The sequence below is a fragment of the Arachis hypogaea genome, chromosome 5 (genome assembly GCF_003086295.3).
Source record: "Arachis hypogaea cultivar Tifrunner chromosome 5, arahy.Tifrunner.gnm2.J5K5, whole genome shotgun sequence".
NCBI lineage: Eukaryota > Viridiplantae > Streptophyta > Magnoliopsida > Fabales > Fabaceae > Arachis > Arachis hypogaea.
In genome coordinates this window covers 96,022,956-96,095,044 of record NC_092040.1, presented here as the reverse complement: position 1 = coordinate 96,095,044, position 72,089 = coordinate 96,022,956, and the positions used below count along the sequence as shown (strand labels likewise).

The 72,089-nt window shown below is 37.0% G+C and overlaps 4 protein-coding genes and 1 long non-coding RNA gene across 6 annotated transcripts; 4 read left to right on the top strand and 1 right to left on the bottom strand.

The window, feature by feature from the left end:
* Positions 1-17,879: 17,879 nt before the first annotated feature.
* Positions 17,880-18,503, top strand: LOC112803804 (uncharacterized). Its single transcript, XM_025847265.1, has one exon. The coding sequence runs from the start codon at positions 17,880-17,882 to the stop codon at positions 18,501-18,503; it is 624 nt and encodes a 207-aa protein (XP_025703050.1).
* Positions 18,504-42,617: 24,114 nt separating this feature from the next.
* On the top strand, positions 42,618-50,200 carry LOC112802090 (golgin candidate 1). The gene is made up of 21 exons (XM_025845109.3): positions 42,618-42,935; positions 43,532-43,612; positions 44,291-44,337; positions 44,419-45,024; positions 45,113-45,175; positions 45,337-45,414; positions 45,523-45,726; positions 46,446-46,502; positions 46,599-46,673; positions 46,754-46,825; positions 47,344-47,406; positions 47,516-47,614; positions 47,890-47,967; positions 48,094-48,162; positions 48,289-48,336; positions 48,417-48,512; positions 48,595-48,671; positions 49,033-49,078; positions 49,161-49,259; positions 49,356-49,400; positions 49,705-50,200. The coding sequence occupies exons 1-21, from the start codon at positions 42,908-42,910 to the stop codon at positions 49,771-49,773; spliced, it is 2,100 nt and encodes a 699-aa protein (XP_025700894.1). The 5' UTR covers positions 42,618-42,907; the 3' UTR covers positions 49,774-50,200.
* Positions 50,201-50,216: 16 nt separating this feature from the next.
* LOC112802092 (uncharacterized) lies at positions 50,217-52,807 on the bottom strand. Of its 2 annotated transcripts, none has more exons than XM_025845111.3 (3): positions 52,556-52,807; positions 51,761-51,984; positions 50,217-50,911 (listed from the first exon to the last, which is right to left on the bottom strand). In XM_025845111.3, the coding sequence occupies exons 2-3, from the start codon at positions 51,941-51,943 to the stop codon at positions 50,657-50,659; spliced, it is 438 nt and encodes a 145-aa protein (XP_025700896.1). In that variant the 5' UTR covers positions 51,944-51,984; positions 52,556-52,807; the 3' UTR covers positions 50,217-50,656. The 2 variants fall into 2 exon arrangements, with proteins under 2 accessions (XP_025700896.1, XP_072093587.1); XM_072237486.1 differs by having other exon boundaries at positions 51,761-51,980; positions 52,556-52,738.
* A 9,960-nt stretch (positions 52,808-62,767) lies between these two features.
* LOC112803802 (uncharacterized) lies at positions 62,768-64,430 on the top strand. Its single transcript, XM_025847262.1, has 4 exons — positions 62,768-62,937; positions 63,051-63,188; positions 63,285-63,316; positions 63,409-64,430. The coding sequence occupies exons 1-4, from the start codon at positions 62,768-62,770 to the stop codon at positions 64,428-64,430; spliced, it is 1,362 nt and encodes a 453-aa protein (XP_025703047.1).
* A 3,717-nt stretch (positions 64,431-68,147) lies between these two features.
* LOC140184602 (uncharacterized) lies at positions 68,148-68,959 on the top strand. The gene is made up of 2 exons (XR_011881696.1): positions 68,148-68,274; positions 68,582-68,959. It is a non-coding gene; the product is annotated as an uncharacterized lncRNA (long non-coding RNA).
* The last annotated feature ends 3,130 nt before the right edge of the window (positions 68,960-72,089 follow it).

Genomic DNA, 72,089 nt, shown 5'->3' with positions numbered 1-72,089 from the left:
TGAAAACAAACAATTTAATACTAACCCCACCATGCAAACGCTCTTTTGGCTCGTGCACTTCAATCTCCAATCACTTGGCACTGTTTAATATAAATTTCCCCCGCTTCCTACTAGATTGGGGTGCATTAATTATATTGACTGGCTTATTAATTAATTAATTGTTTTATTTATATAGTACCTATCTTATATTTTAACATTTTTTATTAGAGAGATATATAATTGCTTGTACTTTCAAGAGTGGATATGAGCGGTGAGATTAGAAAATTGGAGATCTTAATTTAATTAACTGCAAAATCAGGTCACGAGAATAACTTGTAAATCATTCTAATACTTAAGTCAATAATATTTGTAAGTATTAGATTTTATTGAGTTCTCTTTTTTTTTTTTATTCTCTTGCTTTTCGTTTTTTAAGTATTTATTGTTTTTATTATACGCTTTTAATGTTATAATTTGACAATTTTATGAGTTAATAATTTTATTAACTGTTGTGCCGTATTTGTTATTTAGTAACATTGGATTCTCATTTAATTGTAATTATGAGTATCATACTTATTTAGAACAGTGTCTCAATTCAAATTTTTTGACTTAAAGACTTTGTCACGAGTGTCAGAATTTACGAGATCGAGCCTAAATAAACGAGTTTTACATTTTTAAAGCGCAAAGATCTTTAAAAAAATTTTCAATTTTCTTTGTGCAGTTGTAACTTCCCTCGATATGTGAACCGTCAAGCTACAATTACAACTTTTCTCAACTATGATCATCATGGCCCCTGGTCGTATGACTTCGAGACCGAAATTGTCTCAATTGTGATCGTTCTGCCAACCGACGCTCTAACTCAACCTGATGGCATTCCAGCTCTTGCATTCTATGACACATTTTCAGCACGGCATGATGGTAGTCATCCCTTAATCCCCAAAGTTTCGAACCTCAGAGTTTTGAGCTCCAGTATTACGAGCTCCGAATTGGGTACTTTACGGTTCTCATAACTTGGGGGAACTTGATATTGCTCATGAGTAGGTAGGGTGTCATCCGTTTCGTGCCCATCTTCTTGATGCCATTCTTTAAAAGGAGTGGTTGAGTTGATCACCAAATGGATTCCAACAGACAGTACCAAATGTTCATACCAAATGTTCATACCCCAAAAGACCCACTTTGCTGCAAGAGCTCCAGACGCCTAACGAGGTGCCTTGCGACCTGCATTTGAAAAGCACAAATATCCGTATGGAATGAGAACCAGAGGTTTTCAACATGGTAATGGTGCCGTATACATAAGATATAAGGTCCCGAAAAAGCTAAAGACAATCCTAAAACTCTAACACTTAGATTATAAGATTTAAAGAATTAGAACAAAAACCATAAATAGGGGTAGTTTTCTAAGGTTCTTAAAACTTAACCAAATTCTCACTAAAACCCTCAACTATCCCCTTCCTCCACATCCTCCAAGACACCAGTAGAACCACACAAATAGACAAGACAGACAAAGCAGACACAAGTATATTACAGATATAACAGGTAGCAAATATAGCAAGTAAGCATAATAATCACATAGGCAAGCCCAATTAATGCACAAGCAAACAAAACATACATATGCATATAATGAAAGTCTATCCTATTAGCCGTGAACTCACGTGTCGGTTACTTTGCCAAAACCCGACACATATGGTAGCTAACCCAGACATTTGTCCCTAGGTTGTGCACCCCCAGGAAGAACTTTAACGAAGGAGGGTGCCTTTCCACCTTCTCTTGGAGGTTTCATGAAGGAGAGTGGCATTCCCCATCGAAGGAGTGTGCCTTTCCACCTTGCAACCAGAGAAGAATGTGGGGAAAATAATACGAAGGAGAGTGTCTTTCCACCTTTCCCACATCCCCATCATGACAAGAGAGGGAATCCTCCGTCCTCAACTTGCCATCTGAACACATTTTAAAGTTAACACGCAAGCGGGTTCGCACCCAAACCTTTCCATCTTGACCATTCCGGCCATACCCAGTCATTGCCAGTCTCAATATTCACCCCTCAATTCAGTCACATCTACGCACTTTTCATTCTTAATTCGTCATTTTCCAAGCTTACTTCCCCCAAGCTATCATCCCTTCCTAGCTTCACCTTATCACTAGGCATACCACTAAGGTTTAGGGGCTAAAGGAGTAAAAATAGAGGTTTAAAAATTCAAAATTAGTTTTAAAACACAAAAAACTCATTGCTGAAAATAGGGAGGTTGCGTATGCAGCACCTTGCTTGCGTACGCAAGGGATCATTTTATCCTACTCGCGTACGAATCCCCCTTACTCACGTACGCGAGATACCAAACTCGGAAGGGTTAGTCGTGTCGCGTGCAATTGGTCGCGTACCCAACCCCTTAAAGATCCCTGCTCGCATACGCATGCCCCTGCTCGCGTACACAAGATACCAAACTTGAAAGGATTGGTCGCGTCACGTGCAAGTGGCCGCGTACGCAAGTTCTGCAGAATAGGTAAAAATGCTAAGTGCTTGCAGAATTTCAATTTTGCACACCAAACTTCCAACGCGCATAACTTTCTCATTTTAAAATATTTTTCATCCGTTCTTCGAATGTTATAAACTTCACGAACCCAATTTTCATATGAAATAAGTTTGAAAGAATTTAGGAGTCTGGAAGCTATGTTATGGCTCACCGAAATTTTGCCAAAAATTAGATTTTTACAAAAATGCTCTAACCTTTATTTTCATCAATTCACCATTCAAAACCAACTTTATATGCTCATAATCAACACCAAAATATATCATACCATAGAAACACATCCCCACATCCTACCACAACCAATCATACCTCAATTTAAACAATCTCATACATGAACTTCTCAATTAAACCAACAAGATCATCAATAATTCATCACATGTATATATTCATTCCCATCATCCTCATCATTCATCATTAAAATCATCATGCATTAATACATTCTCACCACAACATCAATTACCAAAATTCATACTCAACCCAAATCAACAATCATCATCAAGGATACTAAATATTTAACACAATCATGCATTCCAACCTATCTTATGGTCATCTAGCCTAAGTTTTCACAAGACATTATATATTAAATACAAGAAACCAGAACCATACCTTGGCTGATTTCTCCCATAAGCCAAAAATACCCAAATTGATAAGGTTACAAGCCTTCAACACTGAAATCTCAGCACTCATGGCTTAAACAAGCTTCCAATCTCTTCAATTGAGTTCCAATCTCATATATACACTACCTAACATATATTATCACATTCTCATGCACCAACTTAATTCTCATTCACAATTAACCAAGGGATTCACTAGGGTTTGAGGATCTTTACCTTGTATGTGCCTTAATCAAACAAAAACCTGCTAATTCCTCAAGTTAACTTGATCCTAAACATCAAATTAACCAAAGATCTCAACACCCACAACACAAATTTTCAAAATTGGGGAAGAAATAATTGAAATTAAGAATGTGACTTCCTTACCGAATTTCTTACCGGACTTTGTAGAGCTCAATGATGCAGTCGTGTGGCTGCAAACGGTGCGGCGATCGGAGCTCGGAGTAGGAAGATATCTTGGTTTGAAATTGGTGTTAGGGTTTAAACTTCATATTCAGTCCCTCCCTTCTTGATTTAGCGTTCCTCATGTAATGAGGATGAAATATGGCTGAGTCCTTTTATTTAATGAGGTTTGGGTTGGGCCTTGGGCCTAATATGAGACCAGTTTTTCCAGTTTGTTTTGTTCGACCCAATTTTAGGCCAAATTCTTTAAAATTAGTATCAAAATTCTTATTTTAATTAGCTCTATCTCATTAGATTATAATATTCTATTTTCTAATTGCTTGATTAATAATTAACTTTTTTGATTAATTATTTACAAATTTTGCAGATTTTACACCAGATATGGAGGATGATAAACCACTATTTTATGGTGTATTTTGTATTGAATTGAGTGGATTTTATCCATTATTCTCACACGTATTCATATAATTCGCAGTTTTACATTTTTCTTCCTAATTTTGTGCTATGAGAAAACATGCTTCTTTGGCCTTAAATTTGCTAATTTTAATTTTTTTTCTTATTACCATTCGATGCCGTGATATGTTTGTTAAGTGTTTTCAGAGTTTATATGGCAGGAATGATTTACAGGATGGAAAAAAAGCATGCAAAAGTGGAAGGAACACAATGAATTGAAGTTTTGAGAATCCGATAGCGACGCGTACGCGTGACTGAGTCAATGTCCAAATGACGCGCACGCATGACTGACGTATACGCGTGGCTAGTGAAAAGTCCAGCGACGCATACGCGTGGTTGACGCGTACGCGTGTCACGTGCAGCAATTACAGAAAACGCTTGGGCCAATTTTTGGGCTGCTTTTGACCCAGTTTCAGGTCCGAAAATACAAACTAGAGGCTACAGAGTGAAGCTGGAAGGGGAACTAATTTTCATTCATTCACAATTTGTAGGTTTAGATGTAGGTTTCTAGAGTTTCTAGTTTTATTTCTTCTCCAATTCAGATTTTCATCTTGCTTTAATTTAGTTTCTCTTCTACATTTTATTATTCTAGCATCTTAGTTTATCTTCTCTTGTTGATTTCTTTATTTTCCCAATTTATTTTATGAACTCTTCATGTTAGATGCAATTTCCTTTTAATGTAATTTGAGGTATTTCATGTTTATTGCTTCTTTCTTCATTTGTTGTTATTGATTCCTTGCAACTGTGATCGTAGATTTTACATTCTCTTATTACTTTTCTATACTTTTATTTTGTGCCTTCCAAGTGTTTGAGAAAATGCTTGGGTGGATTTTAATTTAGATTTTTATGTTCTTGACTTGGATTGATTATTTAGAGACTCTTGAGTTATCAAAAGTCTTTTGTTGATTGGTGATTAAAGATTGCCAGTTAGCTTGAACTTTGACAAACCCCAATTTGACGGTTTATCTTGTATTGAATTTAGGGGATTTTATCACCTTTTTCCCACATTTACCCAATGAATTAGCATGGTTTTGTATATTCTCCTTTAATTGTGCTTAAGAGTGAAAACATGCTTTTTAGGTCTTAAAATAGCTAAAATTAATTCACCTTGATTCTAGTAGATGCCTTGATATGTTTGTTAAGTGATTTCAGATTTAGGAGGCAAAGATTGGATCAAGGGAATGAAGAAAAAGCATGTAAAGTTGGAGAACTCATGAAGAAATGAAAGAACCGGAAAGCTGTCAAGCCGACCTCTTCGCACTTAATTGACCATAACTTGAGCTACAGAGGTCCAAATGATGCGGTTCCAGTTGGGTTGGAAAGCTAACATCAAGGGCTTCGTAGTGATATAAATTTTGCCATATGTTGCTTCGCGTTCAGAGGCGCACACGCGCACTTTGCGCGCGCGCGCCGATTCTGTCCGTGGCCCACTTTAATGAAATCGTCCCCAGCGGTTTTAGGAGCCATGTGGGCCCAATCCAACTCATTTCTGATGCTATTTAAGTCAAGTATTGAAGGGGAATCAAGATACTTTAGATACTTTTGATCATTAGCTTAGTTTTAGGAGTTAGAGTTAGTTTTAGAGAGAGAAGCTCTCACTTCTCTCTAGGATTAGGAATTAGGGTTAGATTAGGATCTCATAATTCTAGGTTTAATTCAAGTCTCCTTCTACTTCTACCTTCAATTGATGATTGCTACACTTTGGTTCTTCTTTCTATCCCTATCCTCTTGTGTAATTTCTCTTATTTTGTTTCTAGGTTTTGTAATTGAGATATTTTTGTTCTTTTGTTTTCTTTTAATAATGCAATTTGAGATAATTCATATGATTGTGATGTTGTTGATTGTTGCTTTGTTAATTCTTTGTAATTGTTGATTGTTGATTCCTTTTATTCTTACAAATAAAAATGCTTTCTTTCATTACCCTCCAAGTGTTTGATGAAATGCTTGAGAGGATGTTAGAGTAGGATTTTATGTTCTTGGCTTGAGAAGGTAACTTAGGATTTCTTGAGTCACTAGTGTCCAATTGATTGCTAGTTGATAGCCATTAACTCTAGCCTTCATTAATCCAATTAGTGGAAAGCTAGGACTTATGGACTAGGATTGATATAACTCACTTGACTTTCCTTTGTTAATTGATTTAAGGATGACTAAGTGGGATTAATCCTTGCAACTACCATACTTGTGGCTAGTGATAATGATGAAGACCCTTGACAACCAAATCTTGCCAAGACCATTTTGTTAATAAAGTTTTCTTACCATTTACTATTCATGTTTCTCCTCTAAAACCCCAAATATAACTCACAACCAATAACAAAACACTTTATTATAAATCCTAGGGAGAATGACCCGAGGTTTAAATACTTCGGTTTATAGATTTTAGGGGTTTGTACTTGTGACAAACAAATTTTTGTATGAGAGGATTATTGTTGGTTTAGAGACTATACTTCGACGAGATTTCATTTGTAAAATTCTAAACCGTCAAAAATCTAATCGTCAAAATGGCGCCGTTGCCGGGGATTTGCAATGGTGTTATGTTATTGGTTATTGTACATATGTGAATATTGTGAATATGTTTGTCTTTTGCTTGTTTGTTAGTGTTTGTTAGGTTTAGGACTTCGTTGCTTATCTTTGTTAATTTTTGTTTTCTTTGCTATTATGAATTCTCATCCTCACTTAGGCTATGAGTTTGGCTCAAATTATGTTGTAAGAAATGGGAACTACAATGGTAATATGCAAGGATTTTGGCACAACCAAAGATGGGAAGAGCCTCAAGGGATTGATCAACCTTCTTGGCAACAACCTCCAACTCCTTATGGGTATAACTCTTATCCTAATGCATATCAATCTAATGGATGTGGTAACCCTTATTGTGATTGTCAACAACCACTACCACATGCCTATGAACTACCCACTCAACATGATTTTGAACCACCTTGCTCACAAGCCCCATATCACCAAAACCCTCCATATGACCCCAATCCTTATCCACCATACCCACCACCTTATGAGCCATATGAACCATACATGGAACCACCACCATTCCAACACAATTACTCTCAAGAACCACCTCAATGCACACCATCTCCATACCCTTACCAAGAAGAACCACCTTCCTACTATAAACCCTCTCTCCAAAATAATGAACCCTCTTATCCACCCCAAACCCCAATAGACGACTCTCTCACATTGCTACTTCAAGGACAAGCGGATATGCAAAGGAACACCCTAGAGTTTGTGACTAACTTGACCAAGGTAGTGTCTACCTTAGCCTACAAATTTTTGAACACTCAAGGTGCTTCCGTGGCCACATGTGAAGAATCCATTGAAGATCATAGCATGAAGGAGGGATTGGAAAATTGGTGGAAAATGAGGGAGGCTATTTTGTATTAGAGCAATTGGAGGAGCCTATGGTTATTGAAGAAAAGGAAGAAGTGGTTGAGGATTTAGGAGACGTTGAGAGTCCATGGGAATGTAGCATCATGGAGCACTTTCCCAAGAAGCTTGATATTGATGTTGAGGAAGGTGCGCAACCTCCAAGGCATGTCATAGTTGAAGACTTGGGAGAAGCTTATCAAGAGATGGATTCAATCATGGATGAATTCCTCTCTACAATGGAATCCTCTCCCATTGGACATGAAGTTGAAACTATAAAAGAGTGTGCACAACCTCCCAAGGATAACGAAAATGGCATGGTATATATTGAAATTGAAGAATATGAAGAGGTTGATCAAGAGATGAACTCATTCATCAATGAATTCCTATCCAAAGTTGAATCACCTCCCATTAAACAAGATGAAGCTCTTGAAGACAACACCAAGCCACGTAACAAAGGGGATGAGGTTGAAATTGAAGAAGCTTGTGAAGAGGTGGAAATAACTAAAGAAGAGCCTAAAGAAGTAAACCTTGCATTGTCTAAGTGTGGGGAGGTCTCCCTTCCCAAGTCACCATCCAAAACAATATTCAAGTGGGTAAAATTCTTATCCCTAAGCTTTACTTTCTCACTTGAATATGGTTTAATTGAAAATGATGGCCAACTTAGAGCTCTTTGTGGAGTCAAAAGTATAAGAGAGTTGTGTAGTAGTTGGAAACATCATTCTAAACTCATGACGGTTGTAAGCTCAAAATTCAAGAGCAATGGTTGGTGTGAAACCAAATGGCATGGGTCTAGGAAGTTGTTTGGAGGTTTCTTTGAGAATTCCAAGGCCATACCACCCGGATGGAATAATGACGATCAATCTAAGGACGGGTGTCAAAACAAAGTATGGGATCCCGGATCGCACAATGAAAATCAAATTTGGGAGCTCATGGTTTGTGGAGAACTCCATCAAAGCTTGAAGATATTGAAATTGAAGAATGGAGCTTATTGGAGATTCAAGCATTGGTGGAAGTTCCAAGATGAGTACAAGCACAAGCCACCTTGAGAAGAGCTCCCCATAAGTCCAACTTAAGGACTTAAACTAAAAGTGCTAGGTGGGAGACACCCCACCATGGTAAACTCTTTCCATACTCTTTTAGTTTTGTTAATAAGTGAATTGAGTTGCCATTGTAGGTAGATTCTCATTTTCATTTTTATCTTTTGTAAATATTGGTAGAATTAGTTTAATTTCTTGTTTTTATTGTTTTATTGAGATTAGTTAGAAGTATAATATGATAAATAAGATTTTAGGGTGTTTTGGTAGCTGTTTGGAGGATTGAAAGGCTTGGATTGGTGCAAAAACATAGCAAAAATTTTTGAAAAACAGAACACCATCCACGCGTGCGCGCACATGACGCGTATGCGCACCTGAGCATTTTTCGACCACCCACGCGGACGCGCACTGTACGCGTACGCGTGGATGCAAAATTTCACCTCCAGCCAAAAAACCCGAGAGTTAGGCCTACACTGTGCAAACATTGGGCCTGAGGCACAAGTCTATGCTCGCGTGCGCGCACCTGGCGCGTACGCGCACATGATCTTAAATTCGCAATGCACGCGCACGCACACTGTGCGCGCGCGCGTCGATTGCACAATCTGCACCCACGGTACTTTTACCCGAGAGTTGTGCCAGACTTGGGCCGACATTATGCCTCCGGCCTAACTCGATGCACGCGTGCGCGTACCTGGCGCGTACGCGTCCTTCAACCAATATACCCATCGACGCGTAAACATGCGTGACGCGCACGCGTCTGTAAAAAAAAAAAAGAGTTTTTTTTCTCCCCTTCCATTTTCTTTTGCTTATCACATTCGCATACTTCTATTCTTCCCATTTTCATTTAGTTTTTGTAGCATGTTTTTGTTTTTTTAGTTCATTTTAATAATGGTGTTGCATCTTCCTACTCAATTGTTGAGACTTTCTTATATTATTTTGGTGCTTCTTGACTTGTTTGATATTGTTGGGTGATGAAACTTTTAAATCAATGCCTCATCTTGTACGACTCTTGTGTCTTTGTGCATTGATATGACCTCATATTGTCTTTCATGACCCACTTCTTCTCATTTGAACTTGATGCTCAATACACTCTTCATGCTTTAACTTTACTCTTGCATCAAGTATTACTTGATATGCCTTTTGCTTATACTGATTTCTCACTCACATGTTGTAGCTACCATGTCGTAGGGAATCATACTCTTATTTGGCATTAGCCCCGGCCTACGTTCTACTTGTTTTGATATCTTTGTTGTAGGCCTAATTGTCGTTCTTCTTTCCTTCCCTTTTAGGTTGGCCACCAAGAGAGAAGAAAGGAAAAGCTTTTAAATGGGGCAACAAACAAGTCATCCGCACAACCTTTTGAAGGAGCTCATCAATTATAGCAACCCGTCCACATTGCTCTTCTTTGCATGCACCGAGGACGGTGCAATCTTCAAGTGTGGGGAGGTCGTTCGACCGATCTCCATGGGTAACAATTTCCTTTTCAACACCAATTCTTAGTTTTCTTTGTTAGATTAGTTATTGCATTGCATGATAGGTTGCATGTTAGTTAGAATTTGTACATATTTTACTACCTTCTTCTTATTAGGACTACTTGGTTAGAGTGATGATTTCTTTCCCAAGAAACCATTTTAGGGCAACCTACCAATTTGAAAAAGAAAATTTGTGGAACTTGCTTGAAAGAATTTATTTTGGAACATGGTTTTGAGCTAAGAACACAAGCAAGTGAGTTTTGAGCCTAATGGTGTGGTTACATCTTATAACCACTTATTTTTCCTTCTTGTGTGTATTATTCTCTTCCTATGATTGTGATCTTTGCTTTGTTTGAGTCTATATGTCCATTATCCTTTGTATTCATGCATTTATATGATTGAGGCCATCATTTCATTAGCTCACTTACCCAAATAGCCTTACCTTTTATCTTCCTTTGTTAGCCAAATTTGAGCCTATGATTAACCCACTTTGTTCTTAATTTAGCACATTACAAGCCTTAAAGCGAAAAATAATAAAAGTCCTTATTTGGATCTTTGATTGGCTTAGGCTAGTGAGTGTGAGTGTCATCCAAGAGTGGGAAGACTTTGGGACATTGGTTGGGATAAAAGGGTGTTTGTGTTTTGTATTTTTATATTGGGGAATTGGGTACATGCTCATGTATTGATTAAATATATAGACCTTATGCATTGATGTTCTTGTATATAGTTTGAAAAAAAAAGAAATAAAAGTTAAAAAAAAAGAAAAAAAAGAAAAAGAAAAAGAAAAGAAAAGAAAATGTATATAGAAAAAGAAAGAAAAAGAAAAGCAATAAAAGGGACAAAATGCCCCAAAGTGAAGCTCAAACAATAAAGAATCAATGCATATGGAATGTGAATCAAAAAGGAAATGCATGAGTATGTGAAAAAGTGAGGAATGGGTAGTTAGTTTAGTACTTAATTGTATAGGTCATTATATAGGTTAGGTGGGAAAGTTCAAGCTAATCAAAGAACCAAATCCTAGTCCACTAGCCATATATGACCCTACCTTGACCCTAGCCCCATTACAACCTAAAGGAAAGACCACATGATAATTGTATGCATGCATGAAATAATTGTTGATTGCTAGATGAAAAACAAATCTTGGAAAGCATGGTTAGGGGAGAATTGAGAGAATCAACCCCAAACACCGAGCGACTAGAGTGCAAACACTCCCGGTGAGGGTTCGATGCTCAATTCCTTGATTCCCGGCTTTCATGAGCGTTCTTCTTGCAAGTCTACTTGAACTTCATTTCATACTTAAATTGGTAGGATTCATGAATCGTCATATGACCTTAGCCCTACCCGTTTATACATGCTCTTGGAGGATTGATTTATTTTTAACCAAGTAGGTAAAACCATTTTGCATTTAGTTGCATATAGTTTAGGTTGCATATAGCTCATTTACATAGAATAGATGTTGATGCCCTTTGCTTTCTCTTGGCTTAAGCATGAGGACATGCTTGGTTTAAGTGTGGGGAGGTTGACAAACCCCAATTTGACGGTTTATCTTGTATTGAATTTAGGGGATTTTATCACCTTTTTCCCACATTTACCCAATGAATTAGCATGGTTTTGTATATTCTCCTTTAATTGTGCTTAAGAGTGAAAACATGCTTTTTAGGTCTTAAAATAGCTAAAATTAATTCACCTTGATTCTAGTAGATGCCTTGATATGTTTGTTAAGTGATTTCAGATTTAGGAGGCAAAGATTGGATCAAGGGAATGAAGAAAAAGCATGTAAAGTTGGAGAACTCATGAAGAAATGAAAGAACTGGAAAGCTGTCAAGCCGACCTCTTCGCACTTAATTGACCATAACTTGAGCTACAGAGGTCCAAATGATGCAGTTCCAGTTGGGTTGGAAAGCTAACATCCGGGGCTTCGAAATGATATAAATTTTGCCATATGTTGCTTCGCGTTCAGGGGCGCGCACGCGCACTTTGCGCGCGTGCGCCGATTCTGTCCGTGGCCCACTTTAATGAAATCGTCCCCAGCGGTTTTAGGAGCCATGTGGGCCCAATCCAACTCATTTCTGATGCTATTTAAGTCAAGTATTGAAGGGGAATCAAGATACTTTAGATACTTTTGATCATTAGCTTAGTTTTAGGAGTTAGAGTTAGTTTTAGAGAGAGAAGCTCTCACTTCTCTCTAGGATTAGGAATTAGGGTTAGATTAGGATCTCATAATTCTAGGTTTAATTCAAGTCTCCTTCTACTTCTACCTTCAATTGATGATTGCTACACTTTGGTTCTTCTTTCTATCCCTATCCTCTTGTGTAATTTCTCTTATTTTGTTTCTAGGTTTTGTAATTGAGATATTTTGTTCTTTTGTTTTCTTTTAATAATGCAATTTGAGATAATTCATATGATTGTGATGTTGTTGATTGTTGCTTTGTTAATTCTTTGTAATTGTTGATTGTTGATTCCTTTTATTCTTACAAATAAAAATGCTTTCTTTCATTACCCTCCAAGTGTTTGATGAAATGCTTGAGAGGATGTTAGAGTAGGATTTTATGTTCTTGGCTTGAGAAGGTAACTTAGGATTTCTTGAGTCACTAGTGTCCAATTGATTTCTAGTTGATAGCCATTAACTCTAGCCTTCATTAATCCAATTAGTGGAAAACTAGGACTTATGGACTAGGATTGATATAACTCACTTGACTTTCCTTTGTTAATTGATTTAAGGATGACTAAGTGGGATTAATCCTTGCAACTACCATACTTGTGGCTAGTGATAATGATGAAGACCCTTGACAACCAAATCTTGCCAAGACCATTTTGTTAATAAAGTTTTCTTACCATTTACTATTCATGTTTCTCCTCTAAAACCCCAAATATAACTCACAACCAATAACAAAACACTTTATTGTAAATCCTAGGGAGAACGACCCGAGGTTTAAATACTTCGGTTTATAGATTTTAGGGGTTTGTACTTGTGACAAACAAATTTTTGTATGAGAGGATTATTGTTGGTTTAGAGACTATACTTCGACGAGATTTCATTTGTAAAATTCTAAACCGTCAAAAATCCAATCGTCAAACTTCACCAAAGCTAGTCTCTTACTATGAGCTGAGTAGGACTTGTGAACTCAAGTTGATTGTATACACTTGACCTTCCTTCATTAGCTAGAGGTTAACTAAGTGAAAGCAATTTACATTTACCATCATAATTGACGATGATAATGAGGATAGGACTTCTAATTCTCAATGCTTGCTAAGAGCTTTCTTAGTTATTGGTTTATTTTTCTCGCAATCTATATTTTCTTGTTCCTTATTTCAAAAACCGCAAAAATATACTTTCCCATAACTAATAATAAACTACACTTCCCTACAATTCTTTGAGAGACGATTCGAGGTTTAAATACTTCGGTTAATTTTATTGGGTTTACTTAAGTGACAAACAATTTAAACATTGACCGAGGATAATTTGTTGGTTTTGAACTATACTATACAAATAATTAAACTACTCTTTGTAAGAATCAACAGCCACCACCATATACCTATGAACCCCATCCTCAATATAGCCCTCAATCATCATACTCACAAGCCCCCTACAATCAAACATTTTCATATGACCTTAACCCATATCCACCATACCAACCACCTTATGAGCCAAATGAACCATACATAGGGCCACCCCAATTCCAACCCAATTACTCCCAAGAACCACCACTTCAATATACACCACCTCAAATGTATGAAAATTTTCTACCACAATATGAATTTTCTTTTCCACCACAACCCTCCATAGAAGAATGTCCATATCCATCAGTCCAAGAGCACTATGATCATACTTATGATAGCCAAGTGGAACAAGAGCCAATGGATCGTCTCAAGGAAGCAATGGATCAACTTCAAGCAACCATCCATCAAAAGTTTGATTCATGGGACCCATGCAACAAACAAAGCATTTTCACGGATGAATGTAGAAAGTCAACCGAAGAGCGGCGCATGAAGGAGATATTGGAATCTCAACTCGAGAACAAGGGACTGGAGTGTATTGTGCAACAAGTGGAAAAGATGGAGATTATTGAACCGCCACATCTTTATCATGATAAACCACCCTCCTGTCATGAACCATTCCTCCCAAGCAATGAACCTTCATATCCACTCCACTCTCCAACGGATGACACTCTTGGTATTTTTCTTCAAGGGCAAAGAGAGATGCAACGGATAATACTAGAGTTCATATAGGAGAAGTACACCCATTGTTACATGTGGATAATCTAATGAGAAGCGTAGCATAAAGGAGAAATTAGAAACTCCGGTGGAAAATGAGAAATGTGACTTCGTATTGGAACAATTGGAGGAAGCCATAATTTTTGAAGAGGAAGAAGTGGTTAAAGACTTAGGAGATGCTGAACCTCCATGGGAATCTAGAGTTGTAGATTATTCCTCTAAGAAGCTTGAATTTGATGTTGATGAGGCTAGTGCACAACCTCCAAGGCATGTTCCCTATGAAGAATTAGACGGGATAGATCAAGAAGCAAGTTTTCTTGGTGATGATGATCATGAATCAAGCCATCCTAGTTATGAGTTTGCACCCACAAGTGAACCCCTTGAGTTAAAAGAACCTTCTCCCGATGACATTGAAAGCAACGTTGAGGTAGATTCCTCTCAACCTCATGTTTATGATTTGAGTAATGGAGAAGAGTTGGATGAACTCGGTAAGGAAGAGCTTAAAAGTGAAGAATCTTTTCAAAAGGTGGAAGTCCTTAGGCAAGGTTGGACGGGAGTTGAATATGTTTTGTCAAGATCGTTGGAGACTTCTCTATCTAGGTTGCCGTCTAGTCCTTCATATGAGTGGGTAAAACTTATCTCTCTTAACTTTATTGTCCCACTTGAGAGTGGTATTCTTGAAATGGATGGCCAACTTAGGAGGCTTTGTGGAATTAAGTATAAGAGAAGGATGTTTAGTGGTTAGAGTTACAAATCAAGACTCATCAAGGTTGGGATTTCAAGAGCTAGATGCAGAGGTTGGTATAGAGTTCAATTGAAAGGGTCTAGGAAGCTGTTTGGATGCTTCATTGAGAATTCGACTTGCTTGCCACCCGGTTGGAACAAAGATGATCAACTTAAAGACAGATGTAGAAACAAGATTTGGAATCCCAGCATACAAGAGGATTAACTTTGGGAGCTCAAAACTTGTGAAGAACTTCATCAAAACTTGGTGAATTCACTTGGAAATGTTGGAGCGTATTGGAAGTCCAAGCGTTAGTAAATTCATTTTAGAGTTTAATTTTAATGTATTAATAGTGTAAAATATTTTATGGAAATTTCAAGATGAGTTCAAGCACAAGTCACCATAACAAGGAGCTTACCGAATGTCCAACTTAAGGACTTTAACTAAAAGTACTAAGTGGGAGACACGCCACCATGGTAAATTCTTTCTATTTTCTCTTTTATTTATATTGGTAATAAGTTGCATTTTTATTTTTAGTTAGGTTTATTTAGTTATGTTGTGGTTTTACTTATTTAATAAAGTTTAGCTTTACTTTGGTAGCTTGTTAGTTTATTAAAAAAAAAAATAGGAAGCTCACGCGTGCGCGTCGCCGATGCGCACGCGTCATATTGAATGTTGCTCTCTAGTACATTTTTCCGAGAGTTAGTCTGGAACTGTGCGAGCGGGGTGCTTGCCGCACAACCCACCCCACGCGTACGCGTCACCCATCCATTTCGTCCTTTTACGCGTACGCGTGAGCGACGCTTACGCGTCGTTCTCTCACCCTGCTATCCACACGTACACGTGGACGACGCTTACACGTCGTTTCTCTTCTCCTATTTCTTTCTTCTTTCTTCTTTCTTCTTTCCTTTCTCCTTCTTTCTTCTTCCTTTCTTACTTTCTTCTTCTTCATTTCTTTAACTTCTCATCCTTATTCTCTTTATTCTCTTTTGTTTATTGCATTTGCATACTTTCATTCATTGCATTTTAACTTTTCTTTTGTAACTTATTTTTATTTTCCTCCTTATGTGTCCTATTTTACTATTGGTGTTAAATTTTCTACTCAACTTTTGAAAATTTCTTAAATTATTTTGGTGCTTCGTTACTTGTTTAGCATTAATGGAAGTTTTTGCCCCACACACATGATTAGTGCTTTCATCCCTTCCGACTCATTATTCTTTGTTTTTATGCTTCGTTACCAATGAGTTAGGATAGGACCAAATGCTCTCATGCTTATCACTAATCTTGTCTGTGTCATTTCTTGTTTTACCTTGATGTTTCTGAGTATTCTTTTCATTTACCTATGCTTTGACTTTACTCTTGCATCAAGTGTTAGCTGATATGCCATTTTCTTATATTGTTTTCTCACTTGCATGCTACCATGTAGTTGAGAACCTCATTATTATTTGGCATTAACCCACCTATGTTTTATTTGTTTGCATATCTTTGTTTGTGGGTTATTCTTCTTCTTTTTTCTCTTCTTTTAGGATGGTCACCAAAAAGGGAAGGAAAAAGCTTCTAAATGGGCAAACAACAAGTCCCGCCGCACAATCTTTGGAGAAAGCGCATCAGTTGTAGCAACCCATCTACTTACACATCTTTGCATGCACTGAAAACGGTGCAATCTTTTAGTGTGGGGAGGTTGATACCGACTTCCATGGGTAAGTATTTCCTTCTTCAACACCAATTCTCACTCTTCTTTGTTAATTAGTTGTTACATTGCATAATAGATTGCATGTGTAGTTAGTTGCTTGCATGTATGTACTACTTGGTTGAAGTAATGATTTCTTTTCCAAGAAACTATTTTAGAGTACTTCACTAATTCAAATTAGAATTTTTGTTGAACTTGCCTGAAGAAATTTATTTTGGAACATGGGTTAGAGCTCAAACACACAAAAATCAGAGATTTTGAACTTAATTGATTGGTTGCATCTTATCAACCAATATTTTATTTTGGTGTGTATTGTTCTCTCTAAAAGTGTGATCTTTGTCTTGCTTGATTCTATATTTTCATTGTTTGATATATGCATACATTTATGTGATTGAGGCTCTTGTTTCGCTATAGCTCACATACACATATGCCCTTACCCTTTCATTATCCTTTGCAAACCAATATTGTGCCTTTTTAACCCTATTTATTCTTTACTTTAGCTCATCACTAGCTCTAAAAGAAAAACAATAAATGTCCCTAATTTAAATTCTTGGTTAGCTTAGATGAGTGAGAGTGTTCATGATTTAAGTGTGGAGAAGTTGGGTTTAAAAATATTTGGTCTGGAAATTGGATATTGTATATTTTTGTGAAAATGGAAAAAAGATAATTGAGCACATATTCTTGCATTCAATACCTTACTCATATGCATTGAAAAAAAATAACAAATAATAGTAATTCTATTTTTCACACTATATATATCTTTTTACATTCCAATTATTTTTTGCTAAAAGAATAAAAAATAACAATTTCTCAATATGTACTAATACTTTTTGTATATATTCCAAAGTTGATTTGTCTTACTAGCTATAGGATAAACTTCTACTAAAGCAAACCTTTTTTCAATTATCATTTACAAAGGTGTAATTGTAAAACTTATAATAATTATTTAACAAAAAGTCTCCCAAAAAGTATTTAGCCAAAAACTACTAAACTTTATTAGTTTTGATTTTATTTAATGCACTCTATAATAAACAAATATTAATAAACTAGGACAAGTTTGAATTATTTGTGTTTTTTTTTTTTTTTGTAGTATTATCTATTATTTAATATGAAAAATCTTGTCAAAAAAATATGTAACCCTACATAAAACGTTTCCTCACGCGCTATTATACGAGGTGGGACTTTATTAGTCTTGCCCTTAATTAATTAATTTAAGGAATTTAATTACAATAAGATCTCTTGGATCCCTTTAAATACCATATCATCCCCCATTCCCTCATTTCACAAACCAAAACACACCAATTCCAATTCACTCATCACACCCTCACTGGATCACACATATACATACATATACTTTTTCTCTTTCTCTCTTTAAACAAACCAAGAAAACAACACATCCATCATGGAAATTGAAGCAAGGGCAGCACCAATGGTGGCAAAGAAGCTCTTGAACATTCTAAGAATAGTTATGGTCATGTTAAGAAAAGGTATATCAAAGAGCAAACTCATTTCCGAGTTCAATCTCTTGCTCAAGCGCGGAAAGATAGCAGCCAGCAACGCAATCTCCACCACTCTTACTCTCCACCACCACTACGCCGCCGCCTTCACGCGCCACCGTTCCTCCTTCCGCAACAACAAAAACCTCTCCTTCTACCCTCGCGAATACCAATTCAGCTGCACCAGTAGCCCTGCCTTTAATTACCACAGCCGTCGCCACCATCGCTGCCACCACCACGAAGACGTTTCAACCCTATGTAAGGTTCTTGAGATGCTAAAAGATAACAACAACAATAGCAACTGTGAGATGATGATGGATTCGCCATTGATGCCATTGCCAGGGTTTGGAAAAAGCCCTAAGCAGTTGAGGATCACTGATTCCCCTTTTCCTCTCAAAGACGAAGAAGATTTTGATGATGACGATGGTGGCAAAATTGATATTAAAGCTGAAGAGTTTATTAAAAGGTTTTATAAGAATCTTCACTCACAACACACAAATTCTCCTTATTATTACTCTTGGGACCGATAATATATATATATATATATATATATATATATATATATATATATATATATATATATATATATATATATATATATATATTATTTGTACGTTATTTGGACACTAAGAAACACAATATATTGACTTTATTTATTGAGTAATGTCAAATATTGTGTGTTTCTATTCTGTATAATATATGTTCTTGTGTCCGATAATAATATTAGCGTACAAATAATATTCCTATTTTCACGTATGGAAAAAAAAAAATCTTCCTATAATTTACTTATTTACATATACACCCGCCTCCTGTACGTGTTTTCACTGCTTTGTCAAAGGAAAGTATCACGTGACTGGGGGATATCAGTGCAACCACAGCATCACGTGACTTAATTATTAAGTAATTTTGATGTAGCTAGTAGGGTGTTTTTTTTCCAAGGGGGGAAGAGGTGATGCCTTGTATATATGTGTGCTTATGTTGTATATAGTGTTTGATTTCAGCTCAAACTCAATATATGATTTTGGTGTTTCCTTTTTATTTTTATTTCACTGCCCTTTTGTAAAATATGGTGGTGGTTTATTTTATACATCTTTAATATTTCCATGTGTTGATAATAAGAGTTCAAATTACATGCATTCTATAATGTAAACACTTTGTGTATGTATAATACTTAATTAATCAGAATATGTGAAATGAGGGAAATAAAGTATAAGACAAAAATATTCCACATGTAAATAAGAATTTTTATATACATATAATAAATTATACAATTATACTAAACTATACATTAAAATTAGTTATAAAAATTAGTTATCAATTTAAAATATAAAATATAAATTAAAAATAAATTAAATTACACACATATACATATATTTATACATAAATTAATTTTAATATATAAATAATATTTTATAAATTATATTTAAAATAATTACGCTACAAAATATCTACGAAATCGCAAACCATTTGAGGACCGAAAAGGATGGGTGCCATTTGGTTGCTAATTCGAATTAACAACTAAGTCATTACTATATAGAGATTAATTTATAAATAAAAATGACCAATTCAAAAACTAATATAATACGAAAATAATTTGTAGTCATTAATTAGTTATTATTAGTGTTTTTAATGGTATGAGATTATATCTAATAGTATAAGATTGCTTACATTTTTTTATTGGTTAAGTGTGTTAATAATGTTATAAGTACGAAGAGTACATAAAGTTAGTTCTACATCAAAGAAAGAAAGTAAAATGAAGAGTGTATTAATAATGAATCAATAGCTAATTTGTTATCAATGTATCAATCGCTAATTAGCAACCACAATTCCAATTGCTTTTTTGGTCACTACTATTTAATATATATAGTAACTGGAGAATTCTTTGTTGCTATACGGTCCCTAATCCCATCTTTTCAAAAATTTCATCTATACGTGAGTATTAGCTACCAGCAGTGCAAATCAATTGTTAAATCAATCTCTAATCCCAATTCATTAGTATATAACTAATACATGTTTATCAACCTTAATAATTTTACAAATACCACTTTTAAGTTGGACAAACCAACATACTCCTAGAAATATATATCATCACTTTAATTGTCATTATCTTTGAATGATTATTGTTCATCCATTATGATGAATATATATATATATATATATATATATATATATATATATATATATATATATATATATATATATATTTAAGAATTTATGGTTCTCTTGTAGAAATGGATTTATTGGCTCCCATCAAAGCAAGGCACCTTTTCTACTACTACTTTCCATGATAAAAGTGAGATATATATAAAAGCAAGGAACTTTAAGTACTATTATTATGTGTGTCAATAATGTTAGTGAGTAATTAAATATAGAAGTTTAACGTTCTACTTTAAAGTTGGTGAGTTGGAGGTTGGCTTTATTATCCCTTTCAAGTCTATATCGATATCTTGTCTCTTCTACTCAATTATTGGCTTCTCACCCTCTCCAGCAATATATATGGTGCTGATGGTAGTTTATATATGCATGTCCATTATTTCCACACAAATCTTTTTACGAGCATATATTTTTTTTATACAATAAAATAATTCTTTCAATATAATTTTTTTATATTTAACATTTTAATTAGCAAATACTTTTAAAATTAAAGTCATTTGTTAACTAATTTAGATTAGTCGAATAATTAATTCACTTACCTATTTAAGCAAGTGTCGAGAATTCAAATCTCGTCATATGTATGAAACAATCTATTAATCAATGATAAATTTTTAAATTAAGCTTAAATTTATGACAGATTAATTTTTAATTTGTTGAATTAGAAGATACCGAAAAAAAATCATTCGTAGGTTAATTAAATCTATAAATTATGCATCACATTCAATATAAGAAGGGATAGAATTAGTTGAATATTCGAATGTAACGAGACACTATTTATGTTATTAGGAATACATATACTAAAATTATCCATTAAAATAAATTATTAGTATAAAATATATATTAAAAATAAATTAAATAATATATATATTTATATACAATATATAATAATTAATTTTAAAAATTAATTTTAATATATAAATAATATTTTTTTAATTAAAAAACACTAAATATATGAGTGATTTATTTACATTAAGAGATTTTAACATAAAAGTAACAATTAAAATATAAATAAATATTATATTAACTAATCTAATCAAAGATCTTAACTTATATAACAGATATAATTTATTATCTTTACGTAAAAATATCATTTCATGCAAATAGTTACCAAATATATAATATGCCATGCTTCGGTTGATGCACGAAACCAATATATAAAGTGCATGTACAATCTAACCGCCCACTTTGTGGTTGATATTTTTAACCTTTTGAATCAGCTTTAATATATTAATTATATCTTCTTCTTTAGAGTAAAGTTGGGACACGTATGTCATGCAAGGTAACAAAGACATTATATATATTCACCATTTGTTTGACAACACGTTTACATATCATATCATTGTTGGACATCAATCATTTTTGTTTTACTTTATATGTGAATAAATAAAGTGTGATAAATCCTTTAATTTCTGTATTTCAATTTCCTTTTTGGTTTATATATATATATGGTCTTTGTTCGTTCATAATGTTTTCAATAACGGTCAATATTTGAACTCTCCATTTTATATGAAAGGACGTTTGGATTTGCGTCTCTCTTAGCTTCATTATTCTTACAGTAGAAGTTATAATCAGGGTATTAGTCAAGTACTATTTTCAATATAAAAGAAATTACGGTAGTCACAAATTCTTAATAATCAATGTAATTGATCTCTAATGACAAAGTTCGAATACATACATATCTATATGGTTAATTACGAATTTGATGAACATAAGATCTCATTAGCACAACGTAAATTAAATATATTAATTAGTTAATGACTTAATACCTTGGGGGTTTGAGCAAGCGAAAAAAAAAAATATAATATATATATATATATATATATATATATATATATATATATATATATATATATATATATATATTACCACTATATTAGTGTAAAACCGCCACAAAAAATGCTTCCTAAGATATTGGATCTTATTATTAGAAACCTTTGTCATGAGAAGCCACGGTGACCGTTCTAGCTAAGTCATAAACTTCCTCAACTTTAGAGCCATAACTTAAAAGTTAAAGGTATAGTAATAGATTGATTGATTTATTTGTCCATTTCTTAAGAAAGCAGTGGTTGTGGTAACACTTGCAGCCATTTTCTAAAAAGACAAAAAAAAAAAATCCATGCATGCTGCTTTAGGGTTCATTAATTATATATATTGAAGAAGCAAACGAAATAGAATATAATTAATAATGGTGGTTGATTCAATTAAGTGATAATGGTAATGGGATAAAATAATGGACTTTAATAAAGCTATGGTGTATATTGTAGATATATATAATAATATATTATTAACAATATTATTGTAGCTATATATATATATATACACACTTGTATCTATGGACACCTGCACATTTGGAAAGCTCAATACTTTAATTTACCCTTAAAAAAGAAAGAAAGAAAGAAAGATAAAGAAGAAGCTTAGCTTAGTTTAGGTTTTAATTAACGGTATCCTAAAGGGTTTAATTAAAGATTAAATATAATTTTTTAATTAACGGTATCCTCAATTATTATAGAAAATTCAAAACCTAATAAAATGAGCAATATTATTGAAAAAGAACGTCTAAAAATCAAGAAAAAAACTTAAAAAAAATATTCAAAATTATTTTTAAAAATAAAAAAAAACTAACAACACGAGACATTTTTAACCTTACTAAAAAAAAAACATTGAAAAATTTTAAAAATATATCTAAAATTATTAAAAAAATCAAAACCTAAAAAAAACATCTAAAACATAAAAAAAACATTCAAAACATATAAAAAAGACACATAAAAAATTTAAGAGACATAAACATTCAAAACTAGAAAAAATATATTTCAACACCTACAACGAAAAAGAAAAGGAGAAAAAGAAAAGAAAGAAAAGAGATTGTATTCTTTCATGCGTCGTCAACCATAAAAGACGCATTACTTCTGCCGGCGGACGACTGGTGCACGACAAAGCGCAAATTTGGCGTAGCATAATGGCTTCGCGAGGTGGAAGAGACACTAAATGGCTTCGCGGCATGAGAATTTGCATGAAGAGGGTGCGAGGTCGCAATAAGAGGGGTTGAGGGGGTACACTGCGTCATATTTTCTAATTTCTAGAGCACAATATTGGGATGCATTAATGAAATTTAAAATTAGATCTTTAAAAAAATTAATTGTCTGGTAATAAAATTGGCTACACACTATTGGTCACTTACTATATTTTCTTTATATAATTTTAATAATTAAAAAAGAAAATATAAACATTATTTAAGAATCAATGTTTTTTATTAATATTAGCCAATACCTTAAGTCTATTATATTTTTTTACTATTAGGATTTAAAAATTAAAATTTAAAATTTAAAATTTAAAATTTAATTAATTTTTTATTTTTTGACATTATGTATAAAAATTATTTATTAGTCAAATATTGATCTAAAATGATAAATTTTGTTAGCTATATAACACAACTAAAAAGATAATCATCATACAAACTAAACGATGTAATATGATCGAATCTACAAATTAAACAATCTAATATGATCAAATTAAACTTACAAAATAATTTTTGGAAAAAAATTACTAAAAATAAAAAAAAATCTACATTGTATTTATTTCTTTTGGACTTTTGGTATGTACACTTACTCCATTGCGTCTCGTCTCCTATCTTATCGCGAACCAAAAGTATTGCTTTTTCCATTAAAGGGTTTCATCCTATGTATTTATTAAAAGAGTAGAAAAGGAGGAAAGAAAAATAATAATGGAAGTTGGGATAGAGACCGTGACTATATATTAGTGCTTTTTTATTAAATTAATCATCTATTAGAAGTGCTTATGTGTCTCTCTATCTTTAACCAGGCTATATCTTTATTTTCAGTTGGCAGTTATTTGTAACTTTTTGTAACATCACGATCAATTAAAAGATAGCGCCACTAATAATTCCAATTTATTAGTAAATCTCATATGTCCAAAAAAAAACATAATCAAATCTGTCCACGAGTTCTGAGAGAGAAAATGAAAGGTTTTGAGGGGAGGAAGGAGAAGTGAAAGAAAGATTTGAGATTTTTAAATATTGTCTTGTTCACGAATTTAAAGGAGTTTATTACATATTTTTTATAATTTTATCTTTTATTGAAATATTATATACAAAGGAAAAGTATAGGATACCAACATATTATCTGCCAACTTCTGCTAACTCTTATTTATATTTGTGTTTCATGGAAATGTGTTCGTAGATGTGTCTAATAATTAATATATTTTAAATACATATATAAAGAGGCACATTCAGAAAATATATTTATAAAGACACTTTTATTAAATACAGTTATAAAAAAGATATTTTTATTAGACACATCTACGAACACACTTTCATAAAACACAATTATAAATAAGAGTTGGCAGAAGTTGGCAGATATGCTGTTGGTAACGTAGCGGAACCGATATACAAATAAAATAGTCAAAATCGTGACTCAACTTGCGAAATCGTACGCTTTAGCAATTTTGCAGTCTTTCTTCGTTCTGATTTTGTTGTTCAAGTGAGAGTATTGATGTTCATATGAAATCGTCGAGAAAAGTTGTAAAATGGTTTAAATCATGATTTTGTCAACAACCCTGTATGAAAGGAAGAAGACCAATCCATAAGTGGTATTTCAGTGTTCTCTTAATCGACCTAGTTTGGAATCTGACCCGAATCCAGGCCAAACGCGTGGAGAAAAAAAATAGAAAGAAATCCTAAATTGTTTCATTTATGCATTTCTCTCCCTCAGGGACTTAGCCTCCCTCCCTAGAGGTAGAGATGATTCTGAATCTCTAGTTTTTTCAAACAATGAAACCTTAGTATCTCAATCAATTTCTCTATTCTCTTCTCCTTTTGTCGTTGCTAGAGCTGATTGTCTTGGTTGAAATAGGATCTGCAACAGTACTTTTAGCCTCTTCTTTACTACTTTATTCTAGTCATATCTATGCTAGTGAACATCATGTAAACATTAGTTTAGAAAGACACATAGCTTGAATCCGCTCTGAGCCTCTGATTTGAGTGCTTTATGCCTTTACCTAAATTCTTTTATTTTAAAATATTTCAATTAATGAATTTGTTAAGGTGTGAATTGAACGTGCAATTCTTTTCTTTTTATGAATATATATGCTTTAGTGTAATATTCTAAATCTGATTTTATGTTTGAATTATTAAATAAATATATTTTTTAAATAATTTAATGAATCTGTTATAATTAGTGTTATGTTTAATTATGTGTGATTTTGTTTAGAGACTTGTCTATGAAACTAATTTTATATTATATTTTTTTATTTTTTTATTTTTTATGATTTATAAAATATATTTATATTCCATCTAATAATTTTACGCTTTTATGTCAAGATAGAAACTACAATTTTATTACCTTGTATATAAATTCCTAAGTGTGTATAAATAATTATGTTTACATACTATAAAATATTTTTAATTATATTTAAAAAATTCAGATAGTTAGTATTTATTGATAATTTATATTATTGTTATATTTCAACAAATATATTTTAATTAAAAAATTTAAAATAATATAATTAGTAACAGCTGTTTTATGAAAATTAAAAAGACACCACCAAGATGGGTCCAGCTTGATGTTCCAACCAATCTTGTTTGTCATGGCCCAATAATGCTTACCCTAGTTACTCTTTAGTTACAAGACTAACGAAGTAAAGGTATTTGTTGTCTCTACCAAACCATCTTATGATCTAAACAATTATCAATTAGTTGCTGCTGGTATAAAATAAGAGTTGAATTTCTGATATTTACTCAACTAGACGAATGAGTTAGATATTTAGCCAATTTAAGTGGTATGTCCTCATGAGTATTTTATTCTATCCACTTTTTGATATAATATTTTTTTTTTGTTCACGGTATTTTTCAGTCAGATAGACTAAGGTATTCGGTATGGATCTGAGCTCCACTTAAAGATCTGTCATTAGTCAGTGAATTGCTGCATGTACATAGCGAAATTCGAATTTCAGATATTTGTTTAAACAGATGAGTGAGCTGATCATTTGATCAATTCAAGTTGGTTTTTTGGTATAATATTTTAGAACCTCCCATTTAAGCAGGCCCAATGTTTGGTTCCATGTAGATTTGGGCTCCCATATCCAACAAGTGGATCCGAGTTGTTGTGTTTTGTACAATTTTGATTTAGACCCAATGCCACACATAAAGTTTGGGTCAAACCACAAAAGAGTTATTAATTATTTTGGTTGTTGGAGGCCCAAATATAAATAAACCCTTAGGCCACACCCAAAAAAAAAATAGAGGTAGTTGTATTTGAGAATAGATCATTTTGAAGAGGGAGATTCGTGGCTGAGGCATGTGTAAGACCAAAAAATAAATAAAAAAGAGGGAGATTCTATGATGTGAATAGGCTTTAAAAAAAGCGAAGCAAGTAACCACTAAAACCATGTGGAGTGGCTGTTAAGCTACTAAGGTTTTTCTTTTTCTTTTTTTTTTTATTTTTAACTTTTTTATGATGAGAAGTGGACATAACAACTAATTTCTTGTTGCGATAGAAATGGGACGTGGATGCCCATTTTTTATATGAGACTTACATTTTTTAGAGAGAATGATATTAATAAAGATGGAAAATTTTTTTCCTACATGCTTATAAATAGGAAGTTAACCTCCGTTGATGTTATACAAACAATAATAAAAACTATAATAATTCTCTCTCTCTCTTTATTGAGTGATATCTCTCTCTTTCTATAATATATATCTCTCTCTCATATATATATATATATATATATATATATATATATATATATATATATATATATACATTACTTCATATAATAAATAAACACATATATGAATCATTTACAGTGAGCTAATTATATTAATACTAGATTTTTTTATTTACACTTTCTTATTTCATATTTATTATATCTTCCTTAATTATTTATTTTATAACACGTTATCAGCACGAGACTCTGATCAAATTTTTAGGAAGATTCAGGTAACAAATTTTCATTATGTCGAAGCTCTCTCATCTTGAATTCAATGCTCTTGATATATCTGGAAACAATTATTTATCATGGATACTAGATGCTGAAATCCATCTTGATTCAATGGATATTGGAGATACCATTAAGGCTGAAAATAATGCATCCCAAAAGGATAAAGCTAAAGCCATGATTTTTCTTCGTCGTCATCTTGACGAAGGATTGAAAAATGAATATCTTACATTAAAAGATCCTGCAGATCTTTGGAAAGACCTTGAAGAAAGGTATAATCATAAAAAAACGGTAATACTTCCTCAAATCTGATATGAATGGACACACTTGCGTCTACAAGATTTTAAATCTATAAATGAATATAATTCTGCAATGTTTCGAATCACCTCACGAATGAAATTATGTGGGAAAAAGATAACTGATCATGATATGTTGGAAAAAACTTTCTCAACCTTCCATGCCTCGAATGTGCTCCTGCAGCAGCAGTATCGAGAGAAAGTGTTTAAAAAATATTCTGAGTTAATTTCTTGTCTTCTTGTTGCTGAACGCAACAATGAGTTGTTATTAAAAAATCATGAAGCACGCCCAGCTGGCGCTGCCCCATTTCCTGAAGTAAATGTGGCAAATTACCCCAGAAGAGGTAAATGACAAGGTTTTAATAATAAGAAGAATTATGGAAGGAAAAAGAATTATGTTCAAAAGAGAGGATCTCACCGGAAGTGGGATAAAGAAAGGAATATCGGGCAGAATAAATCAACAGAGGATAAGTGTTTCCGTTGTGGTGGAAAGAGCCATTGGTCACGTACCTGTCGTACCCCAAGGCACCTAGTCGATCTTTACCAGGCATCTTTGAAAAAAGACGACAAGGGAAAAGAGTCGAATTTCGTTTCAAATGATGCTGAAAATTCCACCACCCATTATGATGTATCTGATTTCTTTGAGGATCCTGAAGGAAATATTAGTCATTTGATCAATGATGGAATAGTTTAAAATGTGGGATTGTTATGTATCCATGTAAATAAATAATGTAAAGAACTTATTATTAAGTTTTATTTTCTATATATTTAAGTTTCAAATATGATATATATAAATAATGAAATATTAATGTTTATGAATTTTTAAATGTGTCATGTTTTAAAATAAAATTTTAGTATATAACATTATTTTTATGTATAGTATTTCTTAGAAAAATAATTCCGATCACGTATTCAATTTAACTGTGCATACTACTCATTTTATTATTATTTGTCTTTGAAGAGAATGGCAAGGATATGTAATGAAGATGTATGCCTTGCGGATAGTGCTAGTTCACACACTATTCTCAAAAGTGATATATATTTTACCCATCTTGTGCCAAAAGAGGAATATGTTAATACTATTATTGGCTCAGGCAATGTGATAGAAGGTTTCGGAAGAGCTACAATTTTGTTTCCTGGAGGAACAAAATTTATAATAAATAATGCACTATTATCTACCAAGTCTCTGAGGAACTTGTTGAGTTTCAAAGATATTCGCCGAAATGGATATCATGTTGAGACGATGAATGAGAGAAATCATGAGTATTTATGTATCACAACTCATGATTCAAATAAGAAAGTTATATTAGAAAAATTACCCTCACTTTCATCTGGGTTGTATTATACCAAGATTAGTGCAATTGAATCACATGCCATTGTAAACCAGAAGTTTACTAACTCAAATGAGTTCATAACTTGGCACGACCGATTGGGTCATCCGGGAACAACCATGATGAGGAGAATTATTGAAAACTCTCATGGACATTCACTAAAGAACCAGAAGATTCTTAAAACTAGTGAATTTTGTTGTGCTGCATGTTCTCAGGGAAAGTTAATTTTAAGGCCATCACCAGTAAAGGTTTGATTTGAGTCCCCTGAATTCCTAGAAAGGATTCAAGGTGATATATGTGTACCTATTCATCCACCATGTGGATCTTTTAGATATTTTATGATCCTAATAGATGCATCTTCGAGATGGTCACATGTGTGCTTATTGTCCTCTCGCAACCTGGCGTTTGCGAGATTACTGGCTCAAATTATTCGATTAAAAGCACAATTTCCAGAAAATCCAATCAAAGCAATTCGTCTTGATAATGCTAGTGAATTTACTTCCCAAGCTTTTGATGCTTATTGTATGGCTAATGGAATAAGTGTTGAACATCCAGTAGCTTATGTTCACACACAAAATGGGTTAGCAAAATCACTTATTAAACGCCTCCAATTAATTGCTAGACCCTTGCTTATGAGAACAAACCTCCCAACCTCGGTTTGGGGGCATGCTATTTTACATGCCGCAGCACTTATTCGTTTGAGGCCAACGAGTTACCATCAGTTCTCTCCTATGCAACTAGCTTTTGGCCAGCAGCCAAATGTTTCCCATTTAAGAATATTTGGGTGTGCGATATATGTTCCCATTGCACCACCTAATCGCACCAAAATGGGACCCCAAAGAAAATTGGGAAATATATGTTGGATATGATTCTCCCTCTATAGTGAGATATCTTGAGATACAAACTGGAGATGTATTTAAAGCCTGGTTTGCGGATTGTCATTTTGATGAATCAAAATTTCGAACATTAGGGGGAGAGAAGAAGATTCCTGAAAAGGAACTTAATTGGAATGCGTCATCATTGATGCATTTAGATCCTCGATCAGGACAATGTGAACTAGAAGTTCAAAAGATTATACATTTGCAAAGAATAGCAAATGAATTGCCTGATGCATTTTTCGATACAAAGAGGATAACCAAATCTTATATACCAGCAGAAAATGCTCCAATTCGAATTGATGTCCCAGTAGGACAAGTAGCCACTGAAGCAAATTCACGCCAGAAGCGTGGCAGGTCTGTCGGTTCCAAAGACAAAAATCTTCGAAAGAGAAAAGAGGTAAATATTATTCCTGTTGAAAAAGACATAGTAGAGACACCTGTAGTTATCCAAAATTCTGATATAACGCCAGAAGACGTTCAGGTACCTGAAAATTGTGAAAATGACGATATCTCGATAAATTATGTCTTTACAGGAAAGAAATGGGACCGAAATAAGACAATTGTCAATGAAATATTTGCATATAATGTGGCATTAAATATCATGCATGAAAGTAAGGATATTGAGGCAAGATTAGTCGAAGAATGTTGACAAAGGAATGATTGGGCAAAATGGAAAGAAGCCATGAAGGCTGAATTAGATTCACTTGCAAAACGTGAAGTCTTTGGACCTGTAGTCCGTACACCTGAAGATGTAAAACCTGTTAGATATAAGTGGGTATTTGTGAGAAAACGAAATGAGAAAAATGAAGTTGTGCGCTATAAAGCCCGACTTGTGGCACAAGGTTTTTCACAAAGACCCAGTATAAATTATGAAGAAACATATTCCCTGTAGTGGATGCGATAACATTGCGTTATTTGGTCAGTTTATCTGCATATCATAAACTGCATATGCATTTAATGGATGTGGTAACAGCCTATTTATACGGCTCATTAGATCGGGATATTTATATGAAAGTCCCTGAAGGACTAAAGATATCTAAACCATCCAATGAATATTCGCAAGGGTTATACTCAGTCAAATTGCAAAGATCTTTATATGGTCTAAAGCAATCTGAACGAATGTGGTATAATCGTCTTACTGAATACCTGGCCAAAAACGGATTCAAGAATGATGATATATGCCCGTGTGTTTTCATAAAGAAAACTGCTTCTGGATTTATTATAATTGCTGTGTACGTTGATGATTTAAATATCATTGGGACTCTTGAAGAGATTCCAACAATTATAAAAACTCTAAAAGAAGAGTTTTGAGATGAAAGATCTTGGAAACACTAAGTTTTGTCTCGGCCTGCAGATCGAGCATATAAAAAGTGGGATCTTTATTCATCAAACAACATACACAGAAAAGATCTTGAAAAGATTTTATATGGATAAGTCACATCCCTTAAGTACCCCAATGATCGTAAGATTTTTGGATGTGGAAAAGGATCAATTCCGTCTTAAAGAAGAAAATGAAGATATCCTTGGTCCTGAAGTACCATATCTTAGTGCCATTGGAGCGCTAATGTATCTTGCTAATAATACACGACTTGACATATCATTCGTGGTGAATTTACTAGCAAGATATAGTTCCTATCCAACCAGAAGACATTGGAGTGGAATCAAACAAATCTTTCGATATCTTCATGGGACGATTGATATAGGATTGTTTTATCCCTATGGATCCAAATCACAACTAGTTGGCTATGCAGATGCTGGATACTTGTCTGACCCACATAAAGGGAGATCTCAAACAGGATACCTGTTCACATATGGTGGTACAGCTATATCTTGGAGGTCCACGAAACAAATGACTGCTGCAACATCCTCTAATCATGCTGAAATACTGGCGATTCATGAAGCTAGTCGCGAGTGTTTTTGGCTGAGGAGTCTGATTCAATATATTCTATCATCATGTGGACTGATTGATCATAAGATAGCTCCAACTGTCCTGTTTGAAGATAATACATCATGCATTGCTCAACTTAAGGGTGGATACTCAAAGGTGATAGAACAAAGCATATTTCTCACAAATTCTTCTTCACTCATGATCTTCAAAATCAAGGGACAATTGATATCCAACAAATCCGCTCAAGTGACAATCTGGCAGATTTGTTCACAAAGTCACTCCCAAAATCCTCCTTTAAAAGATTGGTACAGGAGATTGGGATGCGCCGATTTCGAGACATTAAATGATGTCGGCAAGAGGGGGAGATTGTACTCTTTTTTCCTTGGTCAGGTTTTTTCCCATTGGGTTTTTCTTGACAAGGTTTTTAATGAAGCAGTCCCCATCACAAATGATATTGTACTCTTTTTCCTTCACTAAGGTTTTTCCCACAGGGTTTTTCTTTAGTAAAGTTTTAATGAGACAATAATCCTAAATGGTCATCTAAGGGGAGTGTTGTGATAGGAATGGGATGTGGATGCCCATTTCCTATATGAGACTTACATTCTCAAGAGAGAATGATATTAATGAAGGTGGAAAATTTTCTTCCTACATGCTTATAAATAGGAGGTTAACCTCAGTTGATGTTACACAAGCAATAATAAAAACTATAATAATTCTCTCTCTCTCTTTATTGAGTGATATCTCTCTCTTTCTATAATATATATATCTCTCTCATTTATATATACATACACATTACTTCATATAATAAATAAACACATATATGAATTATTTATAGTGAACTAATTATATTAATACTAGATTTTTTTATTTACACTTTCTTATTTCATATTTATTATATCTTCCTTAATTATTTATTTTACAACATTTCTCAAACCAAATGAAAATTAAAAATGATTTTGATTGTTTACACTATTATATAATGAATAATCTATCCATAAATAAAATTTTTTACTTAATGGATGTAAATTCAAAACACTTTTAAACAATCAGAATTATATTTAAAGTATTTAAATATATTATGCAGTCCATTAGAAAATTTATTTTCTGTTACGGCCCAGCCCAAGGTCCACACGGGTCAACCCGACCCAAGCTCTACCCGACCCGGACGCCTGCATTCCAACCGACCCGGACACGCGTCCTGTACGACCCACACACGGCTGCAGGGCAGCGCCCTTGGGATCATGGGCCTAACCTCACACGGGGCCCACCACTGACATGTATATAAGGGGAAGAATGGCTCTTCCCCCGAGGTACGTCACCTTCCACATCACTTCCCCTGCTTGTACGATTTCTGACTTAGGCGTCGGAGTGTCTTTGCAGGTGGCACCCCCCCCCTCGTCCATTCACCAGCTCAAGTGCTCGCCAGCTCGGCTAGTCCGCTACAAGTGCGACCCAAGTTAAGGCGTCCTCACCTATCCATCCTTTCACTTTTATACCCGACCTGTCCGGAATCCGACCACCGAACATTGGCGCCGTCTGTGGGGACTCCTTTGCCTGAATGGAAGTCGCGCCAGGTCCCGGCGACCGAGCTCGAGCAGCCGGAGCGGAAGGGGCAGCCTCCGTCGCCTCGCAAAGGGGAGGCCGGAGATCCCCCCAACGACACACGACAACCCGACCATTCGGAGGAACGGGCGGCGATAGCGCCATAATAATGCAGGAGCTACGCCACAGAGTCCAGAACCTAGAACGACAGCTAGCCGACCGGGAGAGGGATGGATGGTCTACCGATCCGAGCTACACCCCATCCCCCGGGGGCGAGGAAGAAGAGAGCTCTCACCAAAGCCGCTCACGGCATATATCTGCATCCCGGATGGAAGCAGAGGGCACACAAGAGGAATCACCCATTCCGAGAAGACGAAACGACACAGTCATCTACTCTCGTGGCAGACGAACTCGCCGAACGGCGAGAGGTCGTGAGGACGGAGAAGGGAGATCCGAGAGAACACGACAACCTGTGATAATGGGTGTCACGCCGTTCCACCGGTCTATCCTTGAGGTCCGGTTGCCGAAACACTTCGACAAACCAACGGACATGAGGTATGACGGAACCCAAGATCCTCTAGAACATCTCACGGCCTTTGAGGCCAGGATGAACCTAGAGGGAGTAGGCGACGAGGTAAGGTGCCGCGCCTTCCCGGTAACCTTAGCAGGACCAGCGATCAGATGGTTTAATGGCCTCCCTCAAGGTTCTATCTACACCTTCTCAGATATTAGCCGCGCGTTTCTGGCTCAATTTACAACGCGAATAGCAAAGTCCAAACACCCTATCAACCTCCTCGGGGTAACCCAAAGACAGGGAGAGCCGACCAGGAGGTACTTAGATCGGTTCAACGACGAATGCTTGGAAATCGACGGCCTGACCGACTCGGTGGCCAGTCTCTGCCTGACGAACGGCCTCCTCAACGAGAACTTCCGGAAACACCTTACCACGAAGCCGGTTTGGACGATGCATGAAATCCAAACGGTGGCCAAAGAGTACATAAACGACGAGGAAGTCAGCCGGGTCGTGGCAGCCAATAAGCGGCAGCCCGGTTACGGCCAGACCCGGCAGTCCGGTGGCGACGGGGAGAGAGCAAAAGAAAAGGTTAGGGAGGAGGCATCGAACAAAGCTCCTAGGCCGTTCCCTCGAGTCGGAAAGTTCACTAACTACACTCCACTCACCCTCCCCATTGTGGAAGTCTACCAACAAATAGCTGAGAAAGGAATTCTTCCGAAGCCCCGACCACTCAAGGACCGCACAGGTGGAAACAAGAACCTTTATTGTGACTACCATAAGGGATATGGCCATCAAACACAGGACTGTTTCGACCTAAAGGATGCATTGGAACAGGCGATAAGGGAAGGGAAGCTAGCAGCGTTCTCCCATCTCATCAGGGAGCCGAGAAGGCGCTATCGCGATCAGGATGAGGAAGGCAAGACACGCTCGATCAAACGGCGACAGGAGCCCGAAGACAGAGACCACGGCCTAACGGTGATAAACGTGGTAACGGCAAAAAACGCTGCACCAAAGTCCCGATCGGCACACAAGAAAGACGCCAGGGTTCTGGCGATCTCATCCACTCCTGTGCAGAATACCAAAAAACCTCCGTCCATCTCTTTCGGCCCAGAAGATCAATGGTTCAGCGACGCCCCGGAAAACCCTCCCATGGTCATAACGGCCAGAGTGGGAACCGGCCTCGTCAAGCGGATCCTTGTCGACACCGGGGCTGATTCAAACATCATGTTCCGCAACGTGTTCGACGCACTGGGGCTGAAGGATGCCGACCTGACGACCCACCAGCACGGGGTTATCGGGTTAGGCGACCACTTCATCAAACCAGACGGGGTCATTTCCCTGCCGATCTCGGTAGGCCAGAAGCAAGGCCGAAGATCGGCGATGGCCGAATTCGTGATCCTCCGAGACTCCACAGCCTACAACATCATCTTGGGAAGAAAAACAATCAATGATTTTGAAGCCATAATCAACACCAAGCTGTTAGTTATGAAGTTTGTCGCCGATGATGGATCCATAGGGACCATAAGAGGAGACCTCGAGACGGCGGTCGCTTGTGACAACGCCAGCCTTTCCCTCAGAAAGAAGTCCAAGGAAGCATCTGGCGTATTCCTGGCCGACCTTGATGCCAGAGTAGAGGACAACCCGAGGCCGGAACCAGAAGGGGCCTGGAGAAATTTAGTATCGGCGACGAAGGGGAAAAGTTCACATTCGTTAACAAGAACCTCCCGCATGAGTTGAAGGAGCCTTTGATTGAAATGATAAGGGCCAACAAGGACCTCTTCGCATGGACGCCAGCCGACATGCCGGGCATTGATCCACAAATCATTTCACATCACTTAGCCGTCAAGCCAGACGCACGCCCAGTGGCTCAGTGAAGAAGAAAGATGTCGGCGGAAAGAGCGGAGGAGGTAGCCAAGCAAACGGCCGGCCTCCTAGAAGCAGGCTTCATACGAGAAGTGGACTACTCGACGTGGCTCTCAAATGTGGTATTGGTAAAAAAACACAACGGCAGATGGAGAATGTGCGTGGACTACTCTGACCTTAACAAAGCATGCCCCAAAGATTGCTTCCCCCTCCCCAACATAGATGCGCTCGTCGACGCTGCGGCGGGGTACCGGTATCTGAGTTTCATGGACGCCTATTCCGGTTACAATCAGATACCGATGCACCGACCAGACGAAGACAAAACGGCGTTCATAACGCCAGGAGGAACTTTCTGCTACAAGGTAATGCCATTTGGCTTGAAAAATGCAGGGGCGACATATCAGAGGCTGATGAACAGGATATTCCACGACCTCATAGGAAAAACGGTCGAAGTTTATGTGGACGACATCCTGGCAAAAACAACACGACCTGACGACCTCCTACACGACCTGGCTAGTGTGTTTGCGTCCCTCCGTCAACATGGTATGAGGCTGAACCCCCTCAAATGCGCCTTCGCTATGGAGGCCGGCAAGTTCCTGGGATTTATGATAACTCAGAGAGGGGTAGAAGCCAACCCGGAGAAATGCCAGGCAATACTTCAGATGAAGAGCCCGGGCTGTGTCAAGGACGTCCAGAGGTTGGCAGGGCGATTGACATCACTTTCCCGGTTTCTCGGGGCCTCGGCGACAAAGGCCCTGCCATTCTTCAACCTCATGAAAAAAGGGATGGCGTTTGAATGGACACCCGCGTGCGAAGAGGCCTTCCAACACTTCAGGGAAATCCTAGCGGCACCTCCCGTTCTCGGGAAGCCAAGGGACGGGGAACCACTGTACCTGTACCTCGCTATAACAAGCGAAGCCCTGGCCGCAGTGCTAGTACGGGAGGACGGGAGGACCCAGCAACCAGTCTACTTCATAAGCAGAACCCTACAAGGAGCAGAGTTAAGATATAGCAAGTTGGAAAAGCTAGCCTTAGCACTCCTAACCTCCTCGAGAAGGTTAAAACAATACTTCCAGAGTCACCAAGTGGTCGTCAGAACGGACCAAGGGATCCGACAAGTTCTCCAAAAACCCGACCTGGCGGGAAGAATGATGACTTGGTCCATCGAACTCTCTCAATATGACATACGGTACGAACCCCGGCAAGCCATCAAGGCGCAGGCCATGGCGGATTTCCTGGTTGAAATAACAGGAGACCCAGGCGAAGACACGGATACACGGTGGAAGCTCCATGTGGACGGAGCCTCCAACCAGACCTTCGGAGGAGCCGGGATCATCCTAGAAAGTCCAAACGGGGTCGTATACGAACAGTCGGTCAGATTCGAGTTTCCCATCTCGAACAATCAAGCAGAATACGAAGCCCTCATAGGCGGCTTGACCCTAGCAACAGAGGTCGGCGCGAAAAGGCTGGAAGTATGCAGCGATTCCCAAGTCGTCACTTCGCAAGTAAACGGCAGCTACCAAGCCAAGGACCCCTTGTTGCAGAAATACTTGGAAAAGGTCAAAAGCTTGAGCCAAAAGTTCGACGAGGTCACAGTCCAGCATGTACCCAGGGAAAGGAACACCCGAGCAGACCTCCTATCAAAATTAGCCAGCACAAAGCCAGGGGAGGGAAACCGGTCTCTCATCCAAGGCATGACAAGGGAACCTACAATTGCACTACACATAACAACCCTAAGTTCGTCATGGCTAGACCCCATCACCAACTACTTAGAACACGGCCAAGTCCCTGGCAACGAAAAGGATGCGGTGAAATTAAGGAGAGAAGCGGCCAAATACGCCGTCATCCAAGGACAGCTGTTCAGAAAAGGGTTCAGCCAACCCTTACTGAAGTGCCTACACCCCGACCAAACGGACTACGTCCTCAGGGAAGTCCACGAGGGCTGCTGTGGGCACCACATCGGAGGAAAAGCCTTAGCAAGGAAGTTGATCCGAGCTGGGTACTACTGGCCATCGATGATGGCAGATTCCAAAGAGTTCGTCAAAAAGTGCATAAAGTGCCAACAAAACGCCAACTTTGCCAAGGCGCCGGCAAACGAGTTAAGCTTGCTGACGACTTCCCGGCCGTTCGCTCAATGGGGAATCGACCTCTTAGGACCTTTCCCTATCGGCCCTGGGCAGGTCAAATATCTCATAGTGGCAATTGATTACTATACCAAATGGATAGAAGCCGAACCATTGGCTAGCATATCCTCAGCCAATTGCAGAAAATTCATGTGGAGGCAGGTGATAACACGGTTCGGGATACCAGAAGCCGTCATCTCGGACAATGGCACACAATTTGCCGACAAAAAGTTCACAGAATTCCTCAACGGCCTAGGTATAAGGCAAAGGTTCTCTTCGGTAGAACACCCTCGGACGAACGGACAAGTGGAGTCCGCCAACAAAGTTATCCTTTCAGGGCTAAAGAAGAGGTTGGACAACAAAAAGGGTGCTTGGGCCGACGAGTTGGCATCGGTCCTCTGGTCTTATCGAACAACCGAGCAATCCTCCACCAAGGAAACCCCTTTCCGACTAACATACGGGGTGGACGCAGTAATACCCGTGGAGATCGGTGAACCGAGCCCGCGATTGCTTTTGAAAGGAGTAGAGGAAACTGTAGAAAAGGACCTGATAGATGAAGCCCGGGAGATGGCCCATTTGACGGAAACAGCGCTAAAACAAAGAATAGCTCTGCGCTACAACACCAAAGTGCTCAAGAGGGACGTTAAGCCTGACGACCTCGTCCTGAGGCGAAACGATATCGGCTTGCCGACCCCCGGAGAAGGCAAGCTAGCGGCAAACTGGGAAGGCCCTTACAGAGTAAAAAAGGTGATGGGAAAAGGAGCGTTCAAGTTAGAAAGGCTCGATGGCAAGGAGGTCCCGAGAACATGGAATGCGGACAACCTAAGAAGATTCTACTCCTAGGAGAAGGCCCGACTAACCGACCAGGATAGCTAATTGGTCATCTCGCAAATTTATCTTTTGAACTTCTCATAGCGACTTATCTGTCCTTTACACAGTTACCAAATTTATCTTTTGAACTTCTCATAGCGAATTTTCTCTCCTATCTTGTCACTTAATTTTTCAGATAAACCACCACGTCCAACGACGGCGTACGTCCCTGGGACTGATCACCCCGGGAACCCGTCAATCACAATCAACGACAACACAAAAGGCCATGAGCCATTGATATAAGCGAAGACGATAAACCAGAAAACGGTTAAAAGAAACGGCAACACGAGCAAACGATAAAACGGTCGTTGATAAAAAGCCAACATAAAACGGCTAAACACCAAAAACGTTAAATTGTTCGCAAGCCAAAAACGGCTAAAACTAAAACAGTTTACAAGTCATGACAAAGCGGCTGTACAAAAAGCTGTAAACACAAATTCACTTCTTGGGGACGTCGACGACCTTGCCATCAAGAATAACCTTGCGGACCCCGATCGCCGACGTGTCGAACTCAGGAGCGACAATTTTAATTTGAGCTTTGAGGGCTTCCTCAGTTCCCAAGATCGCAGCCTTGCCCTGCTTAACGACATCTTTATACTTGCCCTTCCACGTCGCCAGCTCGGCCTCCGCGGCCTGCTTCTCTTTCTCAATCTCGGCCACACGCTTTTGCGCCGCACCGCCTGCTTCTCCAAAGCCATTTCACGCTCCGCCAAACGTTCAACCGTCGCGACCGACTCTTTGCGTTTCTTCTTAGCAGCTGTTGCCTTCTGTTCGGCGGTGGTAGCTTTCTGCTCGGCAGCGGTGGCTTTCTTCTCGGCAGCATCCAGTTTTTCTGAAGATTGAGTCAATTGCTCCCGGAGAGTTTCAACTTCACTTTTTAGTTCATTATTTGCTTTCCCAGCAGTTTCCAACCTTCGGCGGAGGGACTCCATCCCGGTTAGCTCAAACTCGGCCTTCCGGGCTATCACGGCACCGCGCAAGAGGGTACGGTACATCCACCTCGCCTGCGCGGCAAGGGAAGACTCATGGAAGTACTCTTCGGTACCGGGGATCAGCTGGGAATCTATGAAGTCGCCTGCATCAAAGTTCCTCTCCATAACAGTAAGGGCCCCCTCAGGGCTAGACGACGCCGTGGAAGTTTTCTTTCTTTTTCTTGGGTTGGGGACCTCTTCCACCTCAACATCCGGGCCAAGAACAGAACCATCAGTTCCTACCACCTCGTGGATAGGGGAGACATGGACGACCTTACCGCTCCCGACCGCGGCACCTTGAGTCGAGGTACCAATCCCATCGGTTGCAGCCTTCTGCTCCGGAACGTCTTTAGCCTCCGGAGCATCGGGTCCCTCGGGGGCCGGTTGCTCGTCACTCTCCTCATCGTTGCCACCACCAAGAAAAGTTTGGAACAAGTCGGAAAGACCCGTCACCGAAGCAGACATATCCACTGCAGGAAAACAAGGAAGGTCGGTTAGTCGTCACATAATATCAACAAGAAGGAAAAAGACAAAGGGAAAAGTGAAAAGCTTCTCACAAATATAGTTACGGCCGGCCTCTCGATCACCCATAAGGAGATGGGGATTTACCGGGTTCTTCCCAAAAACTGCGTTTAACACCTCGGCAATTTGCTGATCTACTGCCGACATGTTTTTATAAACTACCTTAATAAAACTATTGGCTCCTGCCCCGAAGCTCCAATAAGTCGGGATGAGCCGAACCCCCTCCAGAGATAACCAAAAGGGGTGACGACCTTTGGCCGGGCGGACCTTAAAATACTTGTCCTTAAACCCATGGTAAGAATCTTCGAACAAGCCGAAAATCTTCCGACCCTGAGCAGCCCGGAAGGACATAAACCCTTTCCTATGTTTCCCCTCCTTGGAAGGGTTTGTGAGGGTGAAGAAAAAGAGGAAGACATCTACGGACACCGGCAGATCGAGATACTCACAAACCATCTCGAAACAGCGGATCGAAGCCCAGCTGTTCGGATGCAACTGCGACGGTGACACAGAAATTCGGTTTAAAAGCGCCATTTGAAAGGCTGAAAACGGAATGCGAACTCCGACTTGAGTGAACATGGCCTTGTAGAACCAAATCCAGTCGGCAACCTGGCTGGGTCGGAAGTTGATTTCATACAAACGCTCGTGAGGAGCCGGGACGAAAACGTCGTAATTGGCCTCCTCGTCGGTCCCGCCACACAGATACCCGGCTTGTCGGAACTCGGTGAGCTCCTCTTCGCCCATTTGATTGGGTGACTCCCTTATATCAGAGACGACCCAAGCATATTGGTCATACGCTGCGGGGTTAACGGATGCCCGGGAGACCGTGCGAGCCATACCTACATGGGGGTACCATCCAGTTAGTCTAAGAGATCGGTTGCTCAAGCCGAACACACACACCACCCTCACGACTTCCCGACTAAGGCCAAACAAGACTAAATGGCTAAAAGAGCGAAAGAAAGCCTACCCTGGAATGGTACTTTTCCCCTAACACGTCTACTCGTGACTAAAAAGCTACACAGTAACATCAAAAACAACCAAATAACAAGCATACAGAAATAATGCATAAAGGGAGATTGATTTGATAATTACCTAAATTGATGGAAAGGAGATGGAGTTGCAAGTCTGGGAAAGTACAGGATAGATGAACGAAGGTACCACAACAATGCTCTGAGATATTGCAACAGGAAAGAAGAAGAAGAGAAATGGAAAGTGTGAAAAGAGAAAGAAGCACAAAACCGACTGTTTAAAAACTGCCCCCCCCCAAAGCGCGAAAACACCTGGGGGCAGAATAGTCTTTTCAGACGGGGTTTTTCCACCCCATTATGAGCATTCAATGCTCGGCACGAGAAACGGAGCGACGAAACGGTTGCCTATGCAGACCAAAGGACACGCGCGTCGGGGGTGCATCCTCCCCACGAGCGGCCGACCAGACGACATAAGAGACTGCACGCCATTGGTAGCTTCCACGACTACCATTGGCGCGTGGGGGCACTGTTACGGCCCAGCCCAAGGTCCACATGGGTCAACCCGACCCAAGCTCTACCCGACCCGGACGCCTGCATTCCAACCGACCCGGACACGCGTCCTGTACGACCCACACACGGCTGCAGGGCAGCGCCCTTGGGATCATGGGCCTAACCTCACACGGGGCCCACCACTGACATGTATATAAGGGGAAGAATGGCTCTTCCCCCGAGGTACGTCACCTTCCACATCACTTCCCCTGCTTGTACGATTTCTGACTTAGGCGTCGGAGTGTCTTTGCAGGTGGCACCCCCCCTCGTCCATTCACCAGCTCAAGTGCTCGCCAGCTCGGCTAGTCCGCTACAAGTGCGACCCAAGTTAAGGCGTCCCCACCTATCCATCCTTTCACTTTTATACCCGACCTGTCCGGAATCCGACCACCGAACATTTTCTATTCACATTTATAATATATTATATTTTCAGTCTTTTGACTCTTTTCTATTTTTAATGTGATTTCTAGGAACCCTTTTAATTTTTTTAAGAGCATCTCCGATAAAATATTTTTAGAATATTACGTTTGATATTTTTAAAAAATTAATTAATTTAAAATTAAAATTTATATTAAAGTTGATTGATAAAATAAAATTGGTATTGAAAATATGATTTTATCTTAATAAAAAATCAATAAAATTTTATCATTTATATAATTATATTGATAAAATTATTAAAAATAATATAAAATTTTAATTAAACTAAGATTAAGTATTGAAAGAATAAATTTTATTTTTAATTTTAAATTATTATTTGTTACATATGATCCCATAAATATTTTTATGTTATCTTATAAAATACAAAATGAAATTAAAATTGTCAACGAACTATAACTCAAATGACATAATTCAGGGATAGAGTTAGAAAAAATATTAGAGGAGAATAAAATTATTTACACAATAAAATAATATTAAAATAATTTTTTAAAGGGAAACTAAACTAAAATTTACATATAATTTATATGTAAAAAATTAAAATTAAGGAGACTATTGTCCCTTGTTTCCAGTATGTAGCTCCCCTCCTAACATAATCTCTTCTTCTTACTTACAAATTTTAGATTCGAATTTTACTTCTAATTTAAAATAAAAAAAGTAAAATTAAAATTTGATCTAACATTAAAGATGCTTTAAATTTTGCCAAATTACCAATATTAACCGACTACATAGCCAAAAATTATAATATTTAAAAATAAATTGAAAAGGCTTAAATAAAAGATTGGAGGGCCAATATTGTTGTGCATAGATGTAAGAGTGGAGTACCCATACACCCAACCTCGAGAAAGTAGCGGTTTTCTAATTTCTCGCGCGATTCTGAATTCTGCAAGAACAGAGAGAAAGAGAAAGAGAAAGAGATCAGTTTCAGTGCTTTCAATTCTCGCTTTGGTTTTGAAGATTAAGCTACCTTAAACGACGTCGTTTCGGTGATGGAAGCTCAATTACCGGATCTCTGAATAAACAACAAGAAGAAGAAGAACCATTCGAACTGCACTCGAATCTAAGCATATTCATTCCCTGCAATGGCGTCGTGGCTCAAAGCAGCTGAAGGTAATTGATCTCCCTGAATACATTCGCAGTTTCACCCATTTCCGTCGAAATCATTCTTTTTTCGTCGTTGATTCAACTTTGTTATTTAATTTTTATTCCGAGTTTGATTCGAAAATGATTTTGGGAGCTCAGAGAGGTTTTGGTCTCAGCTGGCATCATTGCATCTTCTTATATTTTGATCGATTCACTGAACCTGCAACACATCGTTAACGCTGACACGCTCTTATTCTTCAAATCAACATGCCAAGTTTTTAATTAAGGTTAAGTTTGGCATTGAGTTATAATATTAGGATGAAAGTCAATTTATTGAGAGTTAGGGAATTAATTAGTGAATGTTAACTATTTTACATAATATGATATACCCCCATACATAATCTCTGATGCTTTGTCCATATTGTGTAAGGAGTATAACATGTTTAAAATTTCAATGTACATGTCTAATCAAGAGAAGGGCGCCTGCACTAGTTCATTTGATCTCAATGGAGCTCACCTTCTTTTGTATTGCTTGCTTTTCAGGGTGTTGCCTTGTTATGTAATGAGTTTATCATTTTGAGTTCAAATTTGACATGCTTTTTTCTTTTTTATTTTTTTATCAGATTTATTCGAACATGTAGATCGAAGAGCAAAGCTGGTTGTCAGTGACTTAGCTGAAGAACAACCAGACTCTAAGCCTCCAGGTTTTGATTTCTTTTACCTGCCTTTTAGCGATCGGTTTGTGCCAAATACCTAGAATCAATCCTGGGTATATTTTTGTGAAGTTATGCTGACAGTTTATTCAAAAGATAGACTTCTAAAACCATGATGATTAGAAGGTTTCTTGTGTTATATATTTTAGTTTGACTATTGATGGTTCTTAAATGTGAGTTCCATTTTGTGATCTTTTATATTGAGTAATATATTGGCTTAAAAGTTTGGTGTAAACTTTTGCTAGGTCAAGAGAAGACGGTTTGATACCTCAACTTAAGTTGTAAGACATAAAACTTATGTGTGTTTTGCAGAAATGGCCATCCCTTCAGGAAAATGGTTTTCGCAGAGCTTTCTTTTTAAACTATACCACTAACAAATCTTTTACTTTCTTCCTTCTAGATTTAAAGGTTTTACATCTAATTTGTATCTAGGTTGATCTATGAAAATAACGACTGTTACTACTACTAATAATAATCTTTGTTTAGCTATGTGGAATTGGCTAGGTGAATCAAACCATGCGATAGTTATATAGTCTTGTCATTATCTAGTTTAATTTTAAACTAGAATAAATGAGTAAAAAAGCGTGCCTTTTCAATATTAAGTTTTGCATATTCTGTTATTAGAAGTGCTAGCAGTTGTTTATTGTATCTTAACTTTTTTTGAAATAGCTTCCAATGGGCAAGGATCTAAAGGCAACAGGACCAAAAAAGTCAAGGTATTGCCTGTGCATTACTATACATGGATAATGATCTTGTAGTTAATTTTCAAGTTGAGCTTCTCTTCTTGATTTCTTCAGGCTCATAAGAGACTATCCACGCCAGCAACTGTAACGAGTGATGCCACTGCAGAGAAAAGTGAAATTCTAGCTGCAGCAGTGGATGCAACAACTCAGAGGGACAATGTTGAACTTGTAGCTGAAAATGATCGGAGTACCCCCATATCTGCAGACCAACCAAACAAGGAGCAACCTGTGGATTCAACGTCTCCCTTGTCCGACACTTCATTATCACAAAAGCCAACTGATGATGTTGGTAAACATGCCACAGATGATGTGAAAATTTTAGCAGCTGAAACTGTTTCTGAAGTTGCCACTGTATCTACAAATGGTGAGCCTGTCAAAGAGAATGCTTATGAGGAGGATCCTCCCCAAACTTCCAAAGGAATTGAAGCCCCAAGTGATGAACTCACTAATGTTGGCCAAACTAACAAGCCTAGGGATCTGGATGCAAATCAAAATGTGAATCAAGAGAGATCAGAATCTGTGGGTGCTGATATTATTCCTAATAATGATGATGGACCTAAAGATGGTGATGTAAAGAATGAATCAGTTCCGAATAGAAAGAATGATCAGCATCATAAAACCGAGATCTCCCCACAGAAAGTACAAGATCAACTTGAAGAGGTAACACTGATTTTGGAGAAATTAATTTATCAATCATTATTTCATAAAACATCACATCTTTTCTTCTAATTTTTTAGTCGGTTCATAGGCTCAAGGGTTGCTTAAAACAACAAAATCAACTGGTGGGTCCAAAGAGGCAAGGTTAGCTCGGGTAAGAATGTTGTTTGAACCAATATTTGTGTTGGCTTAGCCTCAGATATGGGACAATCTTGATCAGATAAAGATCATGTAGAGTATTTGTGGAATGTTGAATTGTGTTTCTTTGTAATTGCTATTATAGATGCCTGATTTATACTTTTTCATGATGCTTAGGTCTGTGCTGGATTATCAACTCGCCTTCAAGAATACAAATCTGAAAATGCACAACTAGAGGAACTTCTCACTGCAGAGGTGAAATACAATTACTATGTCCTGGTTTCAGAGACTGGAATGTCTCATTATATGCTGGCAATGAAACACTTGAGTTGTTGCATTACTAAAATAATTCCATATTTACAGAGAGAGCTGAGTAAATCATATGAAGCTAACATAAAACAGCTACAGAAGGATTTGTCTGAAAGTAAAAGGGAAGTAACAAGAGTTGAATCAAATATGGTTGAGGCCTTGGCAGCCAAAAATGCTGAAATTGAGGCACTTCTAAGTTCCATGGATGCACTTAAGAGGCAGGCTGCACAATCTGAAGGAAATCTAGCTTCCATTCAGGTTCTTCTTTGTTAATTTATTTAAATAAGCTTTCATGCAGTATTTTATGTCCATACATGCTACTACTTTGGAGTTCAATAGGAATCAAGAGATGCCAAAGCCTCCCTCATAGAGAACCTGGTGTCAGCCTTGCAACTTACTTTTTTGTTTTTTTCAGAACTTTATTCTCTAATATTTGCTTTGGCCTTGTGGAAGCTTTATCCTTCTCTGATTAACTCATTGGATCGCTTGAATGCTGCTACCTTCTGCGTATTGCCTTCAGGGTCTTGCAGTTTGAATAATACTTTTCTCCATGTTGGTTTATTAATGTTAATATCTGGCTTGCACTGTTTCCTTGGCCTACCAAGAATTTATTGTTTATGAATGATGTTGGTTGCTGGAAATGCATGTTTATCTATCCAATTCATAAGAAAACTGCAATTAATTGAAATATATTATCCCACTGACCATAATATAGCTATAAGCTGCATTTATCCATTCCGAAATCCGAAGTGTGTCTTTCTGCCCTGTCTTAAATTTTGCTGAATTAGACGATATCCGGAGTATTTTTCTCAATAAATTAGGAAAACCTTTGGCTATTTTGGATTGAGTAACATGACAATCCTCTGGATTCTGTTGGTTTCTTCATTAGTTTCCTTCTATATATTTAGGACTTCTCGTTTCACTATGGCTTGTACGTTCATCGTAATGCTTGGATAACACTGTTTATATCTTATTAGGTAAACATGGAATCTATGATGAGAAATCGAGAGTTAACAGAAACAAGGATGATGCAGGTAAGTTGGTTCTCCGTTACATGCTTCCTATACTTGTATGATATTTTCCATTAATATGATAAAGCTTTTTGTGTAAAAAATCTGTTATCCTCGTAGGCTCTAAGAGAGGAGCTAGCATCTGCAGAACGAAGAGCAGAAGAGGAACGTGCAGCGCATAATGCTACCAAAATGGTATGTATCTTGAATTGTTTATTTCTTTTATTCTTATGTATTTGCCTTACATTCAAGTGATTGTGTGATTGGTGTAACAGGCTGCTATGGAAAGAGAAGTAGACTTGGAGCAACGAGCCATTGAGTCATCTACAGCACTTGCAAGGATACAGGTAATGTAAGAATTTACTGCATTTTATTTAATTTTTAATTAGTGTACACGTCCTGTTGAACTATTATTTTCTGTTTGTTTTAACTTCCATTTTGGTGTCCGTCACTGGTTTCTGTTCTGTTTTTGTTTTATTGTGTTTAATTTTACTGTTTTTGTTTTATTGTGTTTAATTTTAAATTCCTAGGTGTTCTCATTCATTGGATTAGAAATCTTTGAGAATACAAAAGGATCTTGTATACTAAATTTTAAGATGATTATAAAATGATTTTCATCATCAGAAGTCTTGAAAGCTTTTGTGTTTTATTAAATTTGAAAGAGGCAAGGGAGATCATTTCAGCTCATTGAATGCTGCTATTTAGTCTTGCTTTTTTTAAATTACTAACAATGTATCTGTTTTACAAATTAATCATGAGTAGTGGTACCAAATCCACAAGGAAATCATCCGTGTAAATAAGGCTACTACTAGTCTCCCTTTTCAATCAAGGTTAATACATTGATTTTAGTTGCTTATTTTTTCAGAGAATAGCAGATGAGAGGACAGCAAAGGCCACTGAACTTGAGCAGAAGGTGGCACTTCTTGAGGTACATAGAACAATTAATCTTTATTTTTTTATTTTAAACCATGAAGGCTGATTAGTAATTAATATTCTGCCATGGAGATCTACTGAAGCTTTTGTCAACATTTTTTTAGGTAGAATGTTCATCTTTAAATCAAGAGCTTCAAGATATGGAAGCCCGGCTGCGTCGTGAACAAAAAAAGTCACCAGAAGAAGCAAATCAAGTTATTCAGGTATATTGTTTGCATACAGGCTAGCCATATGCTTTAATAGGTTTAACAGAAAGTTCTGAGAGTTCCAAGAGGGGTGGGGGTTGTTGGTGGGGAATGGGAGGGGTATGTGGGAAAATTACTTGAGCTATTGCTGCCAAAAGACCAAAATGATTCTGGCACCAACTGTTGGGCCATTGACACACATCATTATTGTTTAAATTCTGTTTTAGTGAAATTATGCAAATATTTGTGATAAATTATTCATCCTTATGGAGCTGGTGCATTTCATATATTAGATGCAGGCACGGCAGGAAGAACTGGAGCGTGCACGTCAGGGTCAGAGGGAAGCTGAAAATAAGCTATCTTCCTTGGAGGCAAGTTTTTCTTTTTACTTATCTATTAATAAAGTTTATCAGAGATAAGTAGATAACGGTCTCCTGTTTTGTAGTTCATAGTTTACTTTCCTATTATTTCTTATATGTTTGGTTTCACGGTTTCAGGCTGAATTTCAGAAGATGAGAGTTGAAATGGCTGCCATGAAGAGGGATGCTGAGCATTACTCACGTCAGGTGATAGGGGGTGTTTTTCATGAATATCTTATTTTGTTGAATGGGGTTAAAATTTGAATCTGTAGGTAGGATACACATTTTTTGGAATATTACTTGTACTAAGCAAGCATTATATCCATGTAACAGGAGCACATGGAGTTAGAGAAACGTTATCGGGAACTGACTGACCTCCTGGTAATTTGCAATTTCTCATCATGTGTTAGATTGCAATTAATTGTAATGTTCATTAAATTAATGTACTACCTTCGTCTCAGTACTACAAACAAACACAATTAGAAACCATGGTTAGTGAAAAAGCTGCAACGGAGTTTCAATTGGAGAAGGAAATTAAGCGTCTTCAAGAAGCACAGGTATGTTGTTATTTGTTAGATTCCTGTGGCTACTTGATTGTTAGTTTGACTGTGCATCTGATATCACCATCATGTTGAACAGGCAGAAGCTGAACGAAGTAGGGTTTCTCGTCGAGCGTCAACATCTTGGGAAGATGAGACTGAAATAAAATCCCTTGAGTATGTTTCTTCATATGATGTTAGCATATAGAGATTGTTTATCTGTGTTGCATTTTTAGAACTTATAGGCCAATAGGGTGCAAAGTTAAGGCAAAACCTTTAAAATCATCAATCTTTTGTAGAACTAATTTGTTTACATCCCCATGTTAAATCATCTCTGATGTAGCTGTTTCTCTCTTTTTCTTCTTCATCTTCTTCCTTTCTATTAAAAAAAGAAAAGAAAAAAGAAAATGAATAGTTGGTTGATAATATCACTCGATTATTTAGTTATTCCTCTTTCATATCTTTGTCACTTCTCCATCTGTGTTTTGATTTCCACTTGTAGACTTTGGAAAGTTATCTTATAAAGTAATAATTGCAGGGCTCTTCCTGTGCATCACCGTCATCTGGTTGGTGCAAGTATTCAGGTAACAATCATCATGTCTCATGTTATTCCCATTCCTCCTTTGAGCATTAGTTTTTACTTTGTATTTGGCTTGCCACGTGCAGTTGCAAAAGGCAGTGAAATTGTTAGATTCGGGAGCTGTCAGGGCAACAAGATTTCTCTGGCGTTATCCCACAGCTCGAGTTATTCTTTTTTTCTATTTGGTGAGATTGCTTAATTTGATGCTTAAAAGTGCCAAATATCTGAGATTAATACCATGGAAAGAAATGAACTCTGCTAACCTTGAGAAATTGCAACAGGTATTTGTACATCTCTTCTTGATGTATCTCTTACACCGCCTTCAGGTAAATATATTCAGCCGTTGCACCGCAAAGATATGACAATTATTAGTGCGCAACTGTGCATTTTATTCTGTTTTTGTAGAATTGATTCTACTGTAGAATTATTATAATAGAAACTAAATTCTAGATGCCACAATTGGTTTTACCAAGTTAACCAGACATTAATCTCAGAATCGATTTTCGGACCCCAAAATTGATTCTTCCACCTCCCACCGAGTTTGTGATATGCAGTTACGTTAATGATTTTGGATACTGAACTGCTATCAAGTATTGCCGACTGCAGCCTCACCTTTTGCCCCCTGTGCAGGAACAAGACGCTCTTTCAGCTAGAGAAGTTGCAGAATCTATGGGACTTTCTACCCAGAATTTGCATTGAGTTATACAAGCATTCTATTTAGGCTTGTACCTGGTGTTGATCCTTTATTGACTATATATTTCAAGTGTGCATTTACAATGTGGCTGCTTAGAATGCCTTCGAATTGATTCACCAAAATACCTAAGGATCCAATGCAAAAGAGGAAAAATATTAGAGCATTTGCTGCAGTTAGAATTTAGAAAATATGTTGGGATTTGCTGAAGCTAACTCAGTTGTATCACCATGTTTATTGTAAACCTGTTGAGCGAATCCAATTCTTTAATGACATGTTTTATTCGTTGTTTTAAGTGAAAATGTATTCCTTCTGGAATATAAATGTTGTAGATACAAGTTTCTTTTGTTATTTCCTTTGACTTTTTGTATCAAATGTAAGATACTATCCCATAACTATGAGAAATATATAATTGATAATTTTTTTTACCCCTAAGAATCTGAGCATATTATTTTGCACTGTAAAAGTATAAGATGGAATTCAAGAGAAGTTAACATTTGTTGCATAACATATTACATTGAGAAATTGAAATATCAACGGATATTCAAGTTGCTCATTTTTACCCATTTACAACTACTCTTTCCAGAGATACTAAACGTAAGATACAAGTATAGCTCAATTGCTTTAGTTCCTGGGATAGACTACCATGTAAATCAAGAAGTTTACCAACCTCTCTCCAAAGAGATTATTCTTCAAACTAAAAATAAGAGAGATAACATCTAATACCCGAAAAACAAAAATAAAGATAAAAATAAAAACATCGTTATGCTCATTGATCGTGTGCTTGTTAACTGACTATCAATAACTAGATGTCTGGCACGTAAAATGCAAGGCCAATGGTTTCATAGTCTCACAGTAGAAGCAAACAAAAACACTCAATTCTCTTTCACTTCACTTTGTTTCTTCATCTACCTCATACTCATCCTCGTCATCGTCGTCATCGTCGTCCTCATCATCATCAGGTCTTCTGATTTGAGACAAATTGCTTAGCTCAAGTGCACCTTGCTCACTAAAGAACTCATTTCCAAATCTAAAGTCCCGTTGTTTAACCAGAAGCCAGCGGAGTAACCGGTCTTCCTTGTTTAGATAGTGCAGCTCCTTGTTTATTTCAGGAGTAGCCATCATGCTCAGTTGCATCAAATAGCCCTACATCATGTAAAAAAGGAAAACTACAATACATTAAATTACAATTGACTAATTGATAATTTTCCATTGCTACCTCAGATAAATGTCAGTATGGCTATTTCACATGCAGCATGCGGCAAACCACACATTCAAAAGAAGCATTCACTCCTTTGATTTTCCAATAAGAAGTTGCAATTCACTTCTTTGAGCCACATGACCACAGTCTAAAATTTACACATGCAATAAATCAACTTTAACTAATGAGCTAGTTATGTTGAACATTTCTCCAAACTATTCAGCATACCAACGGAGCCATTTTTACATTAAGGTTAAACCACATTCATCTGGTAGTTTCTGTAAACACATGGCTCTGTCCATTACTAATATAACCCGAATGATAAAAGCAGTTCACTCACTGAGATTTTGACTTAAACAGTAAAGAAACAATTATTCACCAAACAATGGTGATTAGACCACACACCACTGACTCACAGGTAGCAATGTAATACAACAAGGTGAATTGGTAAATGATACAAATGATGCGCATGTATAACAGAACAATACCACATCAAACATAACAGTTCCTTGGGTGGGAGGGAACCCTATGCTAATTGGTGAATGAATTCATTAATCTAAAATATCGGTCCAATAAGTAAAATTTTATTAAGTTCCACCATCACCATAAATCTCAAAGAATAGATGAGGTCAGCGAAACATCAATTGAATTCCAAATTTCATTAGGCAGAAAAGACACTTGCACACATCAAAGCTGATAAATATAAATAAAACAATAATGGAAAAAATAAAAAGAATTGCATATGCATGCACAGTGGAAAGTCATTCAACATTGCGAATAGTCATCAACCTCACCTTAAAATGTCTGCCATCTAACTTTTTTATACCGTAGCCTAATTGAACTTCTCCGAAACTCTTAACACCGGTGACAACCCCATTTCTTCTACAAACATGTTTCCCCACCCTAGTAACTAAATCCAAGAGGTCTTTCTTCTGTATATGGGGCTTAAACAGAAGCATACAATCGTAAAGTGGCATCTTATTCCTCCTGCACTAGGACGGCCAAGTCAGCTACCTTTCTGCATCAGATAGAAGTTGATTAGGAAGGCTAACTATGTTGCTAATATCACACTTTTTTAGCAACAAAATTATCAACATCGAACTTGGTTGGATTTCGCTTATACAATCAGATAGATCCGTGATCTGTGATATCTATTCTAAGGGTACTTGCAGTGGTGGTGGTAGTGGTGGTTTGAAAATGAGGTGAATATCTTCATGGATAAGTTCAATGTGTAAATTTACACATGAAGCTCATCCATAAAAATTTCCACCCTATTTGTACCCCAACCAAACATACCCTAAGATTTCAATTCAATCCAAGTTATATTAACTATATAATGAATCACTGCAAATACTTTCATTTTAAGCACTTCTCGTTATAAACTTCGATACTTACAACAAACAGAACATCAATGAGCAGAAAATTTTACTTTTCCAGTTCTATACATATCATATGTTCTCTCTACCACCAGAAAAATATATAATATACTTTTATTAAAATCTAATTTTTAGTAAAAATATCATGCGATAAAAAAGGTACCAAGCAAATCAACATCAGAAATCCAAAAAATATTGGGGGTAAAAATTTACCTCAAGCGTAATAGGAATGCGAATGACTGCTTGGTCTGCGGCGCCGACGGCGAAAAGGAGGAGAGTGGATTGTCGAGGACGGCGGCGGAGGCAGGAGGTGCTGCGAGAGGGAGGGAGAAGAGAAGAGCTCACACTCGAGTAAGAAGAGCGAACGGGTTTGCGAACTGTGATAGTGTGATATTTAAGGCGAGGGCAATTTCGGAAATTCAATTTGTAGTCCAATGCACCACTTTGTTTCCTATTTTTTGGTCTGGAGTCCAATAACTCATTTTGCCCACTACAAATTAGAGAAGAAGGAAATTTTGTTGATAAAAAAATTAATATGGTGGGCTTGGGCTAACAAAATGGGCCTCATACAGTTTGGTTTTTGGTCATGTAAATATTGTTTTAATAATAACAACTGAATTATTTAATGGGCTCAGCTGGTTTTCAACTTATTACAATCCACAAAAACTAACATACATCGTAGACAAAAAAAAAGTAATAATCTGTATATTTAGGATTTACCCATTTAGTTATCTTGTGTCATACTGTCATAAAGATATATATTAAAAATAGGCTGATTTAACCAACTTGGGTCGAGTGGTCAGCTCACTCGTCCGCCCTTAAATGAAGCTCAAATCTACGACGTATTAGTCCTTAACTTGTCGGGTTAGAGGATACCATTTGGATAAACAAAAAAAAAATAGGCTGATTTTTTTTATTTGAAAAAAATATTGGTGTTTTTTTTTAGAAATAGAATTATTTGGTGTAATTACAGATGGGTGGATTTTGTAAGTGAGAAGTCAACACGTGAGGGACGTGTTGAACACGTGGCAACATATTGGCTAACACGTGGGGGCGTGTTGAATGATTCCAATAATATTATAATACATTTCAAATATCAATATTCAACTAAAACACCATCTCTATTTCCATATTAAAAATAATTTCTGCTAAAAATATGATAATAGAGTTTTTTTTATGTATTTAATGTATTAAAATATAAAAAAAATCTTTGCATAGTATAAATTTTTTTTATGATATTCTTTTGTTTCTCTTTTGGCTCATTGTGGCACTTTCTCTTCATCTTATTTCTATTATTTCTCCTTTAAGTTTTTTTCTTCAATAAATTTATACTCATTTATATCAATATTTTAAAAAATTGGCATTTTTTCAACCCATTATTACGAATTTGTATTTATAATTTCATTGAATAATGTTACATGTACATCAAAATCAGCAACTAAATTCAGTCATCAGTATAAAATATATGTTAGAATACAAATACATATTAAAAATAAATTAAACCACACATGTATTTATATACAAATACATTAATGACTGATTTTAGTGACTGATTTTGATGTACAAATAACATTTTTAAATTTTATTTTACCGTTTTTTTTTCAAACAAATATCTTTTTTATGAGTTTTGAAATAAATTAGCTACTAAAAATACTACTTTACAACCAGAATAAGACACTATTATTAATAATAGATATATTCCTTTATTATAGTATAAAAGAAGTTTAAATTGTCATCTATCTTTTTGATAGTGTAAAATCAAAAGGCACTTAAATGAATTCACCAGATTTGGCCTTGGAAGTATATGAAAACTTATTTAGAATAATAAAACAGATTTTATTCACACACTTTCTAATTAAGTTAACTCTTAATAACACCCGAAAAAATACATGACCATCTCAACTAAGTTAAAGCAACATTATCTTCTTTCTTCTTCTTTTTTCCCATTATTTATTATTTCGGAAGAAGTAACCTATTTGCTGCTTGAAAATTGTATATTCTAAGTTGGAGGTGCAAAATAAAAAAGACAATATTACTTCATAGTGTTTGTCTTTAAGATATGTGGAAAGCTATGAAGAATAAGATAAAAATTACCTACTAAGTTCTTGACACTAGAAGAAAGACATGACCATCAACACCACTGTGGAGACAAGGTTTCTATTTAAATGAATTAACAATTTCGGTTGGGGGATACGGTGGATAATATAAAAAAAATTGTATCAATATGACACTTCTATAATAGATGTGGGATTTTGTAATAATAACTTAATTTGAATATAAAATTTGAAAATGAATCAAAATATAGCATATCTCAATTTTGCAAGGTAGGAGTGTGATAGCGAGTATGGTGACCGGGAGTGGATCATCTCCAATGAAAAAAAGTTGGATAGTGTTCAATGTAGAATTTCACTTTTCATTGTTCTCTCTCTTATTTAATTTTAGTTCCACTTATAAAATTAAAAGTGAAATATCACATTTTATTTTCTCAAGTGTTAAAAAAAATGGAGAGGATCCATTTCGTATGGTAACCTCATAAAAGAGGAAATTGCATGTTATTCAAACTTTAATGATGAAAGTGTAAAAGTATATGTTATATTAGCTTCATAATTAAATAGTGTAGGGCAGCACGTGCATTTTTCATTTTTATTAAAAATTAATTTACATAGTATTGCATTCTTTTAATTAAATATAATTTAATTATTTATTTTTTATTTTTTATTAATAATTCAAATTAAAAAGAATATCTTGTTATTCAGGTTAATCATTTTTTTGTAGAATTATAAAAAAATGTTTAACTTAACACGCTTATTTATTACTTATAATAGTTATTTTTTAAAAAATTATTCATTCTCTTTTTTTTTCCTCAAAAAGCATTAAATTTGCTTCTATTAGTAAAAAAAAATAATTTTTAATAGTAATTTATTTTCAATTTAGCAACGGTAAAAATAATCATATTTATTATAGCATATTAATAATGATAAATATATAATTATAAAAAAATTTAACTAAAAAATAATAATAATAAAATTAATGTCTTTAACATTGTTACTAAAACTAATTTTTGTTGTAGCAGTACTTGTATTACTATTATCCGCTATAAATATTCACAATTTTTTCATCAACTGTTAATAAGAACTTGAGGATATGGCAAACTACACCAAGCAAGTTCCTCTTCCTCTTTCAGTGGAGACTTTGATAGAGGAGATATGCAAAAAGCATAACCAACCTCCTCTTGATCCCACTTTGAGGCTAAATATCACGGCCTTGGATACACTCCAACGCTACCGTGCTGACACTCAAACTTACTCAACCTCTTGAGTTAAGACCAAGTCAGCCTAACCCTCAATGCTTAGCAAGAAAGCTAAGAACACAAGAGAACACAAGAGAAAGGAAGCTTGGTGGAAAGAACACTTTATTGCTCAAGTGTTTGTTACAAATGATTCACACACCTTACACTAACTCTCACCTCCTATTTATAGCCATCCACCTCCTCAATGGATGGTTAAGATTAAATCTAATCAATGGTCCATATTAATCATCCAGAACCTTCTTTACAAATATCTATCCTACCACAATTTTCTAAATGTTTCTAGATTATTCCATACCACTCTTTATACTTCTATATACATCTACACTCTTCTAGAATACTCTATGACTTTCCAGAGTCTTCTAGAACCTTCTAGGATATTTCGGGACCTTCTAGGACATTCTAGAACGTTTCGAAACCATCTAGAGTATTCTCAAACACTCTAAAAAACTATACAAACACTGTTAAATCTAACCTTCTAAAATTTACCGTGACATTCTCCCCCACCTAATGCGCAGACATCCTCATCATGTTCTATTCATGATAGCGCTGTAGGTGTTCTTGGAATTGCCACAGATCTTCACGAGCTTCCCAGCTAGCTTCAGTTATCGGGAGTCCTTTCCACTTGATCAAGTATTGAATACTTGGTGATACCCCTCTTCGTTGCACGATGCGATTAGCTAAGATCTCTTCAATTTCTTTATCAAAGGATCTAATCACCATGGGCGGAGCACGACTCGAGTCACCTCTAATCGGTTCGTCTTGGTCTCCATGATATGGTTTAAGCATACTCACATGGAAGACCGAGTGGATCTTCATAGAGAGATGGAGTTGTACTTTGTAAGCAACCTCCCCAACACATCCAATGATCTCAAATGGCCCTTCGTATTTGCGGATTAAGCCCTTATGAACCTTGCGAAAGGCTTTGAATTGTTGTGGAAGAAGTTTAATCATTGCCTTGTCTCCCACTTGATAGCTTGCATGCTTCCTCTTTTTATCTGCCAATTTCTTCATCCTCTTTGCAGCTTTGTCGAGGTAAGAACGAGTGACATCTGCTTGTTCTGCCCAAGACTTAATCATATGATAAGCTCCAGGGCTCTTCCCTGAGTAAGAGGAAGAAAGAGAGTGAGATGTAAGCGGTTGTTGTCCAGTCACAATCTCGAACGGACTCTTCCCTATAGACTCACTCCTTTGCAGATTGTATGAGAAATGAGTAATGTCTAGGAGTTTTGTCCAATCCTTCTGATTAGCGCTTACAAAATGCCTCAAGTAACACTCAAGTAAGGCATTCACTCTCTCAATCTGCCCATCGGTTTGAGGATGGAAGCTTGTTGAGAAATGAAGCTCCGACCCAAGGAGTTTGAATAGCTATGTTCATAGTCGTCCTGTGAAGCGTGGATCTCGATCACTAATGATGCTCTTAGGCAATCCCCAGTATTTCATCACATTCTTGAAGAATAGTCGTGCTGCCTCCTCTGCAGTGCAGTCAGTAAGGGCGGGTATAAAGGTAGCATACTTTGAAAATTGATCCACTACCACGAGAATAGATCCAAACTCCTCGGATTTCGGTAAGGCAGAGATGAAATCTAGAGAGACACTTTTCCATGGTCGTCCTGATGGAGGCAGAGGTTCCAACAACCCACTTGGTGTCTTGTTTTCAATCTTATCTTGTTGGCACACAAGACAAGTTTCACATAGCTCTCCACTTCATCTTTCATTTGAGGTCAATAATAAGAAGATTCAATGAGTGCTAAGGTCCTTTGCTGACCTTGGTGACCAGCCCACTTGGTATCGTGGCATTCTCTTACCAACTTTCTTATCAGATTTTCCCATTTAGGAACGTATAGTCTTCTCCCTTTTGTGTAGAGAAGGTCGTTTTCTAACCAAATTCTTTTGGTCTTACCTTCTCTAGCCAACTCCACCAACTTCTTGGATAATGGATCGTGATGCAACCCTTCCTTGATGGTATGCACAATATCTCCTTCAACCATAGAAATGGCCGCCATCCTGTATGGTTTTGAGATAGGCGGTTTCGCTCCTAACTCCAATTCAATGTTGTCATCCATCTTTCTTCTAGGTGATAACTGCTTTAGCAACTCGAGAGGTATCACATCTTTATTTTCTTTAAGGACTTCCTTGATTTTAAGGGGAACATCTTCTCCTTTGGCTATTGACTCCTCTTGTAGTAAAGCCAAAGACACCATCTCCTCCTTCTTAAAACCTTTCTTGAGTTGCATGGTCGAGAGCATCGGAATTCCTCCAGTCTTTGAGATTGTAGGGACCATGCATGGAGACCCTTTCTCCATGACGCATACTATATTGTAGTATGGCAGAGGTATTATATTTGCCTTTCTTTGCAAATCAAGCCCGATGACTATTTTAAAATCGTCCATGTGTGCTACTGAGAAATTCATAAGGCCCTTCCAAGAACCAAGAGTCATCTCAACCTCTTTTGCTACTCCCTTAAGGAGTTCACCCTTGGTATTCACGGGTTTAAACCAGTCATTCTTTTCGGTGATCTTCAACTCTAGTCTCTTTGCTTCATCAAGCGTGATGAAGTTGTGTGTAGCACCAGTGTCGATCATAGCCATGACAGGTTTTTCATTGATAAAGGCTTTAACATACATCAAGCCTTTCTTTTCTGCAGTGCTTGCCTCTTTGCCCTTCACAGCATTTATGTGTTGGATAGATCTAACACACTCATTTACTTGCGTTTGAGCTTCTCGTTCCTCGGAGATAGATGCCAAAGTCCCAAACTTGGGACAATCCTTCATTTGGTGTGGTCCCTTACACACAAAGCATCCTCCTTTAATTTGGGCACGAAAGCCTTCTTCTTTTCTTTGAAGAGTATTTTACTTCTTTCTTGGTTGAGAAACTCTTCCTCTTGTCTCTCCCACCTTTAGTAGAACTAGGTTTGGAGGAAGACTTGGGTTTAGAGTCTCCCCTATGATACTCAATGAGTGATTTGGCCACCACGATGGCCTCATCAACATCTTTAACATTCCTTCTTTGTAGTTCTTGCTTTGCCCAAGGTTGGAGTCCATCAATGAAGAAGAACAATGCATCATCTGATGCTAAGTTGGGGATTTGAAGTGTGAGAGTAGTGAACTCCTTTACATAGTCGCTAATCATACTCTTGTGCTTCAACTCCCTCAACTTCTTCTTTGCTTCATAAACCACATTCTCGGGGAAGAACTATCTTTTCAACTCTCTTTTGAAATCTTCCCATGTGGCTATGTTGCAAGTACCCTTTTTCATATCTACGCACTTTCTCCTCCACCACAAAGTAGCATTATCAGAAAGGTAGAGAGCTGCAGTGCGTACCTTTATTGCTTCTTCGACCACCCCTTGGCCTTCAAAGTATCTCTCCATTTGCCATAGGAAGTTCTCCATCTCTCGAGCGTCCCTCACGCCCTTGAATTCCTTTGGCTTTGGGAGATCAATCTTCGTCATCTCCCTTATAATGGTTGGTCAAGATTTTGCCTCATCGAACCAAACTCGAACTTCCTCAAATAACTTCAAGGAATTCTCAAGCTTCTCTTTGATTTGGAGCATGCTTTCTTTAAAAGCATCTAGTTCTCCCAACACGTGAGTCTCGAGGATCTCCTTGTCATGTTCTATCCTTTGGAAGCGCTCATCCATAGAGGATAGAACATTTTCCAACATAGAAACTCTTTCTTCTAAGAAGTTAGAGTCCATACCTCTAGGCTCACTTGAAGAACGGACCTTCTTGCCTCCCCATTGAGAAGGAATAGCATCCCTTCCTCTTTGAGACTCAACATACTCCATAGTGATACTAGAAGTCATACCCACAAACCACTTGTACTCCCTCTCGAACCTTGCTTTGATGCCAAATTGTCACGGCCTTGGACACACTCCAACACTACCGTACCGACACTCGGACATACTCAACCTCTTGAGCTAAGACCAAGTCAGCCTAACCTTCAATGCTTAGCAAGAAAGCTAAGAACACAAGAGAACACAAGAGAAAGGAAGCTTGGTGGAAAGAACAATTTATTGCTCAAGTGTTTGTTACAAATGATTCACACACCTTACACTAACTCTCACCTCCTATTTATAGCCATCCACCTCCTCAATGGATGGTTAAGATTAAATCTAATCAATGGTCCAGATTAATCATCCAAAACCTTCTTTACAAATATCTACCCTACCACAACTTTCTAAATGTTTCTAGATTATTCCATACCACTCTTTATATTTCTATATACATCTACACTCTTCTAGAATACTCTATGACTTTTCAGAGTCTTCTAGAACCTTCTAGGATATTTTGGGACCTTCTAGGACATTTTAGAACGTTTCGGAACTATCTAGAGTATTCTCAAACACTCCAAAAAACTATACAAACACTGCTAAATCTAACCTTCTAAAATTTACCGTGACATAAAGCTTGCTCTCATTGGGGAGCAACGTGCTCTTGAAATTCTCAATCAAATCAGAAAGATTGGAATCAAAACCTCTTTTAGTGGTTTCATTAAATTCATGATCGATAATTCACCTTCTTCTTCTTCCTTTAAACCCTACAAAAGTTGTTTCTTAAGTAAAGTCTTAATTTCTTTAATTTCTTTATAAATCTGGAGAAGTTTTGACATTTTTACTAAATAATTAAAAAAATTATTTTTGACTTTTAAGTTAATTTATTTTTTTGAACAACTTTTGACTTTTGAGTTAATTAGTTTGTAGATTTTTTTTAATCATTGTATTTATTTTTCATTTCATTTCTGCCCTCGTCTCTTTCATTTCATTTTATCAAGTATGTCTTTATTTATATATATATATATATATATATATATATATTAGGCTATTATTAATAGTTGATATTAAAAGATAGAATATTCTAAAAGTATTCAAAATTTAGTTACATCGATGAATTATGAGCTTAAGTACTTAACAAATTGTTATTCTTAAGACATGGCTTAACAAAACTTACACCTTTTTTTTCTCAAAGATAATATTATTTTATTATTATAAAATAATAATGTTTTCATAAAAAAGTATAAAAGAAATTGGATATTTACAAAACTTACACCTTATTTAGTTCTTGTTCTTGTTTTTTTTTTAAAGAACATATTCCATTCCGTTAAAATAATTGTCGCCTTGACTTTTTGATAAATTAAGAAATTAATGTATTTAGCCTTATTTTTTATTTAAATAATTGATTTCAATTTATAAAAAATCAAAATAAAATTATTTTTTAATGAAACTCTTTAAGCAAAATTACTTTAATTAATAAATATCATTGATTATTTTTTTAAGATTCAAAGACTATTAATAGTTGAATTGATTAGAAATTAAATATTTTTAAGATTTCTCTAAAATCTATCTTAAAATTATAAATTGAAAAAAATATTTAAAATAAAAAATTAAATTTTCAATACATGTATTAAAAAAAATAATTTCACTAAAAATAAAATTAACATATGCATAATAGATTATTTTATACAAAAAAACTACATGACCAATAAATATTAATATTTTTTATCAGTAATAACTTACGCCTATATTTACATATATTTTAAATATAAAAAGTATATAATTTGCACCTATATTTATAAATTTTCTTTGTTGCGAAAACTAATGGAAGTTGATGTGAATTGTACAGAGCAAGTTTCTCTTCCAACTAAATTGGAGAGTTTAATAGAGCAGATATGTAATGAACAGAAGAAGCCACCATTAAATTCTGTTGTGAGAAGGAAGCTCGCTGCCATTGGAGAGAAACAAGCTCTTGATATTCTCAACTCCATTAAAGAAAGGGAAATCCAAAAGTCTTTTGGTGGTTTCGTTCTATACATGATAAAGGAGTTATCTTCATTATCATCTCCTTCTCCAACACAGTATGCTTCTACTCTTTCGGCCACCAATGATACTGAAGATTCTGATGTTACACTTAGTTTAAGCACACGGCTTTTTTATATAATTAGATATGATAAAAACTTTAATTCCCAGAATACACACCGCAGGAAAATGTTACTGAAATACGCAGGCCCAAGTCTTACCCACCACCCACAAAATGGGTTTCCTTATGATTTCAGGTGAAGCGCCTGCGGAATGGAACAAGAAGCAGCAGGTTCCAACTCTAGGGTGGCGGCCACGAAATGGTCCAGGTGCCATTTTGTGGCTGTCACCCGTGAAATAGGTGACATCTAGGACGGCGGCCATGAGTTGGCTCCAATTCAGCTGCAGCGCACTTGAGTTGGAACACTTCTAGTGTACTGGACACGAAATGGAATCGTGGTGTGCCTATATAAACGCTGCTGGATGAACCACGGAGGAAGCCATTCTGTATCCATTCTCCTCCTACTATCCAATATTCTCTCAAGTTCACAAGCTTCTTTCTCTCTTAGAAATTGTTGGGGTATTCAGATTGGTTTGTTTTATGTATGGCTTCTGAGAACGTGTATTTAATTATATATCCCAATGGAGAAATTTCTCATACAACAGAAGAGATAACATTCGTTTGCGACGATCCATTATGGATAATGATTCCGCCACAGACATCATTGCAAGATCTGAAGAATTTGATTTTGGTTCATACCGAAATGGTTGGGAAAAAAGAAATCACAAAGCTGACTTATAGGATGCCGGTTGCAGTGGCCAACTTGTTTGCGTATCAAAAAATGCAGATAAAATCTGATCAGCAGGTGTCGATGATGTTCTCTTATCATCGCAGCATAGGTACGATATATTCGTTGGAGCTTTGTATGAATATTCAGAATATTGGTGGAAGCTCGTCTAGTTCCAATAATGTGGAAGGGGTGAGAAATATGGGAGCTGTTGATTTTGCACCGGGTCCGGATATAAGTAGGGACCGTAGTCCAAGCTTCAATGCGTTTGTTGTGCGGGAACAGAATGCAAATCTACGGGAACCGTGTCCCTCCCCTTCAACCTTACTTGGGTTCGATAGGCATCCCGATGTTGGCATTGCTGAAACTTCTGACGAGGATGACATTGAAGAATTCAGTGGTAATGAGGCAGAAGCCATTCCAGAAACGTAACCTGTACATCACGACTCCGTTCCTCTAACACCTGTCGAACCGGTAGGTGGAGGTGTATCCTCCAGCACACCTACAAACTACCTGTCCCTGAATCTTAGAGCAATGCATTCGAGTAACGCAGAGGACAGACCTAGCAGTTACGCTCTGTCAGGCGAGATGAAGCTCGAAATTGGGTTAAAGTTTCTGAACCGGGAATCAATGATGCTGGCAGTCAAAAACTACAACATCCGTAGGAGTGCAGAGTATAAGGTCGTAGAGTCCGACCAAAGGAGGTATGTATGTCGATGCAAGCAGTTCGGTGATCAATGTCGTTGGATGGTGTGCGGGTTGTGAAGACAAGGTCTTCCAGATTCTGGGAAATTTGAAAATACAAAGGGCCTCATAGTTGCTTGGCAAATTCGATGTCTCAAGACCACGCTCAACTAGATAGCAATGTGATCTGTCAACACATATTCCCCATAGTGCATGCTGATGCGACTATTTGTGTAAAGGTGTTGCAAGGGTCGGTAGAGTCAGCATACGGGTACTAGGTGTCTTACAAGAAGGTTTGGCACGCGAAGCAGAAGGCAATCGGAAGGATCTATGGTGATTGGGACGAGTCCTATGACCAGTTGCGCAGATACTTCAATGCACTGCAAGCTTTCGTCCCAGGTATTCGTTGCAATTTACTTTCGTATGGTCTTTGCTATTCATTGTCCATTTACTCCTTAACAACTTTGACTAAGTAAAACATTGGTTTACAGGGACAATTGTTGACCTCCAAACAGTTTCGTACTATGTCAGAAACACCCTTGACCGTGATAGCGTCATGTTTTACCAGGTTTTCTGGTTGTTTCCTTCATGTGTTCAAGCGTTTAGGCATTGCAAGCCACTGGTATCAGTAGACGGAACACATTTGTACGGTAAGTACGCTGGCACCCTTCTCATGGGTATAGCACAGGATGGAAACAACAATATTCTGCCCGTTGCCTTTGCCCTTGTCGAAAGGGAGAACACAGATGCATGGTACTTCTTCCTGACCAATTTGAGGAGACATGTAATGACTAGGCCAGGAGTTCTTCTTATCTTCGATAAGCATGCTGCAATAAAGGCGACATTGGAGCGTGAAGGATGTGGCTGGGAGCACAATGTTTACTGTATACGACATATTGCCTCCAACTTCGCAACAAGTTTTAAGAGTAAGGAAGCCAAAAGACACCTGTTTAATGTCGCTTATTCAAAGACGCAAGAGCAAGTGCAGTACTACCTTGAGTTAATTAGCAGCGAGGATCCCATAGCATTGCCGCAGATGATGGGTTGGATACGAGGGTTAGAGCCACTTAAATGGCTCCAGCACCTTGAAGAGGGCCGACGATATGGTCACATGACGACCAATCTTTCTGAGTGTATCAACTCCGTCCTGAAAGGCACTAGAAATCTACCCGTCTGTGCAATTGTCAAGTCTACCTACCATTGCCTAAATGAGTTATTCGTCATCAAGGGTCAGCAAGCACAAGTGCATATTGCAAGCGGTCAGGTGTTCTCACAGTTCCTGCAGAAGGCCATATTAGCGAACCGTGAGGGAATTTCTCAGATGCTAGTGACGTCGTACGATAGAGCCACTACCGTATTCACAGTCGATGAGATAACTGCTGTAGGGGTGCAGTCTCGGTTTAGGCTTAACCTTCAGGCTCGTAGATGTGACTGTGGTTACTTCCAGGCGTTACACTACCCATGTGCTCATGCTCTAGCCGCTTGCGCCTACGCGAGACTAGAGTGGCAATAGTACGTTGACTTGGTATACCGGGTTGAGAGCATGTACCGGGTCTATGAAATGGAATTCCAGCCAATGCCGGATGAGGAGATGTGGCCGCCTTATGAAGGAGCACGTGTCCATCCCAACCCCCTCCTACGACGTACACTAGAAGGACGTCCGGTGTCGACGAGGATTCGGAATGAGATGAACAAGGTTGAGCTCGGACCCGGTAAGTGATGTGGTCTTTGCAGGCAACCAGGACATACAAGGTGACATTGTCCCTATGCTTCTGCAACCTAGAATGCCACCAGCTTGGTTTATTGTATTTTTTTTAGCAGTTATTTCAGTTTTATTGTACTAATGAATCACTTTTGTTTCTTGTTATTTTGTTGACTTCGGTTTGGTTTGCGTGTGTTGTTTATGTAGACAAACTAATATCATAATAAAATACCGTACGATCGTTAATAAAAATACATGATGGAAGTAAACAAACCAATACATAACACAAACAAATAGAACAATACCTAATGGTACGAGTACATAAAGATAACTAAACGGTAAAACATATAACAATGGACGATGACAAGATAAATAAGCGGTAACACATATAACAGAGAACAGCTAAAAGAATGCTAGTGGTGCTCGTGTCCCAGTCTGCCGCCTGTTCCACACGGAGGAGCTCGAGTGTCCCGGCGGGGACGACCATGATGTCCTTCGTCCGCGTCCACGCTAACCTCAGCCCCAGTGTAAGAAAGCCGTCTGCCCTGCATCTACATAGCATCGTAGGGTCAGAGTGCAGAGCCACCTGTGTCACCGATGGAGGTAGATCTCCTCCCCGCAGGTGCATACTGCGTGTCAATGTTGGATCAGGGCTGGACGAGTGCAAGATCTGTTGGTGTATGAGGGGATGCTTGCTAAGGGATGAAATGGTCCAAACCGTCGAAAAACGAAGAGAAATTTATCCATCCAACTCTGTCCATAGAATCAATTAAGTCCCGTGTACCTCCCTGTGATGAACCGCCAACCTCGTAGCTGTTCTGATATGGCATAAAATGCTGCATGGAAGATGGCTGGGGTAGGGTCCGCTTTAACAAAAGGTTGCGGGTAGTAGTAGTCCCCTGGAACTGGAGGAGACTGTGGTGGAGGATGGTAATCCATGTATGGCTCAAAACCGGGGCGGTCTTCCTCCGGTAAATCTGGCCTATCCTCTCCAGGGTCAGCATGTTCTTCAACTCTGCCTCTGCGAGGACGGCGACGACGATGGTCTTGGAGAACCGGCGGCAGATTAACCACGGGGCCCCTTCCATACTCTTCTGGTGTGCCTGTGGGGACAACTTCCTACCTCGGATCATGGAATGCATCAGGGGCAGACAAAAACCTCCTTGTTCTGTCGCAGTACCACCTGTAGTAATCTTGACTGTGACGCAATGTATCTGCATGATCAATGTGCAGCCTGTATGCATCACTTCGCCAATTTGCCCATACCTCAAACCACTCGGATAGTCTAACTGGCCACCATCCGTCATCATTGCGGGCTGACTGTCGATGAAAGGTATCAATATTAAGTGGAGGGTTTGGAGGTTCTTGCTTTCCCTCAAATTGACGCAACACTCGGTCAACATTCAGGATCTCAATCCACTTGAAAAATATGAGAGGCACAACGGCGGTATAAAAGTCTCCATGTGGGTGGCCGAGAAATTCAGCCGGAACTCTAGAGAGAATCCGTGGATCCATGTATGGTTGCCAAACAAATTACACATAAAAGAAACTCCGTCACCTAAAAGCATATACACAGTTGTTGGTAACATATTAATGACAACCATCACCAACCTCATCCACCTGCAGATTGTCCAACCTCAGACGGTGCCTCAATAAGCGCTGCTCAGCATAGTCATTTTGTCCTTTTTTGCCTGCCCACCTGTTGGACAAGGACAAAATTAAAAAAAAAAAGGAATTTCCAACCGCAAAGGATATCTGATAACAGTCACAAAGTGGGAAGACATATACCATATCTCGTGGCTAAAGAAAAACTATACGGTGTCGTGGCATTCGGTGCCAAGAAAGGTAATCTGTAGTATATCCACGACATGAGCAACATATGACAACCGGCCATACCCTAACACTGTACTCTGTTGCTAAGCACATAGCACGATATAACCAATAGAGGACGACGCTACCCCAACTGTACGTGTAAATTCCATCATAGTCAGCCAATAACGACAGATATCAAACATGCACCGTGTTGTTCGCCTTGTCTGGAAGAAGCACGCCTCCCAACAAGTAAAGTATGTAACACCGTGCATATTACATGAGGCCATTATCTTCTAAGTCAAGCGGCATCTGCTGAAGACAAATTCTGAGCCACTTCAGCTTTATGTTGAACTTCGTTGTCCCTACATGGCCGGTGAGAACCTCACCTAGAAGTTCATGACACCATTCCCAAATATCTCTTTGGTGAAACTTGCTCCATGACCTCAAAGTATCACTAACAGGCTGACCATCAACAGGTAACCCTAGCTGCATTGCTACATCCTCCAGGGTTATCATACACTCGCCCTAAGGGAGGTGGAAGGTGTGTGTCTCCGGTCGCCATCGTTCGACAAAGGCACTAATAAGTGGATTGTCGTACTCGAAGCGCTTGATCAAAGAGGCATGGTAAAATCCCGTGCGTCTCAGATAAGGCTCAAGCCTTTGCCGCCTAATTCCATGTTTGGATCCGTAGGATCTACCATGAAAACATTGACGAGCGTGCCATGAGGAGTAAGAACATGTGTCGGCTGCAACATAAGGTAGCAAGAAATACAATACTTTAAAATACTCTACAAAAATGTTTAAAGATGGAAAAAATTATGTCTAATAATCTCAAACAACAATAATCAGCTTAATAACGTAAACTAACCTTAAGGAATAAATGTGCCGCTATATGATGTTCGTCCAACCGGTTCAAGTTCTCTTCTGCATTAACCCCTCCCCCACTCATATTAATTTTTTTTCCCAGCACTGCCCTCCCACCCACCTCCTCCTACCTTCCTTTTACCACTTATACAAATTTTTTTACCCTATCATCCCTTCAACCGTGCATGAGGTCCCCTCCCTCACAACCCTTTTATAATGGTCCTGGCTCCCTTCCCAAGTGTCTCCTGCCTCCCAACATGACCAATGCATGTGCAGCTGCTACGTTGATCTCCTTTTCGTTGGCGCCAGGGACGAGGTCCTCCATTTCGTTGGAGCCGCCAGCAGCTTGGGCCAATTCGCATGCGCTGTCCCTGAGGTGCATCACCTCGTGTGCGCCGTCAGCGAGATTGCTCCATTTCGTGCATGGCATTAACAAAATGTGGAAAGCTGCTGTCTCTGTTCTATTTAGTTGGCGTCTTCCCTAAAATAATGGCAATCTCCGTTTCTTGATCGTCGGGTACGAATTGAACATGTGTATTTCAAAATCATTTTCAGCTAGTGCGTATTTTGAAAATAAAAATTTCTCATATATTTAATTAGATAACACACACCAAGGTTCTTAATCAACTTTAATTTAAGCTTTCATCTTTTTTACTTTTCTTTCCTAAATTATCACATACCATATATTATTATCGAATTTGTTCAAGTTTTGAGGTAAACACTAAACACACATTTAAAAACCTTTTTATCCAAGACAAAATTTAAAAAATAATCTGCCTTTATTATCATAATAATAAACAGCTTGTCTATTTCAGCAAAATTTGATGCTGTTGTAGTCCAAAAATATTGTAATGATAAGTAACTCCGAAATTCAAATCAAAAGTGTTTGAGAGTTGTTAGGCTCCTTTGTTTATACTGTTTGTTGCTTCCTTGAGAGGTCTTGTATGTATGTTTATCATGTGTAATCCATTATTCGAAGGTAAATTTGATAAATACAATTTTTTTTTTCGATAGATTGGACAGTTTTTAATTTTAGGCATCACACACTTACACATATTTAAAGATTTTATTTACTATTTAATCACCGCCCATCCGAATAAAACATGTTAAGAAACCAAAGCCTCAAATACAGATACAATTCCATTTGAATGCAGTTTGTGGTGGGCCCGTGGGATAGATAACACTTATTTGGACTATCATCTGTGATTGTCCAGAATACTTATTAGTAAGTATTTTTTTGTGGATAATTAATTAAATAATGTTATTACCATTTTTGAATGGATCAGGATGCACAAGGGGCCAAATTATAGTGAAGGACGACGAGAAGGATGTTATCTTGAGTTTGGAAGCCTTGGTCATAAGTAAGCCCAAGGCAAATAGAAACTAAGAGGGAGGCTGAATGATTATATTCAAATTGCTTCTTGGAACTGTTATGGATATAGTGGATCTCAGAGGCAATGAAAAAATCATCAGCAAAACATGATCAACATATTTGAATTATCTGATCTTTCAGTTTTCTTCCCCTTCATGTGTGTGTGATGTCTTTTTAAGTTGTGTTTTAATTACATTATCGATCAATGTAGTTTTCAATGCTTTATTTATTAAGCCTGAAGAAAAATTATCAATATGAATGCTTCAACTTGAAAGATTTCCTCTCCAAAGTACACATATTTATATCCAAAATTCTCTCTCTTTAATATTCTCTATATTTGTATAGTTGTGTATTTTTACACATGCACATAGTGGTTTGTAGTTCTACAAAGTCCTCAAAAATCTCATTGGGTCTTCGGGTAAAAATAGAAAGTAATTAACATAATTAATTATTTTTTATTAATATTTACCAATATTAAATATTAAATTTTAAAAACAAAAAAATAAAATATTAGACCAAAATATTAATTAATATTAATAAAATTATTAATCCCTCTCACTTTTCAAAAAATATTTTTCATGAACAGAAAGGAATGCCAATCTATATATATGAGAATCAAAACTATATAATAAGTCTTCAATTGTCGTAAAAGAAAGACACGTAAATCCTTCCTATTGAATTCATACCGTTGTCAAACGAAACTCTATATCCTCCAATTTGGTCATGATCATAGCATATTTATAACTAAAATTAAATTTGAAAAGAAATTTAATTGTCTAGTATCTAGTGTCTATCACTATTTTTTTTCCTCTTATTTAGATAAGATGGTTATTCTAATAAAAAATTTATGATTGTTATTATATAAAATATTTTATTTTAATTATTGAATAATAAATTATAAGACTTAATTTTTATATACTATAAAAATATTATTTTTATTTAAAATATAATTAAATAAATAAACTATACTTTTTAGATAAAATTATTATAAAAAATGTTTTTAACATTTTTATTAAAATAGTTGTCTTTAAATAATAGTATAGGAAGGTTTTCACATATGCCATGGTACTTTATTGCTTTATTGCTATTCCAGTGTGCAGAGACGTTGAGATTTATAATATAATATTTAGATGGTGTAGATGTATGATTAAGTAATACAATAAATCATTGAGAGAGAGAGTGCAGGTAGATCCTAGCACGGGTCATTTCCTTAACCTATTTTATTTTTATGAGAATGACGTAATGGACAATTGCATTGATTTTTGTCTTTTTCCTTAGCCAAGTTTGAGAGAAAATTTGTCGGCTGGAATTTGAAGCCGATGGAATAGTGGGCCCATATTCTTGTTGGGTTGTGTGAGCTAAAGCCAGTGTAAATGTAAAAAATGTAGGCCAAGGAAAAATAGGGTAACATGCGATGACAAAATAAAAGGGATTTAAATCTCGTCTTGTGCATGTAACAATTTATTGGTCAATGACAAATTCTTAAATAGAACTCAGCACCGCAACGGATTACTCCTTAACCTGTCGGGTTGAGAAATACCGTAAAAAACTAAAAAACAAGAAAAAGTAACTAAATACCAAAAAAAGAATAAAAAAGGGTAACTATTAATAAATTATCGCTATTTATTGTTAAGAAGCCCTTTTTATTAATGATGTCTAAAAATGAATGGTTTGCGTAGTGGTAACTGGTAGTGAGAATGAGTAATGCTGTACATACAAGTCTTTTTGGCTTATAAATCTTACAAGTTGTGTCAAATCTAACAAAAATTACATTCACCCATTGAAGCGTGATAACACACGCATCACTCAACTATTTTCAAAGCGCGCTCTCACTCACCATTATGAAAGACACTTCTTCTTTTTCACGTTCCACCTTCTCCTCCTTCTCTTGAGAAAGTACAATAAAAAAGAAAAGATGAATAAGAAAAAAAAGAAGAAAAAAATTGTAATGATGATAAAAAAAAAAGGAAGAAACAATAGAAGATGAGAAGGAAGAAGAGGAAGAATTTTGAATTATACAAAACTTATCAGAATAAAAATACACCTAAAATTTCTTAAAATACACCCAAATATCTTCGTATTACACCCAAATATCTTCGTGCTACACCCAAATTTGTTGCAAATAGGGGTGGCAAGCGGGGAACTCCGCCCCGCCCCGTCCCGCCAAAAGCCCGCCCCTAGGCGGGTTGGCCCGCGCCCGCCCCGCCTAGTGAGGCGGTCCCAAAATTCCAGCCCGCCCCGCCTAATGGCGGGCTGGTGGGCTCTTTTTTTTATTTTTAATTATTAAATAATATATATATATATAAAGACATACAAAGATCTCTTTTGCTTTTTACTTTTAACTATTATAATTTCTAAAAGTATAAACAAATTATAATTTTTATATTCACAAACATTAAAGTCTTTGTAATTATAAATATCTAATAAACATAATTATAAACTAAGTTTTCATCCAAAACATAATTATAAATATTGTTCACAAAGCAAAATAAATATAATCCAAAACATAATTATAAATATTATCTCTAAAACAAAATAAACATAATCCAAAACACTCAATTTTCATCTTCATTCTCTTGTAAGTTGGGTTGGGAGAAGTTGGGTTTCGGTAAAAAATTGTAAAAATACCCCCTTGCTAAAAAATACTAAGCCCGGCGAGAAAACCCACCCCGCCCCGCCAAAGCCCGCGGTTTAAGCAGTGCGAGTTAAGCGGACTTTTACTATTTGGCGGTCCCAATTTTCCAGCCTAACCCGCCTTTTTTGGCGGGTTATGCAAGCTGGCCCGGTGGGTTTAGGCCCATTTGCCACCCCTAGCTGCAAATATAGAAAAATATTTTTTCTAATGCTATGTTTTTTTCTTCTTCTTTTTTTTCTTATTTTTTCTTTTTTTAGTTAAATGATTGTAAGTTCATCATCTTTCAAGTAATTTTACAGTATTATGTATTTCTTCTTCTTCTTTGTGTAATATTTTTTGTTTTTAATCTTGTTAAGAAAGTAAAACAAGAAGAAACTTGAGAAGGTAAAATAAAAAAAAAAGATGAATTAAATTTTGTTTTTATTCCTCTAATGCTATATTTTTTCTTTTAAATTGAACCACACCTTAGCCTTGGATTCAAAATAATAATCAATTTTATTCTGGTTCAATTGACAATCTGAACTTGAATTATTTATTATCTTCAACAACGAGATAACTAATGATGAAAGAGAAAAAAGAAAGAGAAAGAGAAGGAGGAAGAAGAGGTGGTGTTGATGACGACGATAACGAGAGAGAAAAATTACAAGGAGGAGGAGGAGGAGGAGAAGAAAAAAAAGAGGAGGTACGAAAAGAGAAGAAGAAGAAGAAGAAAAAGGGGCAAAAAAAATAACGTAAAAATACGTGAATATAAATAATTTGTATGACTTGTATGAAAAAATATTTGTAT

Coding starts and splice junctions, on each gene's coding strand:
- LOC112803804 (XM_025847265.1), top strand. CDS start 17,880: ATGGAAATTGAAGCAAGGGCAGCACCAATGGTGGCAAAGAAGCTCTTG.
- LOC112803802 (XM_025847262.1), top strand. CDS start 62,768: ATGCATTCGAGTAACGCAGAGGACAGACCTAGCAGTTACGCTCTGTCA. Junction 62,938..63,050: donor GTAGAGTCCGACCAAAGGAG/GTATGTATGTCG, acceptor AGGGCCTCATAG/TTGCTTGGCAAATTCGATGT. Junction 63,317..63,408: donor ACTGCAAGCTTTCGTCCCAG/GTATTCGTTGCA, acceptor ATTGGTTTACAG/GGACAATTGTTGACCTCCAA.
- LOC112802090 (XM_025845109.3), top strand. CDS start 42,908: ATGGCGTCGTGGCTCAAAGCAGCTGAAG. Junction 46,674..46,753: donor CGCATAATGCTACCAAAATG/GTATGTATCTTG, acceptor TTGGTGTAACAG/GCTGCTATGGAAAGAGAAGT. Junction 47,615..47,889: donor AAGCAAATCAAGTTATTCAG/GTATATTGTTTG, acceptor TTCATATATTAG/ATGCAGGCACGGCAGGAAGA.
- LOC112802092 (XM_025845111.3), bottom strand. CDS start 51,943: ATGCCACTTTACGATTGTATGCTTCTGTTTAAGCCCCATATACAGAAG. Junction 50,912..51,760: donor TAGATGGCAGACATTTTAAG/GTGAGGTTGATG, acceptor TACATGATGTAG/GGCTATTTGATGCAACTGAG.